Source organism: Meriones unguiculatus, chromosome X (assembly GCF_030254825.1).
Source record: "Meriones unguiculatus strain TT.TT164.6M chromosome X, Bangor_MerUng_6.1, whole genome shotgun sequence".
Taxonomy (NCBI): Eukaryota; Metazoa; Chordata; class Mammalia; order Rodentia; family Muridae; genus Meriones; species Meriones unguiculatus.
Window position 1 is genome coordinate 57548138 of NC_083369.1, and position 61408 is coordinate 57609545.

At 38.8% G+C, this 61408-nt stretch overlaps 2 protein-coding genes across 4 annotated transcripts; one reads left to right on the top strand and one right to left on the bottom strand.

Moving 5' to 3' along the window:
• The first annotated feature begins 16117 nt into the window (after positions 1-16117).
• Positions 16118-25302, top strand: Morf4l2 (mortality factor 4 like 2). 2 transcript variants are annotated; one of them, XM_021661592.2, is made up of 4 exons: positions 16118-16267; positions 17535-17624; positions 22559-22659; positions 23741-25302. In XM_021661592.2, exon 4 carries the CDS (start codon positions 23765-23767, stop codon positions 24629-24631), a length of 867 nt encoding a protein of 288 aa, XP_021517267.1. In that variant the 5' UTR covers positions 16118-16267; positions 17535-17624; positions 22559-22659; positions 23741-23764; the 3' UTR covers positions 24632-25302. The 2 variants fall into 2 exon arrangements, with proteins under 2 accessions (XP_021517267.1, XP_060231525.1); XM_060375542.1 differs by lacking the exon at positions 22559-22659.
• A 20601-nt stretch (positions 25303-45903) lies between these two features.
• Tceal1 (transcription elongation factor A like 1) lies at positions 45904-47806 on the bottom strand. Of its 2 annotated transcripts, none has more exons than XM_021661596.2 (2): positions 47650-47806; positions 45904-46962 (listed from the first exon to the last, which is right to left on the bottom strand). In XM_021661596.2, exon 2 carries the CDS (start codon positions 46930-46932, stop codon positions 46435-46437), a length of 498 nt encoding a protein of 165 aa, XP_021517271.1. In that variant the 5' UTR covers positions 46933-46962; positions 47650-47806; the 3' UTR covers positions 45904-46434. The 2 variants fall into 2 exon arrangements, with proteins under 2 accessions (XP_021517271.1, XP_060230762.1); XM_060374779.1 differs by lacking the exon at positions 47650-47806 and adding an exon at positions 47084-47102.
• Between the last annotated feature and the right edge of the window lie 13602 nt (positions 47807-61408).

Below are 61408 nucleotides of genomic sequence, written 5' to 3' on the forward strand. Positions count from 1 at the left end.
CTAGCTAGAATAAAGTTTGTAGTCTACAAATATGGGCTGATGGCTTATTAGTCAGAACAGCCTGTTAGCAGATCTTGAGCCAGGAGCAAGAATGTTCTCTGAGCCAATTCACCCTTATAAAGAATTTTCCCTATGGAAAGACAAAGAAAGTCTGTTAACATGAAACCACCTGAAGAAGTCACATGAGAACTCAACTATCATCATTGAGTAGTTTTTTGTTTGTTTGTTTTTACATCCACTGCTTTCACTTCTAATTCCCTGTATTGTTAGACTGTGTGGTTGCTACTTACAAGCAAATCTCACTATTAATTTCCTGGAATAAGGGAAAATTCCTGCATCACCTAAATCCAGGAGCCATTTTGTCTTATAAAATGGATCTGGAACAATATAAGCATATTCTGTATTTTACTAGTTTTCATTCATGACAGCTTGGTGTTGACATTGTGATGCTTTAGTATCAGTCAGAACCTAGGTTCGAATGACAATTCCTTCGGCTTCAGTTTCTTCCTCTTCAAGTCCACTAGAAGGCTTGGAGAAATGCAGAACACAGTAACTACATGACCTTGACCACATTATTGAACCATTCTGTATTTCAGTTCTCACACCTGTTAATTGAAGATAATAGCAACTACCTCATCCTGTTGTTGTGGGAATTCTACAAGGCATGTATTTTACTCAGAATTTGGCATACAGTAAATTGCTCAATAAAAATTAGCTATTGCCTAATAGTCTCTCTTCTACATCTGTCAAATTTCTAACAGTTGGACCTGTTTAGGACTCCAAATTTCCAAAATAAGTATGGGCTTCTCTCTGAGCCCACACCAACAAAAATGGCCAGGCTAAAATCACTTATCTTTTATATTTTCAGTCTTTTCAAAGTACTACATGTCTATTCACATATAGTACACTTTAAAAACTATGGAACCATGGGGAATTGCTGAATCCCTCTGAGCCTTAGTCAACATTCCTAGAACTGAAGAAGTCACATTCTTCCAGTGTTGCTATATCCTGTTGTGTAATCCTCCCAATCCTGACAAGGGGGACTTCTACCTACTCAGTCACCTATGCCAGACATCTTGGAGTCAAAGATCTTTAACAACTCCTTTTACAGACTTCAAATAAGTTAATCAATCACCAAATCCTATTGAATATTCTACTTTTCAAATAGTCCCCCTTTTCCCTATCCTCTCTGACTTTATCTTCTCCAACCATTGGGTCCAAGGGTTTCCAACCCTCCACACTATTGTCAGTTTCACCATAAACAGTCTCACACATCTGCATTTTCATCAACAGCTTCTCCACAACCCAGGAAAAACCCTATGTTCTTTAAATGACCTATACTGGATTTTCCCCCTTGTCCCCACCAGTGGCAAAATGCATTCTCCATTTAATAATGCTACTCTATCTACAGCATCTCGAATCCAGCCACAGATCCTGTCTCACAATTCATGCTTTTGTACTTACTGTTCCCTAGCATGTAAATACTTGCCTTGACTTTTGTCACCCCAAGGATTTTTTTCTATCTGTCAAGACTCAGCCAGAAATCATGTTTTCTGTGAAGCACTCTCAAGTCCAATATTCAGGTAGTTTTAAACTCACCAGCAATGCTCTGGACGTAGCTCTATATAGCAGTTGTGAAATTATACATGCTCTTTCACCTGTGTCTCTCACACAGAAATTTGAGTTTGAAGCTAGGAATCAGAATGTTTTCATCATTGTATAACCCATACTAAATCCATACATGAAATTAATTAGTGTTTTCTAGATATTTTTTAAAGTAATAGACAATGTAGTTGCTTAATTTTTTTTCAAACATTCAATTCTTACCGACTATAGTTTCTTTGAAAAGGGTCACATTATTCAAGTGCCACACATTCTTGCATGTTTTGTTTTGTTCTGTTTGTTTTTGGAGGCTTTGCCAACATTTCAGTACCATTTCATTCTCAAAGCAAAAATTTGAGCTAAGATAACATTGTATCCAGGCTACAAAAGATGAAACGCTCAAAAACTTTAAGTAACTTACTCTAGTCTCAAAAAAGAAGCTAAAATCAAGTTTACTATTTCACAGTTCATTGCCTTATCAAATGGGCAAGAGATTTTCAAATCATCTTTGTTAGGTCCCAAGGTCTTGTGGAAAGAAAAAGCAGGTGCCCACCCATATCTTCCCATATACATGCTGATACACATTCAGAGTAACTCTATGTTTAGCCTATACAATTCCTTTACAACAGCATATTGTTTGGGAGAAGTAAGGAGATAGTTTACTGTTTTTACTGTTGCTTTAAATTTGTGAAAATCAAAACTGTATTGTCTGCGATGTTCAGATATAAACCATTCAATGTCAAGGGGTGCTCCAACTATATTATCTCACTGATATACAAAAGCCTTGTTTGGGGATATGTGAATTAGGTTTTTAATACCACGACCAAAATATCTGACATAAACAACTTAAAAGAGAAAAGATTTATTTTGGCTCATAATTTCAGTGTGGGTTCAGTCCATGCTACCATTGTCCCAAGTGCGCTTAGGGAAAATATCATAAGGGTAACAGTGAGAGCACTTCACATCATGGCTGATTGCAATGGGAGCTATTCACTTGATGGTCCACAGAAAGAAGAGAGGGGACTGCTGATGCTTTGCTGCTTTCCTTATCCTTCCCCTTTCATTCAGTCTGAGACCCTGACCGGTGGATGGTGCCACCCACATTAAGAGTAGATTGTCCCTGTAGTTAATCTGCCCTGGAAATGCCTTCACAGAAGCACATCCAGATGAGACCTCAGTAATTTCTTAGGTGATCCTAAATCCAATCAAAGTGACAACGAAGATTAATCATCACTGGAAGAAATAGACTAAACTAAAACATAGCTGTGACAAATCTAATAATTAGGTGTCTTTTTTTAACTTAGTTTCCCTTTTCAACTGATCACCCTATATAATTCCAAAATATGTGTTAACATATTTCTCTTTACACTTATTAACAATGTCCACTGGCTAATCTCTCTCATATCTGTCCTCAGTTTCTCAATATTCTTGAACCACTCCAGATACAAGAATCACTGCTAGATACACAGCTCAGACAATTAAGAAGATCAAGAAAGGTTGGAACCTTGGTCACAGTAATACATCTGTTATCTTGACTGCATTTGACACTCATCTTATTTTCACACAGAGTAACAAATATTTGACTCTCTTAGAAAACTAGTATCTTATAAGCTTTCCCATAAGGTACCCTACCCACCACATCACAATGTCTTATAATGCTAGCACCTGACACAACATAAGGATCTTCTCTAATCATTTAATCTTGTTTCTTTATCAAACATAGGTTATCATGGGCTTCACTAAAAGCTAAGGCCCTCATTTGAACTTTCCTTTGTTCTCCAACAAAGTGTCATTTATTAGCTACACAAATTCACTTTGAGACTGCTCTGGCTTAGCCTGAACAGATTCATGCTAAAGGTAATTTTAGAGGTGGATTGTGATTATTTAGTCCACAACATCTGCCTTTCTCATCTTTTGCCTGATACCTGTATACAGAAAAAGAGGAAAACCCAAATTTTGGTATGTAGGACAATAGTAAGGGTATAAAAAGATTATGCTGAGCTCTATTTGTGGTAACTCAAGAGTTTTCTTCAGCAGAGCTTCTTCATGAATTTAGGGATCCATTAGATTTATACTTCTTATAGCTTCCTCTGGGTGGGATCATAATCTGTTATTATCAGTTGATGGGCCTGAGATTCAGGATGGTCCTTTAAGGGAGGAGACAATGTAGTTTCTTAATATATCATCAGCCTCTTAGGAAATATGCATTTTGACAGCCTGTCTTATCTCACTAGTATTTCAAATTTCAATTTTATGAGCATTCTTGACCCAAAAGGGACCTAATAAAAAAGAGCAATTAATCACAGACTAAATATCTTTTGCTTCTATCTGTTACAAAGATAAACTTTCTTCAAAATATCCTGTTGGTGGAGTCATGTTCAGGGAAAAGGAGCCAAGTAAGAGAAAAGTGGTCAAAATTAATGAATATGTCTTCAAAATGTCACTGACACCATGTCTGTTATTCTTCAACCAAGTCATAACCAGTTAGGAGTTTAGCTACAATACTGATTTTTCTCTTTATTCATCTTTGAGGTGAGGGATATATTGTGAAAGATGATAGGTAAGTATTGACCCCTTGACATCCTCATTTGCTAGCCTTCTAGCCAGCTGAGACTGGAATAAAAGATGAAAATAGTCCAATTAATCCCCTGTAAGGATGTCTGATTATCCTTAGAAGCTACAATAAAGCTATACTACTTCTTTAGACCCACTCAGAGTGCAAGAGAGATCTTTTAGTCTATTGTTAAACCTAAGCTTGATTTAAGAGATGAAGCTTGTTGGACCATTTGCCTTGGTAAGACTACTCTGAGAAGGATAAGGAATCACTACATTCTCTACTATGCCATTTTGGATCTACAGGGAAGGGAGAAAGTTTGTTGCAAACCAGCATCGGTATCATTTCTCTGAGTCCCCAGTTACACAGAATGTCTACCTATGAAACTGAATTTCTTTGCAGGCGCTAATATTATAAAGTTTCCCTCACTGATCCCAAGTAAGGCAAATCCCTTCACCAAAAAGTTAAAGCTACTGTTGAGTGACCATTGTGAGGTATTCATGCAATTAGGATCTTCATTAAGACAGACAGGTGGTCTTCTGCAGGTATCTGTACCATTCTTGGTACAATGAAGGTAGGCAATAAATAGCAGCTGAATGAGCAAGTGTACCTATAGCAACATAAGCATTTTGCCATACTGCTAAATCTCTTTAGTTAGGAGGACGAATAAATAAGTCTTATGTTTGTGGAAGTGAGGGTCATGGGCATAACAGGGAGAGGTACAGAATATGAAACCACAAGACAATGTGAGGCAAGAATCTGGAGTAGCTTGTTTGGAAGTTCTAGCAGGGGACCGCAGCTACTCATATAACCTTGACCTAAGACTGGTCCTCCTCTCTTCGAGGAAGGTTGTCCTCTTTGACCTAGTGCAGCTTCAGGAGAGACGCATATGGAGCAGTGAGGGAGGAAGGGGACAGCAGCCTAGCCAGCCAGCTCAGCAGAATCAACCTTGGCGATCAATAGGGTGACAGATGTTGCAGCCAGATCAGTGGACTTGGAAAGGGGTAGGGAGAAGATGAGGGAGGGAGGGTGGAAATAGGAGGGAATGAGTGAGTGGGATAGAGCTGGGATACAAAGTTAATAAACTGTAACTAATATTAAAAAAATAAAAATAAAGAATCTGGAGTAGGCTGAGGTTTGCATTCATGTTACCTTTTTATTCAGTGGTCCTTCAGGGTCTAGAAACGCAGCCTACTGCCTGCCTAACCTATATAAGAATTCCATTTCTAGTATTAAAACAAAAAGGCGATCTTAAAATAATTTTATCCTCTTACAGTTGAAAACTTCAAAAGATTTCTCTTCATGCATCAGAACAGAATCAACCTTCAGACTGGCTTTCACCTACCAACATTGTATCATCTTCTTTGGATTCATTCACAAATGGTCATGAAGTGCTTTCCATTACATGCTAAGTATTAAAATACTAAGTACATAGACTACACAGTGAAGGGGCAAAAATACCTCCTGAGCTCAGAGGTCCAATAGTATGGCAAGAGAGATAAAATCTGACTAAGATATCAGTAAGTAGAAAAATGGAGAAAATATGCAGATATCTGTGGTGGAAGTTGGGAAAGCAGATGTCCTAGAAGTCTTTCCTGGGACAGAGAATTGTGACCTGAATGAAGAGGTATGAAAGAAACATCCAAGGAAACATATTAGGTGAAGGATTGGTTTTGTTTGTAGACAGGGTCTCACTATGCAGCCCTGGCTGGAATGCACTCTGTGGAGCAGGCTGCTCTCAAATTCACAGAGATCTACTTGCCTCTATCTCTTGAGCTGAGCAGGAGTAGGACAGTTTTAAAACTGAGAGAACAGATATTTGAATTTTTCAAAAAGAAGGAAGAAGAGGAGGAAATATGATCAAACAAATAATGTAGAGAACAAATGTAGAGGAACAATGTAGTTCATCAAGTGAAAATGGTGGTATCTTGGAAAGGAAAAAGCAGTGGGTGCTATAGGATCATAAAGCAAGAGACTTAACTTAATCTTGGAGATAAGGTAGGACCACTGTGGAAAAGTGACACTTAAAGGGAGACTTGAATACCTGATTACCCATGATGAGGAGTAAAATAATGTGAGAAATGAAGAGTCTGTGGCACACTAACCTACTGCTTCAGCCAATGCTACCAATAATTTTGCCTACCTACTATCCCAGATGCCTTTTCTTCATAGCCAAGTCATGTCTAACTTACTACATTTCTCCTAAGTCCCACCTTCTGTGATCATGGCCAGATATGTTGCTTCGATACTTCTATTCCAAATTTGTCACTTAGTATCTTAGAAGATCTATTATTTGATGAGCATAGTGTTACATGCCTGTAATCCTAGTACTGTGGAGGTAGAGGCAAGAGGGTCAAGAATTCAAGGGCATCTTTAGCTACATAGCAAGTTCAAAGTTAACCTGGCCTACAAGAGACCCTGTCTCAAAAACAAACAAAGAAACAAACAAGCAAACAAAATGTGTATTTGGTATTGCTAAGACTCAACTTCACATATATCCCTTAAACTCCTTATAAGACCCTTGAGTATGTGAGCTCTCTTCTATTACTTAAGCATCACCCAGAAAACCTAGCATGGTGATGAGCACATTATGTTTGTAAATGAAGGGATGGATGATACACCGGTATCTCTGAAACCTCCTTCGTAATTTACAGTTACCCAGGATAATTACAAAAGGAGAGGAGTCTGCTTTCCCTAAAATAATTCTACCACACTCATAGAAAGACCTAAGATCTGAAGTGAACAACTGCCTCCCAATGGTCTCTGCTCCTCACCCCCTTGCAATTGTGTCCCTTCCCCCAATCTACCTTTTATTGTTTCTTCTGTCTCCTGGTTGTCAGCCAGGATGAGAAAATGGTCTAGATGTCCTCAGAGACTTACACCAGCCTGGACTGCTCTGCAGTGCCATGAAGGGCCAGGACTTTTGTTTACAGCTGGGAGCCTGGTGAGGCAGTGAGCACAGCTGACAGCCCTGCTCTGAAGCAAACATCAATTTTCCTCTGTCCTCTTAGCCAAGTTTCACAGACAAGCTCTATTGAAAGCTGCTTCACCCTCCTGGTTCCCACTGACATCCCACCCACAACTCTGTGCTGGGAGAAGCTGGGTGTATCTCAGCTTTGTACCTTTTAGGAACTGCTCTTACTCTCTTCTCTGTCCTCAGTTACTAATCATTTTATCTCAACCTCAGGGCTTTTAAGGAATATGTCCTCTGAGGTCCCCATACTCTAAGCTCTATCTGTTCTCTCACATGTAAAAACAGTGTCATTCGCTCTTCCATATGGTAAAACATAGCTGCAGGTAGATCAAAACCACTGTTTCAACGTATAGTTCGTAGTACCTGCCTTTTTCTTAACAGAGTGGTAAGATACCTTGTCATTAAATGCTTGTACTTTTACACACATGTGCACACACATAGTCTTTGCTTTCAAATGGTTTTCCTACTCTTAAAAACTAAATTTGACATGGTCATCTCTACTAAAGAATGTACATTTCACTCAATGTCTTGTTAATAAATACTGTTCTAAAGAGAAACCCATGTTTGTGCTTGACCCCATAACCGATGAAGCACTTTCTTTTAAATGATGCACTGTACTTTACTTAAAATTGCACAAGTACAAAAAGTAACTATAGCAGTGAGGCATCTTCACTGTTGATGAGATTTGCCAGTTTTTAATTTAAATTTATATTTTATAATTTATTCTCACTTTTTAAATTTAATTTTTTTCACAATTTATAGCCCCCCTCCTCAATTCCCCCATTCACTCCCTCTTTCCCTCCTCCCCCCTAGCCCCTTCCCCTAGTCTACTGAAAGGGGGAGTTCTCCTCCTCTGCCATCTACACATAGCTTGTTAAGTCTCATAGGGACTGCCTGGATCCTCTTTCTCCGTAGCCTGGCAAGGCCACATCACCAGGGGTGAGTGATCAGAGTGCAGTCAACAGAGTTCATGATAGAGGCAGCCCCTGATCCCCTCACTTGGAGATTTACATAGAGACTGAGCAGCCAATTGGCTACATCTGAGCAGGGTGTCTAGGTCCTCTCCATGCACGGTCCTCTGTTGGTGCATCAGTCTCTGCAGGACTCTCTGGGCTCAGATCTTTTAGTTTTGTTGATCTCCTTGTGGGGCTTCTGCCCCCCCATGTCTGTTTATTCTTACCCCTCTCTTCTTTCATAAGATTCCCTGTGCTCTGTCCATAGTCTCAGCATTTGTTTTGATCCCCTATTGGATGAATCCTTTTAGAGGACCCTCTATAGTAGGCTCCCATCCTGTTTCCTCACTTCCACTGCTTCTGGTGTTTATCCTATTTGCCATTCTGAATGAGATTTAAGCATCCTCCCCTGGGTTGTCCTTAGTGTTTAGCTTCTTTAGGTCTGTAGATGGCTGTGGTATATCAGCTATCAAAAACAAGAAAATCATGAAATTTGCAGGCAAATGGGCAGAACTAGAAAAGATCATCCTGAGTGAGGTAACCCAGAAACAGAAAGACAAGCATGGTATAAACTCACTTATAAGTGGATGTTAGCCATATAATAATGTTTTATTCTTAAAGAATTATTTTATTAAGGGAACATTCAGAGCAATACAAAAGACGGAAATAGTACAAACAACCCTATGTCTACCGTTAAACAATTTATATATATACTTTCAAGTACTACTAGTTTGTCCTTTTGAACATGGCAGTTAACAGTTTGAAAAGCCATAACATTTATCACTTCTGTGAAAATGTAGACTATAGCTGGAAATTTCAAACATAAGGAACTTAGCTGGGGAAAATGATTCAAAGCAACCACTCAAGGCAAAGTTCCAATTACAGGCTTCAACAATCACTGGCGTAAACAGTCTTTATCTTTCTGAGTTAATGTATACAATGAGTGGCTTTACATGATCCCTCCAAGTAAAGTGATGCTGATAAAACCATGAATTTTGGCATGCTTCAAGCTAAACTATTATCTCAGGAAGAGAAAAACAAGGGATCATGTGCAACTATGGCATCTATAGATCATCTAAGGTTATCGCTGACTAGGTTCAGTTCTCAATGGTTTGGTCATTTGAAATATCCTTTCAACGTCAAATGGAGTCATGAGGTGGGAATTAAGTTACAGAAGAGAAAATGTGTATCATTAAAAGTACAAAACTCCCCCTAATTTTTTTCCATTTTTGGTTTTGCCATGGGCAAAAACCATACAGATCCATAGAAATTTGTGAGACTAGCTTTATGAAATTCCTATTGAATAAGGAAATATAAACAGATGAAAGAAAGACATCCTTATTATAGGAATGGCATTTTGCTTGGCCTTAAAATATTAGGATTAGTTTTTAACTTAAATATTAAACAATCACTATTTTAAAAATACTAAATAAGATGATTAGAACAATTTCTTAAACCTTTTTTAGATTTAAATTTATTTATTTCTTTGTATGAGCATGAGTGTTTTGCCTGCATATATGTATGTATACCACTGTGTGCCTGTTGCCCACAGGGGTCACAGAAACATATCAAGTCCCTGGAACTGGAGTTACAGATGGTTGTGAGCCACCACACAGGGGTTAGGAACTGAACCCTAGTCTTCTGCAAGAGCAAAAAGTGTTCTTACCTGTTGAGCCATCTGTCCATCTTCTACTTGATATTTTTAAAGTTTGATTATGATTTGAAGCTGGAGCACACACATATTGACTCATAACTGTAGGTACTACCAGTTCCAGTAAATCCAATGCCCTCTTCTGGCTTCAGTGGGCACCAGGCACATACAGAATGCACAGACATACATGTAGATGAAGCACCTATACAAGTAAAATAAATAAAATTTAAAATAAAATTATACACACACACACACATATGATATGTTAACAACTAAACCTTGGGCTACAGAAGTTTTGCTTACTACCCATAAGACATGGGAGGACACTGGGGATAAACAACAGAACATTATCTGACCAATACTGACCACTACCTTTCAGACCAAGGAAGGTTTTGTTATTCAAAAGGTAATACTAGTAAGGACCATATATACTGGCAGGTAGGTTACATGCTATACAATAGTAGTCAACTAAGAGAACAAAATTCCTGGCTGAAATGTCTTTTTCAATTAACTGCCTTGGTGATGTTGTCAGCAGAGTCAAGAAAGGGGGCATTTCTTTTCTCACTGTTCCACTGGAGTGTACATATTTCTGCAATTTGTCTGCCCTTAGGTGGCCTATAATTCTGATTACCACAAAGTCATTGTATGAGCTAATGGTAGCCTTGCAAATTAATACAGGGCTCATGGAGCCCCTGAATGTCCTGTGAAGGCTGAGACAATAAATACTTTCTGTCTGGCCTTGTGCCTCAGAAGCAAACAAAATTAAGCTATGTTTCTCTTCCAGTAGAATGTGTGTGAAGACAACAGTGTAGCCATAAATTCTACAAAAGAACATTTCTCATTTTCTGAGAACTGACTATAAGTCAGGAATCTACGAGAGGCTTTATTCCACTAATAAGTTAAGGTTGCGGGGGACTATTTACATTGATGGGGTACACAACATAACAGGAAAAAGCCTGGGCTTTAAAGTCAGGAACAAGTCTGGCCTTGCTCTGCAATTTACTGGTTGAGCAACTTTAGGTGACTGTTTAACTTCTCTGGGCTTCCGTGAGTATTTGCTAAGATAACAGATGGAAAGAGCTGAGTCCTGTGTTGCCTTGAATACAGCAAACATTGTTTCCAGGCCACTTCTTGTTACCTCTCTGATTCTAAAACTAATTCCCATTATTTATGCTCTTGCTCTTGCAATTCTACTTAGAAAAGCACAGGATGAACCTATTAGAATACTGCTGCAGCAGTCAGAAATATAGATTCTTAATGTATATTGGGTAACATACTTCCCTCTCCTAAACCCATCAATCTAATGGAGCACACCAGCACTAATGTTGAGAAGTGCAGAGGAAAAAACATCACCTTTTGGGAGCATCTGTCAAGAGTCACGCACCATGCTAGGCCCATTTACACATTTTCTATCTTCTAAATCAGCACTGTCCAGGAGAATATTGTGTGATGGTGGAAATGATCTATATCTACATTTAAACAACATCCAGGAACAATATTCAGCTGCCTCTGAAATATAGCCAGAACAAAGAACTGAACCTATATTTTTTTCATTCTAATGAATTGTGACTTAAATAGCCACATGTGCTAGTTGGAAACTGTATTATACAGAGTGGTTGTAAGATCATGAACTATTTTTTTTTCTTTTCCCATCTAATAGGTGTTGATACTATACTTTAGAAGTTTTAAGAGAACTTGTTTTAAAAAATAATTTAATTTGAATAACTTTGAAATCTGAAATGCTTCTGGTTTCAAACACATCTTTAATCTACAAATCACCACAATGTGGTATGTCATAGGACTTGGTCAGCCTCAATTCAATTCCTTAAATTGGTTCTAACAGTGTTTAAATGAGCCAAAATCCTGCCATTGGAGTGGCTGATAGGAGGGGTCCTGGAGAGTGCTTATCTGGTGTCACATAAAAACTGGCCAAAATACAAAAGATGGACTTCTCCACATTTTTCTCGTGAGTCAGAAAGTATCAGTATCTCACAAATACAAAAAAAAAAAAAAAAAAGACAAGAAAAAAAAATCACTTAAATAGAAACTAAACCAAAGAACTAGAAATCTTAATACTAGAAATCTAAATGCCAGGAACTGTTCAAATTTTATTATTTATAAATGATATGATTCACAAAAATAACTGAATATCAGAACTCATCGAGAACCCTTGTGTATAGAGCAATAGAGTGAGTGACCCATATGGGTTTTCAAAGCTGTTTTACTCACCACCCTTAGGGCTTTATCATACATAAAAGATTACGATACATGCTAAAAAGGATAACTACAGAATAGACAGAGCCCTGAGAAATAGGAAACAACAAGGAGACCATTCCTGAGCCTTTTCATTATACCCTATAGAAGAAGATGAAAGGTATAAAAATTATCAACCTATTTCCACATACTTGGTTTGCTTTTCTACCACCTTAATGGTTCGGGGAACATCAGTCAAAGCAGGGAACAATCTATAATGTAGTTTGTTTCAGACTCTGAAAGATGAAAACGTAGGATGATAGTTCTACACATTTCTTAATCTGCAAAATGAGGCTGATACTATGCAGGGTGTCTCAGAACACATACATCCTTCTTATTTTGATTTACATTCTATGGCACCCTCTAGTGGTAAACAAAAACAAGGGTTACGTTTTTGCTCCCCAAAACAGTGGCTCTTAAATTTTAGGGCACACTGGATTCACTAGAACAATTTGTAGTAGCATGGATTGCCAAACTCCATCCAGAGAACCTTTGATTTATGAGATTTGAGATAGGACCTAAGAATCTAATTGTTTGATAATTTACCAGATTATACTGATACTTCTGGTTTGCCTGGAGAACTGCTCTAAAAAAAAAAAAAAAACCTTTCACCGTTGTGGCTGGAGAGATGGTTCAACAATAATTAAGACCACTTGCTGGTCTACCCGAGGAACCAAGTTAGGTTCCCAGAATTCATGTAGGTGTCTCAGAACAGTCTGTAATTCAAGCTCCAAGAGATCCAATGGCTCTAATCTCTGTACTCATGTCACATACCACATGCCGATCTACACCTACACATAATTAAAAACAGTAAGATTTAATTCTTAAAACTTCACCCACATGTGTAAATACATATCATTGATAAGTGAAATGTATTTTTTGGTTGATTATGGTACAGTACAATTTTGTTAAGAAACAAGTATCTATGGGAAGGATTTAATATAACCGAAATACAGAAAACATTTAAAACTTGAGGGTCTGACTGGGGATATGTCTCAGAGGGTAGAGTATCTGCGGTTCAAGCATGAGGACCTAAGTCCAGTTCCCTAGCACCTCTATAAAAGCTGAACAAGGGGCCCTTATCTGTAACTTCAGTGTTTTAAAGGGACTGTTGGGGAGATGGGCAGATCCTGGGAGCTCCATGACAAGACAGTTTTAGCCCATAGAGCAAACTTCAAGTTCATTAAAAGACCCTACCTCAAAAAATAAAAGTGGACAGCAATGGAGGAAGAGACCTGACTGAAACTGACCTTTAGCCTGGACATGCACAGGCAAGCACTTCTGCTACACATGTGCATTTTTCAGAGAAAAAAAAAAAAAAAAAAAAAAAAAAACCTCAGGGCTACATTATCATTATTTTCTCTGAAACAGTGTGAGTTATGTTTCACTATTTATTATCTGACTGTAAAGACACAACCAAGTTATGTAGAATGTGATGAACGTGGTTTAAAAAAAAAAAAGGCCTTTTGTCCTATAAAAACAGCTTAGTCAGGAACTCCACTCCACCGTAGGCTACACCTGATAACCATCCCCCAGTGACATCACTCCCTCAAGATAACCAGACACAGGACTAGAATGTCATGATGATGACGCCCACTGGACAGTATATAAGCAGAGACCAGAGCAGTGTTCTTTCTCTTGCACACCTGGAGGGAAGGACACCTGGATGTGCCTTGAGGCTGCAGTCCTCGCACAGAATCCTGATCTTCGGCTACGGTAAGTCGCACAGGTGAGCAGCCTTGGGGAGACAGATTGAAGACCATAGTTAGGAATGTAGAGTGGTAACTTTGATGACCGAAAGTTATAATAAAATATAACTTTTGTTATACTAAGTACAGACTGTTGTTGTTGTTGTTGTTTGAGACAGGGTTTGTCTGTGTGGCCTTGGCTGTCCTGGACAGGCTGTGCAGACCAGGATGGCCTCAAATTCACAGTGAACCCCCTGTCTCTACTTCCCCGAGTGTTGGGATTACAGGCCTGTGTAACCACACCCAGCTAGTACCTACATTCTTGCTCGCCACAAAAAACCATTACATAAAATTATGGTGCATACACACATATTGGATAAAAATTTTGAGAGGACAGGAAGATGATAATTTCCAATGCTGAGGTCTAAATTTACCTTTGAGTTACCTTTATAGACTGACTAGAGTCATCTGCAATTGCCACGTGGAGAAACTGAAGTACTGAAAAATAAAGTGGGTAAAAAAAAGCAAAAAAAAAAAAAAAAAGAATATTCTTTCATTCATTTATTTATGTAGAGACAGGGTCTCAACATAAAAATCTAAGCTGCCCTTCAATTTGGGGTCCTTCCACCTTCTGATTGCTGGTATTGCAGATGCACCACCCCATCTCACAAAGGACTTTAGCATCAGCATTTAAGCTTGTTTATCAATTCTGAGTAAAAAAAAAAAAAAATGCAAGGGAGAAAGAAAAGCTAGAACAGGTGACTTTTCTTTTCACGGAAAGAAATTAACAAAGAATATTTGTATATATAATTCCATGCCTAGTATTGTGACTTCACAGAACTTGATTTTATTGTGGAGAGGGGAATGGGAGATGAGGGAGGAAGGGTGGAATTGGGAGGGAATGAGGGGGCTACAGCTAGGACACAAAACGAATAAAATATAATTAATATAAAAATAAAAATGAAACAAAGAATTTAAGATATATATGAGACAGCCAGAGATAATTAACTCCATAAAATAAGAAGTAGAGCAAAATAAATAAATCTCACAATCCCTGGTAGTCTAACAGCAAATCCTTTGCTGGGATTTGATGACATCTAGTGGCTGATTCAAGAAGTACAATCCTCACCCAGTGAACTTTCTGGAAATTTGAGAAATGCGTATTTGCCTGATCACTGTGCTTGGAGAGTAGGAACAAAAGTAGGTGAGGCTTAGCATCCACAGGAAGGTGTCTCTATCATCGGGGAATTTAATTGCGTGTGTTCTCATTAGAATATTTTTTTTTCTGCCAGTAAAATCGGTGAGAAGCAAAGTTTGCAATAAACTTGGTGGAAGGCAAAGGGGAGAGGTCTAGGTGATGGGGAGGGGTATATACTGGAAGCTTGAGAGAAGTGTCCTTTTAAGTTACTAATATAGTTTTGAATATTAACCATGGAAAGAGTTTACTTTGGTGGACTAAAATGTAGGAATAACGAGCATCTTTAAGGTCTAAAATTAAACGAGACTGGGTAGAGTGGCGCATGCTTTAATCCCAGCCCTCGGGAGGACAAGAAGGGACAGGTGGTGGATCTCTATGAGTTCCAGGCCAGCCAAAACACAGCTAGATCAGGTCGAAAAAAAAAAAAAAGAAAGAAAGAAAAGAAAGGAAAAAAAAATAAAGAAAGAAAAAGAGGTAACAGAGCAAATAAATTAAATCAGCAGGCCTTTTCTAACAAAGCCCTGTTACTGGCACGTTGTTTTAATTTTCTTTTTCATTAAAGCATTTTGGGCCCCTCCGCCTCTCTCCCTCTTTTCTCTTTTCTCTTCCTCCTCTTTCTCTCTCTCTTTCTCTCTCTCTCTCTCTGTCTCTCTCTCTATCTCCCCCTCCCTCTCCGCTCCCCGTCCCTCTCCGCTCTCCCTCCCTCACTCTCCCCACCTCTGTCTTCCCGGTTCCAAGTTGCGCTACAGGCCTGAGGGCGTGGCCCTAAGTTTGACCTCGCTCTCTTCCCACTCGCGGGAACCTTAGCTCATTTCCGCCTATCCTATTTCCGCAAGCCACGTAGACACTTCCTTTCCCAGTAGTGCGAGGGCGGGGCAGGGGAACGGACCCACAAACCCCTGCAGGAGAAAAAGAGGGAGCGAGGGAAAGGTGGGGGTAAAAAAAAAAACCCACGGTCAGGGGAACTCTGGGTCGTGAAAATAGGCCACGTGAACACGCTGCCCTATAGACTTATGACCCAAAGGCTGTAGCGCTTTTGGAGGGCGGGCTAAGAACCTAAAAGAGCGATTGTCATTGGCGGGAGAGCACACTGAAGAAGGACGATAATTGGTTTGATTTCAGCCCTAACCATGAAAAAGCAGGTTGCTAGCGCCCGCCTTTACTGCGGCGTAGTGTCATTGTGACGTAGGAGCAGTGGTCCAATCATTTGGTTATGGAACATTCTAAAACTTAGAAAAGACGACTGTGATTGGCTGAAAGGCTAAGCCCTCCTCCAGGGTGACGTGTCTGCCTATGGATATCAGTTGCCAGAGAAACCTGGCTTTACTATGGCGGTTGGAGGAGCAGCAGTGATCACACGTCGGCTGCTGGAAAGAACTGGATTCTCCTTTCAGGTTTCGGGGTGGGGGTGGGGAGGAAGGGTCGATGATTTCCTCTTTTCTTCGTGTCTAGAGACAGGATTAGCTAGTGGCTTCCATTTCAGGCAAAGCTGGATTCATATTCTTGCTCGCCAACGCCCAACTCGGGCAAGGCTCCTTTCTGTGTCTCGGTTTCCATGTTTGTAAAATGGTGATTATAGTATCCATCTCAGAGACGTGGTCTCAGATGTGCGTGAAAGGCTTTCAATGTGAAGCCTGTCCCCGAAAGATATTAGCAATTGTTATTAAAGATATTTGTCTAGCACAAGGAAATTTTAAATTACACAAATTCGCGCGATATATTTTTTGGAAAACCATCCTTTTTCTTAGAAATTGTGATAATACGCATTTATTAAGCCTTAGCGATAAAATAATTTGCTAGCCGAGAACTGCTTCAGAATGGCTAGGGATTGGAATTTTTTCCACATTAAAGTTAAAAAAAAAAAAAAAGAGGAGGTAGGGGAACGAAAATGAGAACATGCGATGAGTAGGCCTTCTTTGAATCCTGATTTGAGCACACCGATTGTAAAATATTCTTTAAAACGCACTGGGAATTTTTAAATGCGGGATTAATATTCTTCAATAAAATTAGTGTCAGATTTTTATTTTAGACGCTAATGGTGGCAATGTGGTTATGTTTTCAGGTTGCTTTATTTTGTGGACATATATATAAATGCTTAGGGATTAAATAATGTCTGAAAATGGCTTCAAAATACATGGATGACTAGGATTTGCTTCAGAATATTTTCAGCGGTACAGAGAGGTGGGAGGGGTATGATTGGGACCCTAATTTAATAAATTTAAGCTTAAGGCTAGGCAGATGGGGTATCATATATTCCTCTTTTTCCTATTGTATATATTTGAAATTTTCCATAATTCTGAAGTCATTTTTCGGTAGCTTAAAAAAAAGTGTGGGGGGGGAGCAGTGGGTGGGGTTACAGATGAAACAAGATGGCTTTCAGTTGGTAATTGTTGGAGCTGGATGATGGATTCCCATCGGTTTGTAATGCTGTTCTTTCACAATTTCATATTTCGATTTATCCTTAATACAAATTAATTATTTTTTTCAAAAATTGATTAGTATACAATAAAGTACATTTGAAAATATAACTACAAAAAATAAAATTTGTACATTATCAGCTTGGATGTCCTTTGTGTAAGATAAAATTGTATTGACTGATGGGAAAGAATCACCATCTCATTTTTTTTATGTCGTTTTCCATCTCTTTGTTTGACCTTCTAGGTCATCATCAGAAAAGCTAACTTTGCTATACAGTAAGGATCAGGAGATCTGACCCTGGTTGCAGAACCATTCCTGTTTGCAGAATACAGGGTAAGTGCCTTTCTTCTGGCCTCAGTTCACAGACAAGATATATCATCACATAACCTTCCAAAAAATGTCTAGGAATATTTTAAAGATTAAAAGCATCCATCTGGGAAAGTACTCTAAATTCTGAAAAGGAAAGGCTTTTAACTAATGCACATTAAATAAACAATATAGCCATGTGCAATCTTATTCTCTTAATTAAAAAATAGTAAAAATTGGTGCTTTGTAATAGTTTCACAAATTTAAATATTGCACTATTTTTCTCAAGAGCAAGTAGACTTGATGGATTTGATTGCTGGCGCTGCCACTTTTCTGTGTAACCCTCAGCAAAAAACTTCCTTTGTTCCATAATGTCCTCATAAAAGTATTTTCTATAATAATACCTGTGGCTTTAATAGTCATGAAACATTTTATATACATACACATAAGCACAGTTTCATAAAAGAATGGATATAATTTTCTTGGAATTTTTTTTAATTAATATTGTTGGTTTTTCTCATTTTCCAGAACCAGCAATTAACTACTAGAACTGAATTCTAGAATTAAAGACTTCTGGTTTATCCAGTCGATCTAAAAGTTTTAAGGATGTTTACTTATGAGGGTATTTCTAAGAACTATCATTTTAGCTACCATAGCTAGCATGCTAAGCATTTTTAAGTAATTTTTCTCTTTTGTTCAGACTGAAAACAATCTGTTGAGCTGGGAATTAGCTCAGTTGGTAGAGTGCTTTTGTAGCATAAATGAAGCACCAGGTTTGATCCCATAGCACTATGAAACCAGGTGTGGTGCCACATGCCTGTACTCTTCAGCATATAGGGGATGGATGCAGGGGATTCAGAAACTCATCTATATAGTGGGTTTGAGACTAGCCTGGGTTACATGAGGTTTTTCAGACATGTTCTAAGATCCAAATGAGAAAGTTGATGTCTGCTTGATTTTAGCCACAGACTAAGAGATGGAAAGAAATGATGTCATTGATTGGGTTATTATATTTAACTATGTGTACAATTAACTAAAGGTTTATGCCAACAAATTGTTGGTGTTATATATGTGTTTGTAACACATACATACAAAATTGCATTTGGAGTCTGATTTCATGAAGCAATGCAAAGGAGGGGTGTGTCTCAGTCTCCTCACAGCTCCCTTTTTAAAGGAGTTCTACAGTTTCCCTAATATTTCTCCTTTGTGAAAGCTATGTTTCAGCAGAGGGCACTTCCCTGATAGAAGAGAGGCAGTTTAGAAAATGAGTGAGGGCTGAAAGTGTCTTAATGGGAACTGACAAAGCAAGGGCCAGAGAGAGCTGAAGTGGGGGAAAGCCTCAAAGAGGAAAAGGACTTTCTCTTGGGCCTCTGGGGCTAGGTAGTATGCCTGTAAAGCATACAGTGGTATAGTGGTAATGAAGTAAAAAAAAATTCAAGTATATGTAAGCCCCATGCGTGACCACATCACAGTCATGAATAATGTGTATGGCTGTTTTTTTTCTTGTACCCCTGTTCTCTCTATAGTCACTAGTTTTCCTCATTTCCTTCTAGATGACCTAATTAAAAACTTGTGTAAAATGTATACAGATATGCATAAGAGTGTTTTATGATTTTTCTTTGTACAAATTATGGTGTCAATATAGATAGTTTTACAACTAGCTATGTTTATTTCACATGTGTTTGAATGTCTTTGTCCACTCTGATCTCTGTCTAACTTCTTTTGTGGTATTTCTTTTACAGTGACATTCCTTTAGCTGAGATAATTATGAATATATCACATTTCATCAAACCACTATAAGGTTACCCCAGTATTTTGCTACTAATAGCATACCAGCCACCTTTTATATATATATCCATTGACAAGTATCATTCTAGAGCAACATTTATGTCTTTAAACCATAATAGAACCATTATGATAACGTTACATGAACAGCCAGAATTAGTACTGATAGGGCCCAAAAATGGGTGTGCTATCTCATGCCTGTAGTCCCAGTGGTTAGAAAGCAAAAGTAGAAGGATTGATACAAAGACCAGGCCAGACTGGGCTTGGGAAGAGAGCCCCTTAAAAGTCAGATAAACCCACTCTGTTTATAAAAGAGCATTTTACATTGAGAAAAGGATGGACTCATCAGTAAGAAACATTGAAAAAAGAGTGCTACAAATTTGGGGGAGATTCAATTCTGTAACATTTGTTTGGCATCCAAACCAAAACCAAAGATACAAAGAAAAATTCGGCCAGGTTTGTAATACTGAGATACGTAAGTGCACACAGTCCATAAGGCCCTACTAAGCACACTTAAAATCTCTTTTTTTTTCTGTTTTGTTTTTTGTGACAGGGTTTCTCTGTGTAGCCTTGGCTATCCTGGACTCACATTGTAGACCAGGCTGGCCTGGAACTCAGAGATCCTTCTGGTGCTTAAAACCTATAAACCATGGTGTTTTTTATGAATTGATGTGAAACAAGAAGTACTCTAATAGAAAAGGAAATAAAAATAGCCATGTAAGAAAAAGATGAAGATGGTTAGAAATAATACATATTCAAATGGACATACCCCACTACAAGTTAGATTGGCAAAAAGAGATGTTTGAGATGATTGAGGTACAGTTAGTTGAATTAGTAGAATGCTTGTCTTGTGTAGGAGGCCTTGAGTTAAGTTCCTTATACCAAATATTATCTATCTTTATCTAGTGTGGTTGAAGATGGAAGGATGAACTTGAAGTGTTTTGGCTAGGAATACAAATTAAAACATTCTGACGTGAATCAGGGTATATCACCAAAACTCTAATTAGGCAAATACCTTGAATAATTCCTCTTGGAATATATCCTTTAGCGATAACTGCCTGGTGCCCCTAATACTTCAATTCTGTAATAATGAAATATTTAGAACAATGTCCACAACTGTGGAGCCAAGAACTTTAAAAACCTGAACATCTGACACTATAAGCGAGCCCTTTAAGGGAAAGTATTTGTCAACAATAATTTGAAGAGATCCTATAAAATGATAAAATCACCAAGAACCAACTCAAAAGACAGAATGGGGAGTTGATTTCTGTTAGCACAAGTGCAAATTGGACAACTAAAACCCCTTTTTTAACATCACATTAAAAATATATTTAAAGCTGTTGAGGGTTGAGAACATAACTCAGTGCTATGCAAACAAAGCAGAAATAAAAATGAAGATTTTCAGGTGCTTAACGGTGTGGTGTGATTGTTTATTCACTTTTAGGGTTCTAAAATTGGAGTTTATGAGGGAACAGCAATTTAGCACTATGGTAAAGAGCCTTAAATATGTAATACCTTGACCCACTGAATAAATTAGCTTGGAGTGAAAAAAAAAAAAACTGTCTAGTCATAGCCCCAAAAATGCATATTATAAGCTTAATATGGGAACATGATTTTTTTAAGTTGAAATCTGGTGTTTGATAATATATGCTTACCTCTACTTAAAAATGTAAGTAGTGTCTCTGATCTGGACTCCATTGCCTGCTTTGGATCACTTTCCCCTAGTTGGGCTGCCTTGTCTGGCCTCAGTGGAAGAGAATGCCCTTAGTCTTCATGAAACTTGATGTTTAGAAGGGAGGTCCCCCTTTCCTGAGGACAAGGGCATGGGGGAGAGGGAAAGAGGATTGGAGGGTGGGACTGGGAAAAGAGGAGGGAGGGACTGTGACAGGAATGTAAAGTGAATTAAAAAAAAAATTAATGAGAAAAAAATGTAAGTAGTGACAAGCACAAAAACATGTTACTCTTCTATGGCTTATTCTTGAGCTAGCTTTTAGAGATTGAGTGGGAAAATGGTGTATTGGTCTGAGGTATAACACAAGCCCTGTGGTGAGACTTAATAAGGGAAAGGAAGGCTAGAGCAAAGAGAAGGTATGCTAGCTGAACAACATTTAGTGGGGGGCGGGGGGCACACAAAGTTGGAAGAGTCAAAATTTAAGGACTGTACTATATACTCTTATAATGGAGTGTCAAACTTCTGGGAAAGGTGGGTATAGAGAAAGCATAGTTAAGTAGTAAAGCTGTCCTTAAGTGTGTATTACATCTAAACTGGGTGTATAAGCATTAATCCCAGTACCACGTAAGTAGAGTCAGGCATGATCCTTTCCTTTATTTACTCTGGCCATACAGATTTGGCCTGAACATTGTGTGGTTTTTGCTATAGAAGTGCAAAGACATTGCATTTAGCACAGGAATGTGTATGAGTAGTAGAATTCTTTATAACATGTTAATCTCTTAAGAAAAATGGGTTTAAGTTGTCCAGATAGCTCTTGTGTTAACAGAAATTCACTTCCCATTCATATATATTTTTTTCTGTTGAGTTGGTTCTTGGTAAATTAAACCTGGGCTGTCATCCTTTATTCAGATGTTGCCCTGAATAGGTAACAGGCTCATGTTTTGCATGTTTACACACCCACTTAAAACAAATGGGATCGCATTGCTGAAAAGAATTGTGCTTAATTCTTCCTTTCTGTCCATTTTAGGCTTCCTGTCTGTGCTACTTAGCTATTTGCCTAATGACATTGAACTGTTTTCAGTGTCAGTATATGGGCCTCTGCTTAATTCATTTGAGTATTCTGTAATGTGCAGATATAATCTATATTAGCCTTTCCCTATGGAAGATGCGTAAATTTCTACACTTCCTCATTGCAAATACCACTTCTGTGAACATCTTTGTATCCTCATTTACATGTAGAAGTGTTTGTGTGAGGTATCTTGCTAACGATTCAGCCATAACATGACATTCTTATAGCAGCCTACAGCAGCTAGAAATAGTTCATTATGTCAAATGAGGAGGACTGAGAGTATACGTTAGTCTTGTCTGAATTCTTCCAATTCTATGTGACAAACCAACAACCCTTAATATTGTCCTTCATACGTCTAAGGCACATTTATAATCTTTTTCTTACATGTTTTCACAAAAGTTCATCTTCATTGCAGATACCTACTTTCCTTTCTAGGTTGTATTCCCACTTCATCTTTCCAGACCATCCTAGGAGATCTGTAAGCCTCCACCTTGGAAATTGCTAGGAATCCTTGGAAGGGAAAGAAAGAAGAGTGTGTAAGTCAAGGGGATTCATTATTGAGTCATGCAGGAGACTGATTTTTAAGTGCATTTTCACTGAACATTGTTTCTTTTGCAACTCAACCTCTTTAGCTTCCAAAATCCCATTTTTCTTACTCTGCGATGGGGGTCTCACCATTTTACTTGTGGTCTCTTTCTTGCTAATTCCTCAAATAACTTCCTGGGATTATCCAGAATTCTGTATGTGAAATTCTGCCTATGTACTCAATAAAAAGGTTCACTGGCTCATAGTACTTGCTACCAGCTATATAATAATTACTTAAATCTCCATTTCTTTGCTCTGACCTCTTACCTGAGTTTGAATGTTCTCTGTTTGAGTGTATCCGCAAGATACAAAACATTCAAAACTAAACATCTTTCTCCTCTAAGCAGTTTACTTGTTTATATAACATCTCATTTGAGGATAATACAAATAAGGTCATGCATCCTCAAAGCCTGAAAGTTGTCACTGACTCCTACCCCAGTTTCTCATCTCTTCCAACAAGCAGTCGCTGAAAGAGGTGTTTTATGCATGTAACTATCATTGGACTAATCTTGTTTTCTGTTGATGTCAAACTAACCCTTAGAAATTTGTGCTTTATTAATTAACTACCCAGGCTTAGTGGTACAGGGTCTACTTTGACTCTAACCTTCAGTTATTATATTGTATTCCTCTATGTGAGTTGCTCAGTTTTCCTTTGTTGCCATTAAGCTGGTTAAGGTTAATCTAGACTTGTATACACAAATCTTCATTTTACCTCCAACCTCTTATTCCTTTCAAACTCTTACTCGTGTTACCCAGTCTTGAGTTTCAGCTGCACTTCCTTCTATGGTTTTGTCACAATCTCTTTCTCTTAAGTTAAATCAAGAAACTAATTTGTGGGCGTGTCTGATGAGTTATTGGGTGATACAATAGTGTGGGTAGAAGTAAGGATTTGATGTAGGAGAAGATAGAAATGCACTTATCCTGACAAAAGGACCTGAAATCTATATTCCAACAGACTTTAGCATGTGTATTGATGATGGGTCTTAAAATCACCACAGTAAACAACCAAATAAAATACTTTGTATATTACAGAGGTTGGACTAAAAACAGGGTTGAATGAGTTCCAGAAAGCAGGCTTCTCAAACTCGTGGACAACAATCTGCTGAAGAAGACAACTTTAAGAAACCAATTCGAAGCAACATGCAGAGAAGTAAGATGAGGGGAGCTGCCTCAGGAAAGAAGTCAGCTGGTTCACAGCCAAAGAATCTTGAACCAGCCCTTCCAGGAAGATGGGGGGGTCGCTCTGCTGAGAACCCCCCTTCTGGTTCTGTGCGGAAGACAAGGAAGAACAAGCAGAAGACTCCTGGCAACGGAGATGGTGGCAGTACCAGCGAAATGCCCCAGCCCCCACGGAAGAAAAGGGCACGGGCTGATCCCACTGTGGAGAGTGAGGAGGCTTTTAAGAATAGAATGGAAGTGAAAGTGAAGATTCCTGAAGAATTAAAACCATGGCTAGTGGAGGACTGGGACTTGGTTACTAGGCAGAAGCAGTTGTTCCAACTCCCTGCTAAAAAGAATGTAGATGCCATTCTTGAGGAGTATGCCAATTGTAAGAAGTCACAGGGAAGTGTTGATAATAAGGAGTATGCAGTTAATGAAGTTGTGGGGGGGATAAAAGAGTACTTCAATGTGATGCTGGGCACTCAGCTGCTCTACAAGTTTGAAAGGCCCCAGTATGCTGAGATCCTGCTGGCTCACCCTGATGCGCCAATGTCGCAGATCTATGGGGCACCACACCTACTGAGATTATTTGTGAGAATTGGGGCAATGTTGGCCTATACGCCCCTTGATGAGAAAAGCCTTGCATTACTGCTGGGCTATTTGCATGATTTCCTTAAGTATCTGGCAAAGAATTCTGCCTCGCTGTTTACTGCCAGTGATTACAAAGTGGCTTCTGCTGAGTATCACCGCAAAGCCCTGTGAAGGTCTACTGACCACTTGCTATTGTCTGGTATCTGTAAACACTTCTGTTTAGTCCTTTCATTGTATAATTGATGTTCTTTAAAACTGTCAGTGTAAAACAGGGCCTATGTTAAGTTTGTTTCCTGTTCTGTTGTAAGCAGAAATAAAAGGAGTGCCTCCTGACTCCTTTCCTCATTTTAAAGTTGCTACCAGTGTATGCAGTAATTAGACAAAGAAGAAATTCAGTAGAACATTTTATTGCCTAGTTGACAACATTGCTTGAATACTGGTGGTTCTATCCCTTTGACACTACACAGTTTTCTAATATGTGTTAATGCTACAAGATGAGATGCCCTGGTTCCTAGTGCCAAAGGTTCAACTTAAATGTATATACCTGAAAACCCATGCATTTGTGCTTTTTTTTTTTTGTTTTTTTTTTTTTTTATGGTGCTTGACGTAAACAGCCCATCCTCTGCAAATCCATCTTTGTTGTTCCTTAGGCATTCATTCTATCTTTGCTCAAATTGTTGAAGGATGGTGGTTTGTTTCCTGGTTTTTGTATTTGAGTCTAATGCACGTTCTAACATAGAGGCAATGCATTATTGTGTAGCCACAGTTTTCTGAAAAGTTGATATTTTAGGAATTGTATTTCAGATCTTAAATAAAACTTGTTTCTAAATTTCAAAGCAAAAGATGTTGTGATGTGCCTTTTATGGTACTGAGACAGGCAAATGCAGGGTTATGAGCTCTCAAAGGAAAAATTCCTTTCCTGGGCTGGAGAATTGGCTGTTCTGCTTTCGGAGGATCTGCCTGAGTTTCTTTTCCTGTAGCTCAAGCTCCAAGGGATCTGGTGCCTTCTGGCCATCTCAGGTAGTTGCATGGACATGTCCCCACACATGCACATAATTGTAAGTGAAGATCCCCTTTTCATTGTGACTTCTCTGGGTAGATTGCTTACTAGTGTCAATTTTAGGAGCCAGTTTTTTCCTGATACCTGTGATTTGGGCATGTATATACCAGGATAAGTATTCTTAACTTCCCCTTATTTTTATTCTTTTGAGAACTATGTCCAGGTCTAGGCTCAAAGTTTTAATCTTTCTTACCATAAGAAGCATACCCTATGTAATATTTCTTACAGAAACATTTAACTTTTAATCTTAACCTGGAAAATTGCCCCACCCTCCTGAGGGTGGGGATGCTTTTATGCTTCAGTGAGAAAAGTATTCTGTGGTTTTTGTTTTCGTTTAGGAAAATGTGATTAATGGCAAATAGTGAGAGTCAAATCTTATAGGATCAGAGTCCTTGAGTGTTTTCTGAAGTTATTAGCAAAGTGATGGGATATATTGTTCAGTTTGTACAGGTATAACAAATGCTACAGCTGGTGAATGAATTTCTTAGTTTTGCAGCATAAATGTTCATGGTGCTGAAAGAGTTGGCCTTTCTGAAGCCATGACCGTCTCCTTTTGTCTTCATTTATTTTCAAGTTTTTTACAAGGACCCAGTCATTGGATTAGGGCTTGCTATGGTGACCTTACTTAGACTTAATTATTTCTATAAAGACCCTATTATCTAATACAACTGCATCATGAGTTGGGAAGGCCACATGAAGGGAGAATGGTTTATAATTCAGCTCATCACATGGGGTTTAGTACCCCTGGGCAAAAGGGGTAAAGGGCAATGGGGCAAAGGTGTGTGAAAAAAGGACCATCTGACAGCATTGTAGTGCATATATGAATCCTAAAAAAAAATGCAAAGGAAAAATGGCTAACCTCAGTTTTTCACTTCTATATCATGGCAATATAGTCTCTTTTTGCCAAGAAAAGTCAGAAGGAAGATGTCTATATTGTGAAGCATGGGGAACACAGAGCAAGGAGAGAGCTGGATGGAGGTGAGGTGCAACGCAAAGATGTTTAACATACATGAAATAACCATAGTTACTATTTTTTATATACCCATAGAATTACGAGCACACATTTTAATAAAGGTGAGTCAGAATATGTAATTTAAGTGATTTGGTCTCAGATTAATATGAAAAAGACTTGGGGTTACATTTGTCTATTTTTAAAAGATTCTGGGGACCATAATATAATTACATCATTTCCCATTTTTCTTTCTTCAAACCCTCCCACATACCCCTCGCTTAGTTTCAAATTCATGATCTTTTTCATTGTTTGAAAATGAATGAATAGAAGTAAATTGTCCTATGGGAATCCAATGGAAAAAATCCTGGAAAAAAAAAAAAGTAAGGAGGGTCCTAGAAATACAGCTCAGCAGTTAAGAGCACTTGCTCTTGCAGAGGACCTGGGTTTGATCACAGGTACCCATACAGTGGCTCACACCATTCACAATTTCAGTTCTGAAGACCACACCTACATGAATGCAAAACATAAATCTTTTTAAAGTAAGGAGTTGCTGCATAGCAAAGTTGAGTATAAAATGGCACTCACTAAAATGGGATTTGAGCCAACAAAATAGAATAATGTAAATGTTTGAATTAATTCATTTTAATCAATGAAAGAATAATAGTCAAAATTTTGAGAAAATATTTCTATCAGTGATTTTGGATTATTTTGCATTACATTTTACTACAAAGTACATTCTAAATGGACTAATGGTTGATTCATTGATGAAACCAAAGCATGCTTTTCCCTAAAACAGGTTTTAATATGCTTAACTCAGGTCTGCCCTTTCTGAATATTAGATTATGGGCAAAATGCCCATCAAAAAATGAGTAGATTTAAGTAAATAAATCTTTAAATATTGTCATGATGAAACAACATGGAGGCAATTGTGAGACATGTGAATTGTGAGACATAAATAACCTGTTCATATATCTATACCATGGTCATATGTCCATAGCATATCCATAATATAAATAGTTAATATTTATGTTTTTTTTTTTTACAAGTAATAATGGACAAGGAAAGTAAAGCTAAAGCTAAAGGCTTAATATGGAACTCACAGGGATCTGCCTGTCTCTGCCTCCCTGAGTGCTTGGATTAAAGGTGTGTGCCACCACACCCTGCTCAGAAAGAGTAAATTTTAAAATGTTTTAAATAGAAAGCAGTCTGAGCAAGCCGTGAGTAGCAAGCCAGTAAGCAGTACCCTCCATGGTTCTATGCATCAGCCCCTGCCTCCAGATTACTGCCCTGCTTAAAGTTCCTATCCTGACTTCCTTTAAATGATGTTTCATCACAGCAGTAGTAATCCTAACTAGGACAGCCTTAAAATCACAGAAGTATGCCTGTCTCTGCCTCTTAAGTTTTGGGACTAAAGGAATTCCTCACCATATGCAGCCTTAGATATAAATTCTTAAAATTATTTCCTACCATCACTGTCACCCCTTTTGTAATGGGTACTAAGTTACTTGTCTGAACATGCTTTTAGGTCATCAGTTATATTTGTCAGACAATAGTAGAACCTAGTTGCAGTATGACCATTGTGCAATGACTAGATACACTCTGTATTAATTAGTCTCCCCAAAATTCCGGTTGTGTTTGGTTAAGGGACTGTCTTAGCTAGAGTTTCCATTGCTGTGAAGAGACTATGACCACAACTCTTACAAAGGAAAACATTTAACCGGGGCTGGCTTACAATTTCAGAGATTTAGTCCATTATTCTCATGACTGGAAGCATGATGGCATGCAGGCAGACATGGTGCTGAAGAAGGAGCTGACAGTTCTACATCTGGATCTGCAGGCAGCAAGGAGAAGACTATATCTCACTGAGCATAGCTTGACATTGGAGACCTCAACGCCTGCCTCCACAGTGACCCATATATCTTTTGGTAAGGGAGAAAGGAGAACCCTCATGCTGGGCCAAAAATATGCCTTAGACAAAGTAAACAATATTGTTTTGTCGGTTGTTTGTTTGTTTTGAGACAGTTTCTTTTTGTAGCCCTAGCTGTCCTGGAACTCACTTTATAGATCAGGCTAGCCTCAAACTCAGAGATCTGCCTGCTTCTGCCTCCTGACTGCTGGGATTTAAAGTGTTATTTTACATACATTATTTCTTTGTTACTAGATACTTCAGTCTTATTATTTTGGATACGTTGTATATTTTTCTAAGTTTTAATGAACATTCAGTAAACACCTAAGGTACCTTAATAGGTCCGAAAGTGAACCAGCCTGTTAATTAAAAATTGGACATTTATAATATCTAAATATTATATCTAATAATCCTCCAACAAGGCCACACCTCCTAATAGTACCCCTCCCTATGTACCAAGCATTCAAATACATGACTCTGTGGGGACATACTTATTCAAACCACCACAGGAACCAGAGGAAGAGTAGCAGAGAAGCCTGCATAAACAATAAAGAGGTTTGTTGATAATTTTATGCACCTTATTGATTACCTAATTGCCATCACTCTTTAACCCTGGTTCATAGAACATATAAATTGCTCAATGAATGAAGTATAGTATTTGTAAATCATAGTAAGTGCCTCATTTAGTTAGGTGAATTTTTTGGCTCAGGTGGCTTAAAATGATTCAAATTATGAATTGATATCACTTCTTGGACTTTCTGCTAGGATCAAGTGCAAATTCTAAATTGATAGAAGGATGACTATATGGGCAGGTTTGGAGACCCTTTGTCTTCACATCCTCTTTGGGATCTAGAGTTACAACAACCAGATGAGTTCTTAAGAAGGACTTTAATCCAGTTCAGGAAACATTATATAAATGATACTCAAAATACATCCCAAAAGATGTACAGGATTTTATAATGGAAGTTTTGGTTTCTTTGTGAACTCAGTTATGTTATGTAAATATGTTTTTGTTTTAATCTCAAATATGGGATTTTAGTTGGGCTATAGTTTGTCCACAGCTGTTAATTGTTTGGTTGTGGGGATGTGGATTTTGCCAGCTGGCCTACTTAATGCCTTGTGAGGCAGAGAGGGGTGTGGTCTAAGACTGAGGATATAAATTTGATCGCTGAGAAAGAGAAGGGGTGGTATGCAGTAGTGGCCTGTGGCAAGGAGCAGTGAGAAGAGACCAGAGTCAGATGGGGTGGAGAGAAACAGCTTGGGGTGCAGTGGCTTGGAAGAGACTGTTGGCTGTGTTTACTGTTGACAAGAGATTGGTATATTCCCCAAACACCCATGGACCCTAAACAGCCAGGAGAAGTAAAGGAGTCTGTGCCCCTCTCCCCACTGACCTCTCTCCTACCTAGGGTTGGGAAGTTGGTGGAAAGGAGATATTTGGTGTGAATACCCCAAATAAAGTAGAGTTTTAAAAACTAGTGCTACAGGATTTGTTTGGATGAGATGCCTACCAGGAGTGGGGTTTATCTCACATGCTTAAGCATGTAAGATATATTACATTTTAAAATTGCTTTTAGGGACTAGAGGGATGGCTCAGCAGTATGAGTTCATACAGCTCTTGCAAAAGACCTGAGTTCGGTTCCCACACCCATGACAGAAGACTTAAAACCATCTGTAATTCTAGTTCCAGGGAGTCTTGACACCCTCATCTTGTCTCCATAGCCACCTGTACTCATATGTTCATACTCAAATACAGACACACATGCATATACATAATTAAAAATAAAATAAATCAGCCAGATGTGGTGGTGCATGTTTTTAATCCCAGCACTCAAGAGGCAGAGGCAGGAGGATCTCTGTAAATTTGAGGCCAACCTGGTTCATATAGAAAATACCAGGCTAGCCAGGTCTAAATAATGAGACCCTGTCTAAAAATAAATAAACAAAGCTTTAAGTGCCACGTGGCATGGCCCCCTACCTCATCCCCTCCTAATGGATGTTAATATTTCAATGCCAGACAATATAGTTTAACTTACAGGTACTTTCTTGTGATTTTAGATACTTTGTTTCTTCTTTTTTCAAGTTCCAATGAATAGTCAGGAAAGACCTCAGTTACTTTATTAGGCCCTAAATTGAACCAACGTGTTCATTAAAAAAAATTAGTTATAATTTCTAAATTCTTACCTGAACCCCAATTTAGCAAGTTTCACTATATTGAAATTACATAGATAATATGGTTTTATCTAGCCAGATGGCTTCTAAAGTCAAAGGAAGTTGTAAAAATTGATTTACTCCCATGACATTCAGCTCTTAGTAAACATGATAGGCCCAAAATAAAAGCTTTTGTTATACATTATTGTCACTAACAATGATGTCATTAATCATTAACTCAACAGAAACACAAACAATCCTGTGTTCTGGTTTTCTATTCAGGAGAATATATGTAGATTGGGAAAGATTAATATAAAATTGTTCAAATGATCCTTAAAGTACAATTACCAAAAAACAAACAAACAAACAAACAAAAAACAAGAAGATTGCCATTAAATGTAAGGCTTATTCTGGGGGAGTGGTGGTGCACACTTTAATCACAGTACTCAAGAGGCAAAAGCAGGCAGATCTCTGTGAGTTCAAGGCCAGCCTGGTCTGTCTATAGAGTGAGAAGCTAGGGTTACACAGTGAGACCCTCCCTCAAAAACATATCAAACAAAGACAAAACAATATGCTTTACTTTGTCAAAGGTATATTTTTGGCACAGAATAAGTGTTCAGAAATGATTTTCTCTTCTTTTTTCCTCACCAAATGGTAAAGTGTGAAGGCTGTATCCCCAAGAGATATAGTTCTCAACTTGAGGTCTCCAGACTAAGGATCTGTAAAGATCCATGAAGAATTGAAGAAATCCAGGTGTAATGGTTCATGCATATAAGGCCAGCACTAAGAAGCCTTCAGGCTCATGCCTGGCCTACATAAAAAGATTCTGTCTCAAAATATTGGAGAGATTCTTATCTTTTTTAATTTTTGTCATTAAAATTAATTTTTAAGGTAAGATTTAGTTGAAAATTTCCTAGAATCAATATATATAATTCTTTTCTCATACAGTACTTTCTGACTGCAGTTTCCCTTCCCTCCTCTCACTGACACACCAATACCCCCACTCGTTCCTCCAGATCCACTCTTCCTCTGCTTTCCAACAGAAAAGGGACATATCAACCCAGAGGTATCAACTCATCATGGCATATAAATCAAGTTATAATAAGACTAGGTACCTCCCTTTATATTAAGAATGAGGAAAGGGTCCCATAAGCAAGCAAAAGATTCAAAAACAGCCCCCGCTCCTAGTGTTAGGAGTCCCACAATAGGTTATACCAGATGATATATTTTTAAATATATAATTAACTGAACTTATAATTTGATTTCTTATGGAAGTATCTAATTTCATATCATATATAACATGTAATAATATATATTCCAAAATATAATGTAACTTAAACATCTATATTAGAAAGAATATAGAGTTGAGAGATAGTCTAGGTTGTGCCAAAATTAAAATGTAGGTAAATAAACAATTTGGAAAATATGCAAGAAAACTCCTTTTTTTTTTTTTACATTTCATGAATGGATGGCCCTGGCTCTCGCTCACCTTGGCCCACTGTCAGTTTTGACAGTGTATCCTTTCCTAATATTTTAAATAAAGTTATCTTCCTAAATTTGAAATAAAAGGGGAGGGGGAGAGTGGGGTTTCTACAAAGAGACATCCTGACTTGAAAAACTATAAAAAGAAAGAAAAAAAAAACTTTCAAATTTTCAAAGAAAATTCTATTGGTGCAGTAGGCAAGAAAAGGAGGGAATGGACAGATGCAAAGAAAATATATGGCCAAAAAACAAGCAAACAAACAAAAAGAACCCCAAAGGTGGAAATGAACCTATAATATGTCAATAATCCATATGAATTTAAATCCTCAAATTAAAAGAAATCCCTGGCCTGGGATATTTTACCAGACATGGAGTTCAGGGTTGTTTTTAATGTATAACTAGAAGCATCCAGAAGAGTTCAAAATAAAATGATGGAAAGATGATGGAAGTGATACGATGCTTGCCTACCATGTTCAAGGCCCTCAATTCAATTCCTAGAACCATAAAAAAGTAAGATGGAAAAACATAGCAGGCAAACAGTAAACAACAGAAAGTTGAAACAGCAAAGTCATAGTTAAATCACTAATAGTATTCATCTATAGGAGCATGGCATGTGGTAGACACTATACAAAACAAATATAGGCAATATATTGACCAAAAATACTGGGGAGAAGATATCATCAAAGTGCAGCTTTAAATTTGTCTAATGTAATACATTTAAATTTTTTTTTCCTCAGGCTCATGACTTTTCTGTCTTCCAAATAGCTGTACAATTACTTTTATTTACAAGTTGAGTCTTATGTGATTTGAATGCCCACTACCAAATAATAAAGGGCCTTTCAAACTTGATTTAGGATTAAGCCCCTCTGCTCAGCTTGCACCAACTTTAGATGACCCTCCACTGGAAAGAGATGTGCCAAGTTTCTTTGCTTGGCCCATCCTCCTTCTCTAAGTGACTGATTTTGACTTAGGGCCTGTCCACCATTGTAGTGAAGAGGAAGTAAGCAGGATAGGGGGTGTAATTTCTTGCCTTATAGCATAGCAAAACTGTTTTGTTTTGTTTCGTTTACAGTTATTGGTTCTAGCTGCTACTTAAAGCAAACACTCATTACAGGCTAGACTGAAATTTTATACCAACTGTGAAATGTTGTAAATATGTGTTTTCCCATTGTCTTAGGTGACCTCTGTGAAATGGTCATTCACCTGCCCAAAGGGGTCATGACCCACAGATTGAGAATCACTGCTTCTCTTAATATGCTATGACAAGAAGAAAAGAAGCTTAGATAGGATCTTCCATGCCATTTCTGTATTCCAGAATAAATTATATGGTGGATTTTGTATAGGCAAAGAAACAATATTATAATATTTTTCATTTGGGAGTTAAAAATAGAAGACAGTAATAATCATATTTGTTTAATGTGTTTTTCTCAAGCTTAATTTAAATTCTATGTTTAAAAGCACACTGAAGCATATAAACTTTGAGCTCTATAGATTTAGAATGAGATACCCAGCTCCACACTCATCAGAAACTTTAAGACCTAGTGAGATCTTTTCTCCCTCTCTGACTTCATCTATTGAAGATGGAAAATCGTGTGCATATGGCACACTATATGTTGACATTTAGTGATCTATGTAAATGTTACAACCATTGTCTTTAGTTGATCTAAAGTTCCAATCATCGTTTCTAATGGGCTTTTGGGGCATTTCTCGTCCCCTGTAAAACAACTCCCAAAGAAGAAAGGGCAACGAGGAGAAGGGCAACGTGTTCGAATGATCAGTGATTACATCCTCCAGATAGATCAGTGTGGAACACCCTGCTGTCAGCCCTGATGCCTCCTGAAGGCTGGAGCACAAAAGGGTAGAACTGCCACACAGAGGACTGCAACATTGGAATGTGCTCCCTGTAAGAGTGCCACCTTTGAATGCTAAGGGGCTGGACTTACCCTTTCTTATTATAAACCTGGCACATGTGCCCAGAAACCTAACCTCATTCTAGAAGGAATTCCAGCCCCACCAGCACACAAGAAGGCTGCAATATAGCCTTAAAGACAGACCTGGAGACATGAGCAGCTCCGAACATGGCATGAGAATGAGGGAAAGAGGAGGGGGAACACATGAGTAAAAGGCATATTTTACTTATTTTATAGACGCATAATTTTCAGCTTTTTTTTGTTTTGCCTTAATGTATTAGAAAAAATGTTTTTCCTTGAATTTGTATGGATTATGTTCTCACTTTATAGTTTACCTCTCCTACACAAAAAGCTGAATTTTGTGGATTCCCTACCCTCTAGACACTGGTGTTAAGTGAAATTTTAGTTTTAGCTTAAAATGCTGTGAGTAGTAGTAGTAACAGGCTCTCTTTAGACTATTATGTAGTAAGAAAGAGATTTTCATGATGGTCTCCCCTGTCACAGTGGTCAATAATAATCCAGGTTGTGAGCCTCTATTATTCATGTCCCTAATAAATGGTGGGGAGGGGAGCAGAGCTCTTTTGCCCCTGACCCTTACTAACACATCTTGGGCTTGTGAGGGAAGCTAGAAATAATCCTTTGCTCTAAGCCACTGTGTGTGTGTATTCTAAGAGCAACAAGGTCGAGGGGCAAAATTGTAGGGAATGCAGCCTAGGACAAAATCAGCTTCCTCACCCCCACCAGAAAGCTACAGGCACCAGCCATTCTCATACTCACCTACAGGATTCAGTGTGCTTACCTCTTTCCCCATTTGTGCTCAATATGCCCACATCCTCTGCAAAAGGAAGTTGGCACCCACGCAGGATTCAGGTTACTTCCCCCAACAATCCTCTTTGTGCCCACCATTTTCTAAATCAAAATGGACAAAGGGGTTAGCTGTGGTATTGGAACTGCACCACATGACCAGCTGCAGCATCAATTTCCCCCACCTTTTCCATTCCAGAATTTTGCAAGTGGTTCCTATTCTCACCCTGATTTGTAGGGAGCCTGAACATTTTTTCTTTTCCTGGGCCAGAAGCCATCTTGCTTTCATTGCCCAAACCTGAGTGCAGTCATTTTTCCCAGATACCTGCCACATGTCATTATTTTATTTTATTTTTATTACACGTGTATTTTGAAACTCAACAACACAGGCCAGGACCTGCTATGGTCTTTATCCTAGCACCAGCTCATTAAAACCACTTCAGGTCCAAAGCAGGCACTGTCATTTTCAGTCTACTTGACATGCTCTTTTGCCACCATGGCAACAGGGAGACAACACTCAGGTGAAAAAGAAGGCTGGGACTACCTGGTAAGTTAAATGCATGTCAGTGCTTTCTTTGTTCAGTGAAGTCTGTGTTATCAGTAAGCTTAAGTTCTCAATGAACCCAACAGCACTTCATCAGGAGCCTAGTTTCCCCTCCCTGTCTCCCACTTGTTAATCCTTTCTGTTTCTGCTGGAGACACTAAACGTATATTATCGTCCTAAAATTTCTATTCTCTTTCTTCTCAGATTATCGAAGAGGATCAGCATTTGGGATAGACAATGGTTCCTTTTATCTTTCTTATTTCCTAAGACTCTCTACTTCCACACCCCCGAGATCCTAAGGTCTACTGCTTCTCATGCAGTCCCATACAGACACTGAAAAGACAGGGCCCAGGAAATGAGTCTTATGTGAAAGAGAGCGACAGATTTCTACTTCTTTTTACTGTTTGTCAATTCTGTTCCTTTTCACTACTGTAATTCTTTTTACTGTTATTATCAGTCTACATCCTGTTTGTTACTAGAAAATAGAAAAGATCTGTTTTCATTTGAGAAGCAAGAGGTGGATAAAGAGTTCATGTGTGTAAGCAAATAACTCAGCCACCTGTTTTTGCTGCTCAGTGATAATACAAATATAGATCCTCTTAAGCCACCGCTATTTTGGAAGTTTGAAATGTTCAGAGCAGCTGGAGTTCCCCTGAGGGGCCCCTGTGTATGTGAGAAGTTTTTCCATGAAGTCAGCTCTTATGGCCACATGATGCCACAGTACAGAGGCAACTTGGGTTTTCAGATTTTAAAAGCTTGTTACTGTTGATGAAAGGATCAGCTCTAAACCCAAAAGACCTCAAGAGATAGTTTATTCTAGAGCTAAATATGAGTGGCCATGTCCCAGGTTTCACCAAGATACCATGTTTCAACATGACAGAATTCCATGACATCTTATAATAATAGACCAAAGAAACCTTAAATCAAGAGGCTTTTCAAATACTTTGGTGGGCATATTGCATAGGCAAGTTCCAAAAAAACAACAATAACAAAAAAAAAAAAAACAAATCTCAGCTATAGGCCTCAGATTCTATCCTTTATCCTTTTGCAGTCTTAGCTTTTCACTTGATAGAAACTAGGGGTCTGTTTGTACATTCCAAAGGCTTTATGTAATGACTACAAAAATGTTAGCTCATATACAACAGAGGGCAATAAATTGCTATTCAAGGGGCTAAAGATAACCCAAGAAAATTTGGCTCAGGACTTGCAGCATTTCAACCTCTCCAGATGACTGATATGCTAATCAGTCGGTCACCTTGTTCTAGTCTGCTTTTCTGATGTTATGATAAAACATCTTGAACAAAAGCAACTTGTGGAGGAAGAGGTTTATTTGACCTAGACATCTCAATTACAATCCATCAGCAAGTGAAGCCAAAGCAGGAGCCCAAGGCAGGAAACGGAGGCAGGAATGTGGAGCAGAAATCATGATGGAGTGCTGTTTAGTGGCTTGCTTCTTGTGTTGCTCTTTCCTAGCTTTCTGCCACAGTCTAAGCCCACCTGCTTAGGGATGGGGCCACTAACTGTGGGCTCCCCCCCCCATTTCAGTCATCAGTCATTGTAAGACAATTGCCTAGAGGCATGCCCACATGTCAATTTGATGAAAGGAATTTCTCAAATGAAGATTCTTCCCAGGTGATCCTAGTTTGTGTCAAGTTGACACTAATAACAAACCAGTGAGATGCAGGTTAAGGCATTTAAAATTTACAATTTAAATGACACTCTTTAAGCAAAAGGATATTTCAAAGAAATGAGTAAGGGATGTCAGGTTGGCCAACTGGTTAAGGTAGTGAATGAATAAAAGATATGGGCAATGCTAACAAGTAGGTATCCATGTTAACATATATTTATACAGAGAAATGATAACAATTAATAAACTTTGAATGTAACAATGGCATACAAAACATAATTTAAAGAGGAAATGTATTTTATTACTGCCTGTCACACCTCTATAATTTCTTCCCCTAGAAATTTTGGTTGAAAACACTTCATATAACATTTTGGTAATACCTCTTTTCAAAAAATAAATAAATAAATGAAAGAAAGAAAGAAAGAAAGAAAGAAAGAAAGAAAGAAAAAAATCTTAAAAATGGTACTTCAGGATTTACTTTGACATAATCAATTCTTTGCTATTGATTTTAAAGTATTTCAGTTTTATAGTTCATTATTGGTGATAGATATATTTTTATTATCTTAGTATTTTAAATTTTTTATTATTGCCAAATTTAAGGAAACCATTAGTGACCTCTGTGAAGTTTCTTTTTTTATATTTAAGATTTCAGATCATTTCAAGTTTTCTTGTACATATACAAATCCTAAATAATTGTGAGTGCTCTTGCATATGTACATGCACATGTGTTTTCCTGGGGATGTAATACAGAGCCCCATGTTTGATAATCAACAATACTGAGCTACAGCCCCAACCAACCAACAATCCAGTTCGACGGCAATGTCTTTTTTGTGGTAGTGTATTTTGAGTGTTATAATACCTTGGTAAATATAAATATATCATGCCACATCACAAAAAATATAAATAAATTCAGCTTATGTGGATGTATGAGAATAAAGCTATAGATAGTATTATGTTATAAACTATTATGTTATAAATACTATGTTATATTATGTTATAAACAAATTTCCGTATTTTAAGGGGATGTTTTGAGACAGAGTCTGTCTACGTGGTTGTGGCTGTACTGTGAAGACCAGGAAGGCTTTGAACTCACAGACATCTGCCTATCTCTGCCTCCTGAGTGGTGAGATTAAAGGCTTTGCCACTATGCCTGTCCCAAGATTCCATTTTTGATGAGTTGAAGGTAGTTATTAACAGTAGTGTTTACTGAGAATAAAAAAGTATCTTGGAATCAGGTAAGGAAATGAGAACTTCTATCAAATGCTGGCAAAAGGCTCATGATAGACTACCATGATTTTAATTGAGGCATGTGATTTACAATTGTCTACTAAGTCTGAGAAAGTCAATTGAGTGGAGCACTTAGGCTCAACAGCACTAGAGTTCTATAATCCTAGTCTGAGTTTTATAGCTTTACCCTGTAATTGATCTAACTTATAGTTACTTAATTATACATGGAAGAGACTGAGGAACACAGGAATAAATTACCTAATTAAACCTAAGCTAAACGCAACTCCAAACCAACTTCTCCTTACACCAGTATTCCTACACCAATCTCTATAAACACAGCAGAAAAGTTACAATAGAGATGCTCTTGAATTTGGGGCACTATTATTCATGAAACTCTGCTTTCCTTCTAATACTCTGTCATAGCCATTTCTATAGCTTGCTAACTATAAAAAATATGTAAGACCGTGCATTCATTTTCTATTGCCAGACAAATTACCATCCCTATAGACTTAAAATAGCATCCACTTATTTAGTTGACAGTTAGATATGTGGTAATACCAGGTATGGAGTGACTTGATTTTCTGGTTGCTGTATAAAATGAAAGTCAATGTTTCAAGTTGTGTTTGAAGCTTGGAGTCCTTTTCCAAACTTCCATGGTTGAAGCAGAATTCGGTTACATGTGGATAAACTATAAGGCCATAGTTTCCTCCTAGCAAAATATCAGGTATCATTCACAGGCCCTAGAAACTCACATTCTTCAGGTAGTCTTCTTAAACTTCAAAGTCAGCATTAGGAAATGCCCTTCACAGTCAATCTTTTTTCATGTTTTAAGTTTCCCTGACCTAAGAAAGGTCCAGTTCTTTTAAAAGATAGCTTTATTATGTCGAGATCATAAGTGATAACTTTTGGAACCTTGACTGTACCTTTAAAACCTCTTCTGCTAAATAATGTAATCATGGGTGTGATGCCTCATTATATTCATGGGTTACCATTTAATATCAAACAAAGGCAGGAACATATTTAAGTTAAGTCCATTGGATAATCAGTTTCTATTCTGCCATCAAGAAACCTTCCTAATGGCTTGTACAAATCAACATCTAGTTGCTTATAGAAATCAAAGATCCTTGAAACTTACACTTCATTAACTTCAAGGCAATTTCACCTTTCCATTGCCCATCAGCCATTCAGCTTTTTTTCCACTTCTCCTATATAACTGTAGTCTGATAATGAGTTCCCAAACCTTAGCCTTACATAATTCTAGCAGTTGTTACATGATGAGCTGACCAATACTATTTTTTTGTTTGTTTTGTTTTGTTTTACAGTGCTGGGAATGGAACTCAACTTCTCCAAAACTGAGATGGGGATAGTAGACCTTCACATTTTGGTCATTCAACAAAATGTAGTCACAATGATTTCTTATATACACACTGAATATATCAGGCTGATAGATAAAAAAAGGCCAACCACAAGAAAACAGCATATGTCCTCTAGAGACTTTTGGAAGCTTTACCATTACTGAGTGTTTGCCATGTGGCTGGGGTGGATAGCTGTTTCTTATATGCACAACATAGGGGTTAGCCTACATTATTGTTCATTAATCTGTGAAACATGAATTATTATGAGGTCAATAGAAATTTGAAGAAAGTAGTGCCAGTGTAAAATGGATTCACTAGAATAAATTTTTAACCCATGTAAATGACTAAATATCCTTTTTTTGTATTTCATCCCCTTATTCTCAAAGCTTTTAAGAATCATAAATTCTAAGCTATGTCACAGATTTTCCTCTGCTCCAGTCAAAAGTGACCACCCAATCACTGTTACCCAAACATATGATATGCATTTCTTCTCTGTACTCTTGCCTCTAGAATCAGTAACTTTCCTAAGCCTGGCACTCTAAAGGTCAGCACTGCAGAAATATCTTTCTTTGGGGGATATTTCTAAGCCATTAAAATAGACCACACAGGCCAAGAGCCATTAGTAACCAGTTCAATGATAACACAGGCATATTTCTGGAAGAACCAGCAGTTTGCAGAACATTACGGACCCAACTGCTTCTTCTATGTATCTGGTTTTATCTTTGCCAGGGTACACACTGATCTTTAGCCAGAACACCTTTGATCCCTTCTCCCATTCAGTCATGGATCCTTAGCTATAAGTGTTTTAATCCCTTTCTAGTTACTTCAAAATAAATGCTCCAAGACATTTCTTCTGCCAGACTGAGCATGGGTGAAAATAACCATCCTCCCACTGAAGTAGATTACGGTCAACCTTGTTATAAAGAGGCCCTAAGCTGGTATGCATGGAAAATGCCCTTGTACAGCAAACTCAGAGAAGGAATGCTGTTTCAAGTTTGGTTAGACCAAGAGCCTGTACACCAGGCCTTTGTGAAATGGCTTAATAAACAGCAGATGGATTTCCTTGTAGGCTATATCAAAGTTGTTTTTGAGACTTCAAAGGGACAAGAGTTTTAAAAGCAGTAAACCCAAGACAAAGCCTGGGTTGAACTCTTGCACGGGGAAAATGGTTGATTTTTTTTCTATAATTCTTCCATTCCTCTGCTCTATTGAGCATGTCATGTTACTTACATAGACTATTGAGATTACAGGACATACCTCCTATTGCTCGCACCACCTATTTGTTGCCTTAGTATTGATCAACCCAACAATAATTTGACCCCAGTCCAAACTGTAATTTGTGCACATTCCTGAATTCAGACCAGACTCTGAAAATTTTCAAATAAATATTTGCACATGCTGTAAGGACATAATTTTATTATTTTTTTGGAGAAGACACTGCCAAGCACATTCTGTGCTGAGGAGAACATACTTTAAATCTGCTTCTAGTCTCATTTACCAATAAGAAAACAGAAACAAAAAAAGATCAAATAAATGGCAAGTTTCACTTAGAAAGTCACAGAAAGAGTTAAAACTATAACTCACATCTGTGGACTATGAGCTATTCTTTCTAGACTACGATTAATTTGTATGATTCAGGAAGACATTTCTCCCACATTTCTCCTTCTAGACTTTGGTCTAGAATATGGTGCTGAGGTATTCTGCTAAAGCTGATTGTTAGTAAATGAGCCCTAGCCACATTCCTACACAGCCATGGCAGGATAAAAGGCCTTTTCTGGAAGCAGGAACTAAAGGTATCAGAAGACCGACAGGGCAGCCATGCAGAAAGAGAAGAGGCTGTCAGCCCTGGTTAAGTGCTGCCATGGCAACAGTCACCAGGTCCCAGACTTTCTCTGATGGAATCTGAAGAAGTCCAGGGAGAATTTCTGGTCCAGGATTTCCTGCCAGTGGCAAAAACAGAGCCTGTCCCCCCTCTAATTGCCCCCTTGTTTTCACACAGCAGGACCTGGCTGCCTGGGCTCCTCTAGCCCAGGGTGCTCTGCTGCTGCCTCATCTTCATTCTCTCTTAAAGGCACACTATTATGGTGGTGATTCTTGCTATCAGACTAGCATCTTCACCACAGCAGGTCCTGCCATGTCTTTGGCTTGCCTGTTCTCTTGTCTCAGCCTTGCCCTCACAGGGGAGTGGGATAGCTAAATGGGAATGCAATGACATGAGTGCTCTTTTTTTTTTTCCTTCTGGTAATAGCTGAGGCCTAGAAAAATACCTCTCTCTCTCTCTGTCTCTCTGTCTGTCTCACACACACATATACACACAGGCATGCATGCCTGTACACACGCACATATGCATGTCCAAATGTTTCCAGAGAAACAAAGAAGGCTTCTGAAGGCGCGATAGTGAACAACTGGAGCTTTTGGAAACACAAGGGGACAGAGAATGTGGTCTCATCTGAGCTGAAGGAAGCCAGTAACAGGCTGGGGCCTGGACAGAATTCATGTTCTTATTCCCCAGTGGATGTTCTTAACAGATACATGGGAACCTCTAACCCCTCTTCTTGCCTTTGTTTATGGTCTCTTGTTCTCTGAAATGAGTCTGTAGTAGAATCATAAATGAGTGCCTTCTAGTTTTAGAATGTGGTGATCCTGCACTTTCAACCCTCTGAGAAAAGGCCTCTTTTGGTAATGAAACTGTCTAATGAGTTCACTTGACCTTTTTAAATTGTCCTTTGTAGACTTACTGTTTGTTTTATTTACCTTCGCCCAAATTTTATATTACAAAGAAAATCTGCCCCTAAATCATTTAAATATTAGTTTCTAGCATCAAGGATTCCAGGAAAAGGGACAAGAGACACATTGGTCATAAGCCTTCATCTGTAATCTTCCTTCAGATTTATGGGACCCAGAACATCTGGTGACCTTCAGATAAAATCAGGATGTGCCTCAGAAATGGATCACTGCCTGATTAATGCGTGTCCTGGCACTGACTCATCAGCTGTTAAATTCCACTACCATAAAAGTTCTTAAATAAGGTGCCTGAGAGATGGCTCAGCAGTTAAGACCATCTGCTGTTCTTGCAGAGGGACCTAGGTTTGGTACCCAGCACCCGTATGACACTTCAGAACTTTCTGTAACTACAGCTTCAGGGTTCCAGTTCCCTTTGTGAAATAAAAATAAGCAATTCTGAGTTCTTATACAAGATCTTCATTTAAAGTTGTTAGCTCAGGTGGTCTTTAGGATGATCATGCAGCCAGTTCTGATCACCTAGATCATCATAACAAAACATATTCTGTACCAACATCATGCCTTTTCCAATAATTGACTTTTGTCATTTGGTGAGATGGCTCAGCTTTTGTGATATAACAAGAGCATCACTTGCTCTGTATGGAAATATCCTCCAGAGAGTCTGCTACCACCTTTCCTGGAATCCATGTAATCCCAAAGGAAAGTACTTGCTCCAACCTGGATTTCATTGATATGCTCTACCACATTAAGCAGCTACTATTTTTATATGAGGGACTCACTAAAGGACCCAGAACAACAAACCTCAGCTTTAGGTGTGGATAACAGAGTTTGGAGTGGAGGAGATAGCACTGGACTCTTAGCTATTTGGTTTAATGAGTATTTGCTCAGCACTATGTCCTGAATATGCTGGTGAGAAAGAGACAGGCTTCTTTGAGAAGTTCAACAATTTACAGAAGAAGTAGATGCCTAAAATAATTTTAACACAACAACAATAATAAAAGTTTAAGTCACTTGGTACTTTAGGAACAGCAGGAAAGGACACCTAACAGCTTGGTTTGGTGACTATTAGGAATATCCTCTGGAACTGACTGAATGGGATTTTGCTGAACAGAAGATAGGAACCTCAGAGAAGGCATGGAGGTTTTGCCTCAAAGACATAAGTGGATTAGACCGGCTAGAAAGGATTTGGATAGCACATGCCTATTACAAAGACTAGTTTGGTAGTGTGTCATAGATGCATCTTTTGACCCAATTATTCTGCTTCTAGTTAGAATAATTCTGCTTCCGGCTAGAATAATTGGGTGTGTGTGCATATTATATGGAGAGAAACAAATAAAAATACAAGGAGGCATGATCAATAATGGCCATTATGTGAAAAGTGGTGAATAACACCTGGCTGCCCAGAGTTCTGAGAATAATTAATAGTTGAGTGCTCAGCCTTAAACAGAACATTTATAACAACCCCTCTAATGGTCTGTCATCATCTAGGACGAGGATCAGAAGAACATAAAAGCTGAAAGATATTGATGCTAAAGAGATGGCTCAGAAGTTAAAAGAAGTTGCTGTTCTTCCAGAGGAAGAATTCCTCCTGAATTTAGTACCCAGAATCTATGTAAGGTTACAGACAACTGAGTATAAATCCAGCTCCAGAGGCTACAAGTTCTCTTCTGATCTCTGTGGGCTCTTGCACACACACTGGTGCACACACACTGGTACATACACACACACACACACACAGGCACACAGGCACACACAGAGTTAGAGACAGAGACTGAGAGACACAGACAAATAATAAAATAAATCTTTCAAAATAGTCTTCAAAAATCTCTGAAAGAAGAAGGTTTATGAAGTGCTGTCTTCTGGACAAGGTACAGCCAATTTCAAGCACAACTTCACAATATCTGTGCTTATATGACAGATAAGATTACTGTCCCTGTTAACAGTTGATCATGGACCAGGAAAGGGCCTATGGGGCCCTATTCTTCCCTGAAAGATTCTTGGTTATTGATGGAGTCTCAGGGAGGACAGTCATTGTTTTTACTCACTGTACCCACTGATGAACTCACCAGGTCTCAAAATGGATAGTTCCATGCCCAAGGTAACACTGATCATTCTAGTTAAACTCCATGGTTCTCAAAACAGAAAAAAAAAAAAAAAAAAAGATGTTTGGAAGAAAAGAAAAAGGCAGAGAGCAGCTGCAGAGATATTCAGTGACTAAAAGCACAGGTTGCTCTTTCAGAGAACCTGGGTCCAATTCCCAGGACCCACATGGCAGCTCACGACCATACAGGGGATCTGATACCCTCACAAAGATATACATGTAGGCAAAACACCAATGCACATGAACTAAAAATAAATAATATATTTTTTAAAAAGGCAGAGGAAGGAAAGGTAATTATAACAGAGGAAGTACTGGGACTAGAGATGATGGAGAGTTATGGCAATCAGAATGCATCTTCTGCCTATTTGAAATTATCAAAGGGCAAACTTGAGAATTTTTTAAAAAATGAACGGCCATGATGGGATGTTTGTAATAGTAAAATGCCAGAAACTACCTAAACCTTTATCATCAGGGAATAACCTACAAAATATTCTGAACATGCAACATGTGCTTCGTTTATATTGAAACTAAGTTTATAGATGATTTGTAGATTTTCAGGACATATTATGAGTTAAAATATTTCGTTGGATGAAATACAGATTGTGGCATCTTTTAGAAAAGGCCATTTTGCTCAGCATTTAAAAATATATTTGAGCATTCTGTTACTATATCAAACTCAACAGCATTGTGGCTATATACACTTGAGTATGTTTAATAGTAATGCAAGAAGAAGGGACATTCTCCATAGGTCTAGAGGAGAAACACTATAGCTGTGGCTCACTTGAGATTGTAAAACAGTGAGGTTTTATACCTTCAGGATAAAATATAACTGCAATAGGGGCCAGTGGAAACAGCATGACCTAGGAGAAGGGGCAGCAGTACTTGGCAGGTAAGGTAATACATGACAGCACAGCAGAACACAAACAGAATGTGGCACTCATTTGGAATCTCACAAGAAATTTTAGTGAGCACAAATGAGACTTCATATAGCTGGGTGTGGTGGTGCATGCCTGTAGTCCCAGCACTCAGGGAGGCAGAGGCAGGTGGATCTCTGTGAGTTTGAGAACAGCCTGGTCTACAGCCAGGGCTACAGAGAGAAACCCTGTCTCAAACAAATAAACAACAACAAAAATGTGAGAGCTCCTTTAGCTATTAATTTCCCATGCTCCAAAGGAATCTACAGAGGTTGGCGGAGGGCCTACCATGAAACAGATCACAAAGGATCCTTTTCTTATTTAGTTTCACAGCAGCACTGTAAGGTATGTCTTACTCCTACTTACTTTGAAAATGTTATTCCTACTGACAGTAAATATCTCATTTATATTTTTGCTTAAGAGATTCAGAAGAGGTGCTGGAGAGATGTCTCAGTGGTTATGAGCACTTGTTGCTCTTCCAGAGGACTTGGGTCCAAATCCCAGAATCCATGTGTTGGCTCACAACCATCTGTAACTCCAGATCCAACCAGGTGATCCAACGACTTCTTCTGATCTCTACAGGCACTATGCACACACCTGGTATAGGCAAAACACTCATATACATAAAATAAAAAGATAAATCTTAGAAAAGAGATTCAGAAGAAACAGGGTTAACTTTTAAGTTCTGATAAATATTTATTAAGCAGCACATTGTCTTTATAAGCTGATTAACAAGTTTTGTTTTTTTAGAATTGCTTCACATTTTTCATTATATTGTTTGTTGTACAACATAAATAAAATGTGTTCATCATGAAATGTGAGACTTTAGATAAAGCAAAATTTTAAAAATATAAAAATCACCTATTATCTTTACCACACAGATAACCAATATTAGTTAGCCTTTAAGTACATAGTTTTTAGCTTTTCTTTGCATAATAATATAGAAATGTTTCCTTTTACAAAAATGGGATGCTATGTATATACCCTTTGTTTTTATCACCACACATATATAATGTATATCTTTCCATGCAAATGGATCATACTCAGATTTTAGAAGGTTAAAAAAAAAACATCCTGTGCCAGTTACAAGTCAAACACCTGAAATAAAACTGCACAAAAATTACAACAAAGGGAAATGGCATATGAGAAGATGCAAACAGTGGGTCCAGGTAGCAATGCAAAACAATAAAAGGTGGGACACATTAAATAGGGTAAGGACGGCTCCGTTTTGCCTTCCAATGCATTACCATCAATTTATTTCTCACTCTTTTCATCTCTTCCAACTCATCAGCTGCCTGTATCATTTCTTCATTACTTAAATTCCTGCCGTGTATGTCTCCTCTAAATTGAGGGCGGGAACGGGCCAGCCTTTCTTTGAAACTTCCCTCCTCTAGCTTGTGTTTGCCCACCCCACAGGGAGGTTGCTCCATGGGAATACGGTCCTCGAACAAGTTCTTCCTTGAGAGGCACTCCTGCGGAGGACGATCTTCAGAGAGCAGCATCTCTGGCAGCAGCTCGGGTAGAAGCTCTTCAGGAAAGAACTCTTCCTCTGAGGACTGCTCCTCTGAGGACAGATCCTCAGAGGATTGGTCCTCTTCAGAACACTGATTTTCAAGAGACTGCTCCACAGGAGGCTGCTCTTCTTCGATCTTTAGAGTGGTCTGCGGTGGCTCTTCATTTTCTTTGCATGCGTTTTCCATGTTGAGAATTTTCTTCTTCAAGCAGTTTTTCTTGAATCAAGAAAAAGCAGAATAGAGTCACAATACTTGGCGGGCTAGGGCAACACCCTGGCTACACTTTTCATTCTCTGCCTTTCCCTAACTGGAAACGGTGTCTTTAAATCTTACTCACTCAAAGGCTCCGGGGCTATCCCGCCGCTGCAGCGCAGTGAGACCCCTCCCTCCCGATTGACCACCATTTTTCCCAGCAGGCCTTGCCAGAAGGCCTCTCCTGCAGTGACAGGGGCGGAGCAATGAAGTCTGCAGACCCTTCCCCTCAGTGTTCAATCACAGACCCTGATGCTGTCCCGCCGCTCACCCTTAACCCATCCTCCGGCCCCTATAGTCCCCTTTGAGGCCTAGGTGAGAGCTGCTACAGTTAGATTCCAGACCGGGTAGGGGACAGGGATAGGGGGAGGAGAAACCAAAGCAATGACGCACACCCCTTTTTGTGGGCACCAGCTAGCAACCCCAAGACAGTTCCCTTGGAATTCACCTTCCTCAGACCTCACATAGAGCATTGTCCTTTGTACCCCACCCGACTCTCAAGACCACTATTTTCTGCACCAAAACTATGGACGGGGGCGGAGGGAAGCGGGGGGCGGGGCTGGAGATCGGGATTCTGCCTTGCAGGTAAGATCCCTCTGCTTACAAACCACCACCGACAATCACCAAATGTAGAGGATCCAGGGAACTTACTTCTGCTTTCCTTCTCGACCAAAGGGTAATAGAAAGACGGTGTCTGGACAGGCAAAAAGGACCGGGATGAGAAGGACTTGGGCAGACATAGGCTCCTGGTCACGTGAGGGGCGCGCGTCACTGCCTGGCTCAGATCCCTAGTAACCACTTTGGCGACCGTTTGCCAGCACTTGCCAGAATCTCCTGACCCCAAACACAATGGGGATTTTCACGCACCTTTTTTTGTTTCTATTTGCCTTTTCTTGGTTACTAGAGACAAGTAGCATCAGGTTCCCGAGGATTATTACCTATTCCCTACTGAGGCTACAAGTTTCTCCTGTCCTTCAGAGCCTTCACTAAAATTTCAGTTTTACCCCTTTTTCACAGTGTAACACAGCAAAGCTAGGCAATGTGACAGATGTTTGTAATCTCAGTACTCGGGGTATAGAGACAATAGGATTGCCTCAGGTTGGAGAGCAGGCTGTTTCCCACAGCTGGTTCCGGGTCAGTCAGAACTACATAGCAATATTTTATCAACAAAACGAAACTTTTCAAGGACAGTGGGGAGATAGCTAAGCGTTTAAGAACACTTGTTATTGCAGAGGACCTCGATGTGATTCCCAGCACCCCCATATTTCAAGGGACTCCCTATTCCACAGGGAGCAGACCCCCCACATGGTGCACAGGCACACCTACAGTAAAGCACACACATAGATAAAATAACCAAATACCCCTCAAGTACTAATATTTGTGCTTAATCCACATTGCCATCTCATCACGATTTGAATGTCATTTCCTTGGTAGTTAATCTTTCATTTTTTTTCATTTTTCATGTACTCTGCACTTTCATAAATAAAAATACTTGTGTGTCCATCTACATACAAAATAGTCAAGAGAACTTTTATATTATGTAAAGTAGGAGCTCATTTGGCACACAATGTGGTATTATTCTCCCCTCTATATGTATCATCATCATTCAATAGTTACTATTCATAGTAGAAGAAATAGATTTCACAGGAACCCTAAATGCTTAATAGCCAGCTCTTGGTTTTGTGGTTGAAAAGGTCTAACTTAATTTGTGAAATCAACAGATATTTGGGCCTCAAAAGATAGATACAGCAAACTATGTAAGAACTCATAACTCTGCTGACCACATACTTAGTAGCAAGATTAAAATCATGTATACATAGTTTGTTGTCAATAGCATATGGTACATGTTTTGGGCTGTACTTTTTTATGGTCTTTGACCTTATGCCTACTTCTTACCTATCTAAAAGAGCATGAATGCTACTTTCTCATGCAGATTTTTCTTCCAGAAAGGGAACTCTTTTTTTCTGTTTTATTCTTCCAGGGCAAGTGGCCATTAGATCTGTGAGGAGTCTGATATCTACTTTTGTTCTAAACCTAAGCCGTTTTGTGATGCTTCAGAACATAAATTTCTATTAAAATATCAGATTAGCAAGGATTTTGAAATTTATTTTTTTGTCAAAACCTTGGTTATTTACTGTATTTCTGAACAGAAATTTGCATGTGAAGCAACTTTTAGTAGACTTTTTGGGGACCTCATTTCACAGCTACAAAATTGGGCACAATAATGATACCTCCCCTGTTGGATCAGTAAGATGAGTAAATGAGTCAGTATATGTACAGTACCTGGCATAAGGCTTAGCATATAGAAAGTGTTCTGTAACTTATTAACTTTAATATAGTAGGGGAAATTATAAAGAGCATGACATAGTACTAACAATACTCTAATTTTCCTTTTACTTTAAATATTGTTAACCAGGTATGGTGGTGCAACTTTTTAATACTAGCACCCACAAGGCAGAGATAGAGGTAAACACAGAGGCAAGCATGCCTTTCTGAGTTTGAGACCAGCCTGATCTACATAGAAAGTTCTGTATTAGCCAGGTCTCCGTAAAGAGCCCCAGTCCATAAGAGAGGAAAAGAGAAGGCGGTGGGGAAGGAATTTAAATAAACTTTTTAACCACAGGAAACCACAAATAAACTCTCTAGGCTTGCTTGCTTTTAGTTGACTTTAAAAGTCACTACATCTTTTTTCAGATTTGTGTAACTCTTTTTTATTTTTTTATTTTTTTTATTTTTATTTTTCTCAATGCAGTTTATTCAGGAACCTTGAACAATCTTCTGACCCTGGGGAAAGCCAGCCCACAGCTTAAATAGCCTCTGGGTAGCCAACCCCAGCATGCCACGTGGGCAATGCAGATAGGTCCACATACATGGAAGCAAGCCAGATCCTCAGCTTTAGCCAAATGTGGAGTTGTTTGTGACAGAGAGCACTCACCATCTGGAAGGTGGAAGGCGGAAACCAGCTCCATCTTTAAGGCACAGCATTACGCAGCTCTCTACAGTTCCCCTTTTTTGTTTTAGACGCATCAGGCAAGAGTAGAGGTCTGATCTCTGATAGTAGAAATAAATTGGGACTTTGTACTGATGTTCATTTAGGTGTCATCCACCCAAAGAGCATCAGACCCGTCCAATACCTTTTTCTCAGAGGCGGGGCCTGGGGCATCAACCCGCATGCAATCAGACATGCTCTTCTCTGGGTCGAAAGCGGCTGACCCTGAGTGCAGTTAGCCTCGCATCCTGAGCGTAACATTTTAGCTTTTTATGGTAGGCAACCATGCTCGGGGAGACTGTCCTGCTTCAATGGCTGTAAAGGCCTGAATGATCATGGCTGCATTACGCTGTTGTAAGACTCTAATCTTGCATATACACCACAGGCAAACCAAGGAGACCAACACCAGAAGGCCTGCTAATGCTCCCATGCCCGCCCATTCCTTCAGATGATTCATGGCTGCAGCAATCCATGATGATAATCCTGTGGCTAGTCCTGCGTCCAGCCAAGTAATTGTGGTAATGATACTTGCTTTTTTGCCCAATGCTGGAATGCTAGTGAATTTAGGTATGCCCTGGTTACTCGCATGCCTCGCTGGGTGCCTGTGCCCGTTGATGTCCCTCATGCTATGACTCTCTTCAGACAGAAAAGGGATCTTGGAACTACAGCCACCATTGTTACTGCCATCTCATTGGCGGCTGTTGGAGCTACCACTGTGGCATTAGCCATGAGTCATACTGTGCAGACTGCTCAGACCCTAAATAATCTTTTAGCCAATGTAGCTCATGCCTTAGATGTACAAAAAGGAATTAATGCTCAACTAAAAGGAGGCTTGATGGTGTTCAATCAGAGGATTGACCTCGTGCAGGAGCAAATTGATACCCTATGGCAAATCGATCAACTTGGTTGTCAATGGAAGTATGCTGGACTTTGTGTCACTAGCATACAATATGAGAATTTTTCCCATGCTGCAAATCTGTCTAAACAATTGTCTAGCTATATTTTAGGTAATTGGACTGGAGAATTCGATACTATGATGGAGCAGCTGAGAGTGGCCATTGTTACAGTAAAAGTCACTACATTTGAAGGTCACACTGCTGAACAATATGAGCCTCTCATTAGTTGTGCTGTAGATAACACCTATAATGTGTGCATTTTGATAATAACTATTGCTTGTTATTTTTCAGGGACATGAAGGCCAGTTTTACTGAGAGCAATTTTTTTTTTTTTTTTGCTTGAGCCTGCACATAGTGATTAAAGTGATTTTTTTTTTAAAGCTTGTCACTTTATGTTCATATTGTATCTGTCTCTTTTGCTAGCTCAACTCTTGGGTCTTATTTCCGTTCAACTCAGCACGTAATCATGTTAGCTGCATAAAAGATGCATGCAAACTTCTTCAATCTGGTGTTTCTTCCTTCTTAGGTAGAAGACGACAAGGCAAAGGCAACCAAAAATATTTTCAGTGTTCACAGAAGCATCACAATTCTGTACTTATGTGTGTGCCAATAATCCATTTTAGACCACTGGAGGGGCCCTTCAGTTTCCAGTCATTTATTTATTCTTTCCTAAAGACAAAAAAAGAGCTTGAAACCTGGTCTGAATCAAAATGTTTTCCAAGGTGCTGGTTTCTTCTTCTTCTCCTCCTCCTCCTCCTCCTCCTCCTCCTCCTCCTCCTCCTCCTCCTCTTCTTCTTCTTCTTCTTCTTCTTCCTCTTTGGTATTACAAATAACTTCTTTTTTTTCCCCTTGCCCCACAACTTGTGCTGGTTTCTTAAGGTCCCTTTCAGATATGAGTAAATGGACTTGGGCTAAGTAACAATATTACTTGGCCTATTCTCCATCTGATACTTTATGTAATCCTTACACAATTATGGAATCTACAAGGCCTCATTTTAAGGAGTTAACTCCCCCGAATTAATTATTTCTGCTTTTTCTGAAATTACATGTATGATCAAGGGTACTTCCTATGGGCTCCTGAGTTGGTGAGCTTGTTTAGAAGTTTTAGTAGGGGTACTCAGCTACTCATATACTCTTGACCAGGGAACAGTCTTCCTTTATTAGGAAAGGTTGCTCTCTTCCCCTGAATGTACAGCTTCAAGAAGGAATCCACATGAATTGGTGAGAGAGTAATAAATTAAAATAAGATAAAAACAAACAAATTGTAATAGGACCAAACAATCAAAAAAAAAAAAGAGCCAGAGAAAAACACAAGAAATGCATATGTACATAAAAACACACAGGATCACACACACGGGAATCACATAAAAACATGTGTTAAGACACTAGGTTCCATTCCTAGAATACAAAAAAGGATAACTTATTTTAATGGTAAGTTCTAGGAAGGCACAAATTGTTCCCGTGAAAATATAGGTGATAATAAGTATGCCAAGTGATAATAATAAGTACTAACTGCCCTTAATATTCTCTCTGCTGAGCCAGTTACATTAAATGTGAATTTGACTATGCCATCTTTGTCTGATATTGTTGGACTTTAGCCACATATTCAGGATGATGAATCTGTAATTAAACAGAGAAGAGAAAATGAAAAAAACTTTGATGGGTCAAGACATGAAGAATGGCATTCTTCTAACAATAATCTTTGGAGGATTTTCTCAGGGCACTATCAGTGATACTAATAGAGACATTTCTATTCGCCAAAGCCATGGAGACTGTGACCCATCAGTCTGAAGAGGTTTGTTTCTCTTACTTTTGAAAATTAAAAGCAGCCAATGTAATCTTCAAAATCTATGAGGGTATAATGATGGCAGCAAGAAATGATGGATGTCAAGCAATGTATACCCCTACCTCAAATTGATTGCTGTCATTACGAGGTCCTGTGTAGACTTACACTGGCATGGTTGTGGTAATATATAAACTTTCCCCCATACCTGATATTAAAGCTTGAAATGTTTACAGTGTCAAAAATGTTTTGCAAATGCACACCAATGATACAGACTCAATGATGTCTCAATGTGGGAATATGCTATCCTTTAAGTTTCTGTACATATATTTGTATAAGAGGATCCAGAATATACTAATATCAAAGTAGAGAAGTAGCTAACTTCTGCCTTTCAAGCATAAGTCAGGAAAATAAAATACTGCAACCAGTGATTTTATTATATTATTTGAAAATTACTGAAATGTTTACTGAAAAATTTAGGACTAAACAAACAGTTAAGATATAAGTGACCTGTTAATTATGTGGTTTAGACTATGAATTTAATTCTCCATTGTTTAGTCACCATGCCATGTCTATACTTTTTAAAAATGAATTCATGATGGTTGTAATACATTAGAATTAGATGGTATACTATGGAAAATGCTTTCAAATGCCAAAAATATTATTGCTATTTTTAATTAATGGTCTTTTTATTTGACTATGCTTTTCTTTTCTTTGCTACTTCTATTCAATTTTTTTCTGTTTTCAAGGAAATGTAATATTTCTATCCTGACTTTTCCATAGTATACTAAATATTGTCTCTATGCTATAGAAATCTATCAACATATATTGTAATTTTATATTGTTAGTCACAAGCATATAATATTTCAAATCTATGTAACTTCAGAAGAAGAAAAATACTGCTTAAGTGCATTACATCTTTCAAATAACAGCATCCTTAGCCCAGATTTAAACCCATGTAGTTTTCAAAATCTTCAGTTCAGGTAATAATTCTGTGGCTTTATTTTTCTATAAAACTTGAAAGTTTAAATCTTATTTTGTGTATTCAGAAATATTTGCAACAGATTTTTAACACTATGTTCTAAAATGATTAGGGCACAAAAGAACTGTTGAGCTGACCAGCCTAGCTGTCACCCAGGCCAAGGTTTTGGGCTTTGAGCTGGCCCACCTCAACTCCTACCCCATCTATGAACTGCTGCAGCACGAGAAAGGCCAGTCCTGCAGTTCCAAAGCTGCAGGATCTCTATGACACAGGGCAACAACAGGATATCCTAGAGGAGTCCTGTGAGAATCCAGAATTGATACTGTAGCAAAAGCCAGAGGCCTCAAACCAGACAAGCCAGAGATCTCAAACCAGACCTCAAACTCATTGAAATGAACAGATTCAAGTAAGTTGTTTGTACAAAAGTATATACTGTGTGACACACCATGACACAGCACAGCTTCAGATGTTTAGTTTATTTTATTTTTTCAGTTTTCTATTCGAGAGAGGTTACAAGGATGGAGAATGGATATGAAAAGACTGGGAAATAAATAGGATTGGGATGCATGATGTGACATGCACAAAGAATCATTAAAAAATTTTACAAAGATTTTTTTCCCAGTATATGTGTTATTTGAAAAAACCATCTACCAAAGGAGAAAGGTAAACACCAACCTAGCTACAAAGTCTTCAGTCTACAATGATTACCTACCTGCAGGATGCACTAGTGCAATAGTGGCACAAAGCTTGTAGGGGAAACCAACTAATATCTGACAACTCCATAAGATGGATGGCCAAGAACTTGAGACTAGATATGGCAAGGACCTAGGGGCAAACCAAATTCTACTGTTTTGCTAAAAGATCATAGCAATAAATTGATATTAATAATATTCTGCTATACTCAGATCAATGCCTTGCTCCGCAATCATCACAGAAATTTCCTCCTGCAGTAAATGGGAGCAAATACAGGGAGGGACCCACAGCTAGACAATATGGAGAGAAAGGGGGGGGGAGGGAGAGAAATTGAAACACTCAGTCTTAAATGGGCTGTCTCTATTAAATCCCTTTCCTCAAGGCTTAGAGAACTCTGCAGAATAGGAGGCAGAAATCGTGTAAGATATAAAGGGCAATGGGGACACCAAAGAAACAAGGCCTTCTAAACATAGCATGACTGACACACATATGAACTCACAGAAATTGTGAGAGCATGCACAGATCTTGTACAGTTCTGTGACAGATGACATCCCAGTACTGAAAGGAAAAGTGGACACAAGCTCCCATCCATAACTCAAAAGCTATGTCCAATTGATAACCACTCACAAATGAAAAATTAGAATTCATGTTTTCACTAGGGATATTAAACCACTCTAAGGGCAAGCCCTATGCTCATCAATAAATGGCCAGTCAAAACAAAACAATTCAATGGCAATCTTGGTGGTTCTTTAAGGTTCTTTGTCTCATAATGTGGTTAGGTCTTTTTTTTTTTTAACCATACCATGGGTTTTTTTTTTTCAGCTTCTGTATTTGTATGACATTCCTGTGTGTAGAAACTTGAGTATCTATCTCTGTGTCTTTATGTGTTTCTTGTGCTTTTTCTGTTTGTGTGTGTGTGTGTGTGTCCTATTCCAATTTGTCTTTGTTGCCTCTTATTTTATTATGATTCTTTAAATGCTTGCTTCTTTTTTTTTTCTGATAGGAGACAGGGTGTGGATCTGGATGGGAGGGGATGGGGAGGATATTGGAAGAAACAATAATCAAAATATATTGCTTTTTAAATTTTTTTAATTCTTTGAATTTCACATCATACACCGACTCATCTCATCTCTTCATATCCACCCTCTGCCCATGCAACCTCCCTCCCCAAAATAAAATAAAAAACAAAACATTAAAAAATCTCATTCTGAAAGCTATAGTGTGTCACAGTGTGCCTCACAGCATACCCTTTTGTCCACACTTCTTTACTTGCAAATGTTCATTGCAATGAATCATTGTTCTGGTTCAAGGCCTATGACTTCTGCTACACTATCAATACTGGATCCTCACCTGGACTCCTTTATGATATCCTGTTGTTACTCTGTGTCATAGAGATTCTGTAGTGTCGGATCTGCAGGACCATCCCTTTCAAATGATCCAGCAGTTCATAGATGGGGTAAATGTGTGGAAGGCCAACACAAAGCCCTGGATCTAAGTATGGGTGGTAGCTGAGCTGGTTATCCTGCTGGTTCTTCCTTATCTGCATCACCAGGGCAAGCTCTCCAGCACTACTTTGGCTAGTTCATCCAATGTCACAGCTGGTGTGGGGTGAGGCCAGCTCCCCTACTGTCATGACCTTGGGGCCAGCTTTGTTGTCCACAGGTAAAGGGAATGGGAAGGAAATCTTTCCCATGCCTAGGGCATCTTGCAGCAGACAAGCAGCAGGGCCAGCTCTCCTGTGCTGTGCTCTCCCTTCGCGCTGGCTCATCTGTTCTCTCACCACCAGGACCAGCTCTAATGTGCTGCCTGGAGGAGGTGCAGGGCTCTCTCTCCCTAGTGCTGCAGATGGTGAGTGGTGAGGCTTGCTCTCCAGGGTGCCATAGTCAGTGAGGGGACAGCTCTACACAGCCCTTGGACATCAACATGGTCCCAGATGGCAGCCAAGACTAGGGATATCCTCATGGTCTTTAGTGGTAAAATGAGCCATGGACATCAATACATATACCACAGTCCCAGACATGGTCCTCAGCAACAGCACAGTTTGGACTTTACCATGGCCTCAGGTGGCAGGGGCAGCTACTAACATTAGGCTATTCTTCTCCACCCTCCCATCTTATCTCCAGTTCTGCCTTTCTTCATAATGCTCAAACTATTCTGCTTCTCTTGCTCTCCCATCTCTCCACTGTTGGGGGTTGGTATGATGCATATATTTTGATGCTAATTTCTGGTCCTCAAGATCTGGTTACTTCCTGGATAAACTTATCCTTGTTGTGTAAACCTGCCTAAGACATTATAGCTGATTGACTGATTAATGGCCTAAACTCTGGACAGGAAAGTATGGGGTAAGCCTGGCTAAAGTTCCCAGGCTTTGTGTTCAAGAGAATCATGGAAAAGAGATGGGAGGGAAAAGAGGAGGAAGGAGGACACCATAATGGGTTAAGGAATCATGTGGGAGAAGGAATCATGTAGGCTGGGAGGAAGGACTCCAATAATGTCATGGAAAGGCCCAGATGAAGAATACAAGCAAGTATTGATAAGATTATAGATGGAAGATAGGCCAGATGAGGATAGTTAAGCAGGCTGGCATTGGATGGGGACAGGGAGGTGGATGGTGGATGATGAGGTTATTTATTGAAATAGTGTAGATGAAATTATCTGCCCAGCCCAAGGTGTTTTAAGGCAATTAAAAAAATCTAACAGCTGTCCATGTTTTATTTGATTGTGATAGCGTGTTAAATAATACCACCATAATAATTATAAGGTGAATACATATTTTATACCTCAACACCCATTTTATTGCCTACAACACTGCACCATATACTTTGACATCTTAGTGGCTGCCCACTGGGGCAGGCCACTTGGCTGGCTGGCCTCTGGGTGTCTACATCTAACCCATGGTGGTGGGCTGGCCTCTAATCAGAATATATTGTATGAAAAAATATTCTTTCTTTTTGTCTTCTTCCTTTATTCTTTCTTTCTTTTTTTTGGTTTTTGTTTGTTTGTTTTTGAGACAGAGTTTCTCTGCATAGTGTTGGCTATCTTAGACTCACTTTGTAGACAACACTGGCCTTGAACTGACAGTGAACTGCCTGCCTCTGCCTCGCTGAGTGCTGTAATTAAAGGTATGTGCCACCACGCCAGGCTAAAAAAAAATCTATTTTCAATAAATTAAAAATGGAATAAAATAATGCATTTATTATAAATGGGTGCTAACTAATAATGGAAACAATGTAGTAATGGAATAAATTTAAGATGTTAATAATGAACTCATGTTTATGTCTAGATTTAACTTTTTTTGTTTTTTTTTTTTTTGAGACAGGGTTTCTCTGTGTAACCTTGGCTGTCCTTGACTTGCTTAGTAGACCAGGCTGGCCTTAAACTCACAGCAAACTTCCTCCCTCTGTCTCCCAGAGTGCTGGGATTTGGATTTAACATTTTTAAAGCAGGTTTTTTGTTTCTTTGTTTTTCTATTTAGCTTTACGTTGAAAAACATAAGTTTACTTCAGTTATACAGATCAGTAAGCTCTTATTTAGGCCAATAAATTGTTCATTCAATTTTGCTTTTTTTTGGGAAAATGCAATAATATTTTTCATAGCTTATATAAATTTGAAATAAAATTTAATAATGGCTCCCCAAAATGCATTATCAAACCTGAGTATGGGGGCAATGGGGTACTGGTTCAGTGTGTACACATGTGTGATGACAGCTACATGTGTACATACATGCATGGAACACACATACATAGAAAAAAGTGGACACAGTCTGGGAACATAGTTGAGTGGTAGAAAACATAGATAGCACCTGTGAAGGCTTAGATATAAATCATTGTTTTACAGAACAATGTAAAACACAACACCAAGGCATTGTGGCAGGAATAGTTTTGCATTTAAATACTTTTATAAACTGCTCCTGAATGGTCCAAGCCATGTTAACAGAGAGCTACAGCAGGATAAAAGGCCTTTTCTGGATGCAGGAGCTAAAGGTATCAGAAGACAGACAGGGCAGCCATGCAGAAAGAGAAGAGGCTCTCAGCCCTGGTTAAGTGCTGCCATGGCAACAGTCACCAGGCCCCAGATTTTCTCTGATGGAATCTGAGGGAGTCCAGGGAGAATTTCTGGTCCAGGGTTTCCTGCCCCAGTGGCAGGAACAGAGCCTTCCCTCCCTCTAATTGCCCCCTTGTTTTCACACAGCAGGACCTGGCTGCCTGGGTTCCCCCAGCCCAGGGTGCTCTTTTGCATTCTTTCCTAAAGGTGCATTATTATGGTGGTGGCTTTTGCTCTCAGACTAGCATCTATTCACTGCAGCAGGCCTTGCCATGCCTTTGACTCATCTGTTCTTCTATGACAGCATTCCTGAATGTCTGAACCCAGGGTTAGGAGGGTGTCCTGTGGGGATGCAATGACATGAGTCTTCCCTTTTCTGTTTTTGGTCTCATTTTAACCGGCCCCTATACAGACTGACAGACAGTCAGACACACACACACGGACAAACACAGACACACATGTACACATACTGACGTGCAAGGACACACAGGGATGCACATGAAATTACCCTACATGTTTTCAGAGAAACAAACAAACAAAAAGGACAGTGAAGAAAGTGTGGCGTGGTAAGTTGAGCTGTTTGGAAACACATGGGGATATAAAGGTGGTCCACAGGTCCACGTATGGGCTGAAGGAAGTAGGTAGCAAGCTGGGGGATGGGCAAAATTCATGGTATTATTCACTAATTGGAGGCCCTAGAGCTATACATAGGAACCTCCAACCTCTCTCTTTACTTCTGTTTATGCTCTCCTATGTAGAAGTCAGGTCAGCAAGTGGTAAAAGTAGTTCTAGACTAGCGTTACTTCACACACTGCCACACTAAACCACGCTTCTATTAGGAATAAAATTTGGCCTAGTGGGTGTTAGTATCTAGGCAGCCTGCTTCTGGGTTGCCTAGCAACATATAATGTCATCATGTGTCGCCTGCCAGGTAGCCACACTGGCAGGCGTAGTTCAATTGCTCCATAAGAGGATTAACCTGACACTTTGTCTCTCTCTTGCTGTCTCATCTCTTGCCCTCTTACCCTCCAGCCCTCTCCCCTTTCTCTGTTGGGGGTCCCCTTCCTTCCCCCTATCATGTCTCCCTCCTCTCTCTCTCTCTCTCTCTGTCTCTCTCTCTCTCTCTCTGTCTCTCTCTCTCTCTCTCTCTCTTCATCTCTATCCAATAAACCTCTGTGCACAATAAATCTGCTGTGCACATCATCATTTCATTGGTACTAACATTGGTGTGTTTGGCCAGAAAGGGCTCTCCTGGTAGGACCTAATCTGGTCATGCCAGGACCCTTTTAATTGGACCATGATGCCTGCAACAGACATTTTTTTCTGTTCTACCTAACCCTAACCACCACTCAACCACCTCTGCCTTAAAACCTACACTTTCTCTCAACTGTCCTGCCCTTACTGCACACACTTGTCCCTCTGCTCAAGTCTGCTCAGACTCCAGGTGCTCTGAGAACCCGAGCACCAGGGATACAGTGGACACTCACACTGCGCCAAAATCAGCTTGGGGAAACTAAAACGCTCATGCCAGGTGCTGAAACTACTGCTCAGATACAGACACAGCCTGCTTCTCAACTATTGCTGTTAGGTAAGCAATTGCTTCGGACCCTGCCTAAGCAGAGATTGCTTTAAATTGCACCACTGACTCAGGCTCCACCAGCGAGATTTTAAATCTCCCACAGAATGCCTGCCACAAGAGGCTTGCCGAGAAAGGTTTTCAATTGCGCAGACTTCCAATCAGCTGTGCCATGCGAGCCAGGCTGGAGCAGCCTTCCCACCAGCAAGCACCTGGTCTCACTGTGCTGACACGCTTGTACACTGCACACGGCGAGCGGCCATGTTGATTTTAAAACAGACAAACCCTGCATGGGCTCACCCCTCCCCCACTCCTGCAAAACTCCAAGCCGTGCATTCTAAACACTGGCTCTCAATATTTCTGACCTCTAAGGTGTTACTTCCAAGCTTTTAAAAATCTTTTCTTCCCGATTTCTGTACACTCTGCTCTCTCTGTGTGTGTGTATATATATATACACACACACATATATATGTATGTATATAATGCTGTAAATTATTATCTATCTATATATATGTATGTATATAATGCTGTAAATTATTATCTAACGATTTATATAATTTTCTCATTGGGTTTACATTTGTAAGACTTCCTTAATCATAACTAACTGTTTATTTTTTCTCCCTTTAAACTAAAAACAAGTCTCATTTTAAATTGGTATAAATTTTTACATAACTTTAAATTTATATTTTATAGCATGCTATATATATATACATGTATGTGTGTGTGTATATGTGTGTGTGTATATATATGTGTATATATATATATATATATATACATATATATATATGATTCAACCCTGGTTCAAAATAAAATTTTATATAATGCTAAAATTTCAAAGTTATAAAGGTCTATTGAAATTAAGCCAATTTAAAATGTACATCTAACTGCCTATGTCTTTATCAAGTCCTAAATTAACAAATGTTGTTTCTCCTGCCATGAGCTGTCTGTAATTGTGATTCACCACTAGGCATTCTGGCTAATAGGCTTGCTATAATAAATCCAAAAGTAATTTTAAAATTGCTTTATACTGTTCTACTATTATTGTTGGTTTTAAAACTCATAACTCAGGGGTCACTATGTACAAATTTTTAGCAATACTCTAAATTAAGATCTATTAATTTTAGAGGCATTTATTTATGTTAAAAGTTGATCATTGTGCTATATCTTTACTATCAAAAGGTTAAAATATGCTTGGTCTTTTTTTCTAAAAATGGTATTATTATTAATCTATAGTATAGCCTTAGACTTTTATAAACTATGATCTTTTTATATACTAAATCATACAAAAACTGTTATGCTCTCACTTTAATGGACTATGTTTATGCCTTTATTATTATTATTATTATTATTTATTACACTTTATTCATTTTGTATCCCCCCATAAGCCCCTCCCTCCTCCCCTCCCGATTCCACCCTTTCTCCCCTTTCTGCATGCACTTTTAAGGCT

What these genes read in the sequence shown, in the direction of transcription:
- Morf4l2 (XM_021661592.2), top strand. Translation starts at nt 23,765, where the DNA reads ATGAGTTCCAGAAAGCAGGCTTCTCAAACTCGTGGACAACAATCTGCT.
- Tceal1 (XM_021661596.2), bottom strand. Translation starts at nt 46,932, where the DNA reads ATGGAAAACGCATGCAAAGAAAATGAAGAGCCACCGCAGACCACTCTA.